Source organism: Nuphar pumila, chromosome 14, assembly GCF_984573655.1.
Source record: "Nuphar pumila chromosome 14, dmNupPumi1.hap1.1, whole genome shotgun sequence".
In the NCBI taxonomy this organism is placed as follows: domain Eukaryota; kingdom Viridiplantae; phylum Streptophyta; class Magnoliopsida; order Nymphaeales; family Nymphaeaceae; genus Nuphar; species Nuphar pumila.
In genome coordinates, this window is record NC_143262.1 from 86,824,756 (window position 1) to 86,896,844 (window position 72,089).

At 37.8% G+C, this 72,089-nt stretch overlaps 2 protein-coding genes across 7 annotated transcripts in view; both read left to right on the plus strand.

Moving 5' to 3' along the window:
- The first annotated feature begins 680 nt into the window (after positions 1 to 680).
- Positions 681 to 56,141, plus strand: LOC149817252 (mitogen-activated protein kinase kinase kinase 3-like). 2 transcript variants are annotated; one of them, XM_089987981.1, is made up of 11 exons: positions 681 to 1,068; positions 4,317 to 4,943; positions 5,879 to 5,966; positions 6,112 to 6,174; positions 21,868 to 22,028; positions 22,128 to 22,203; positions 23,567 to 23,626; positions 23,731 to 23,838; positions 23,971 to 24,207; positions 54,833 to 54,954; positions 55,533 to 56,141. In XM_089987981.1, exons 1-11 carry the CDS (start codon positions 707 to 709, stop codon positions 55,792 to 55,794), a joined length of 2,166 nt encoding a protein of 721 aa, XP_089844107.1. In that variant the 5' UTR covers positions 681 to 706; the 3' UTR covers positions 55,795 to 56,141. The 2 variants fall into 2 exon arrangements, with proteins under 2 accessions (XP_089844107.1, XP_089844108.1); XM_089987982.1 differs by lacking the exon at positions 4,317 to 4,943 and having other exon boundaries at positions 694 to 1,068.
- Positions 56,142 to 67,572: 11,431 nt separating this feature from the next.
- Positions 67,573 to 72,089, plus strand: part of LOC149817253 (NAD(P)H-quinone oxidoreductase subunit O, chloroplastic-like) — a 7,714-nt gene continuing 3,197 nt past the window's right edge. For 3 of the 5 annotated variants that reach the window (XR_016427671.1, XR_016427669.1, XR_016427670.1), the window contains exons 1-3: positions 67,573 to 67,799; positions 67,883 to 67,938; positions 68,025 to 68,167. Coding sequence is in view for 2 of the 5 variants with exons in the window: in XM_089987590.1 (XP_089843716.1) it covers positions 67,580 to 67,799; positions 67,883 to 67,938 (276 nt within the window). In the remaining 3 variants the exon portion in view is untranslated. The remainder of the gene's footprint in view (positions 67,800 to 67,882; positions 67,939 to 68,024; positions 68,168 to 72,089) is intronic. The other 2 variants (XM_089987590.1, XM_089987591.1) reach the window with 1 other exon arrangement.

Genomic DNA, 72,089 nt, shown 5'->3' on the forward strand with positions numbered 1-72,089 from the left:
GGTAGGTCTGGTTTTACCTGGGTGTGAACCAAACCCGCCCCGTTGACACTCCTACCTGGGACGACTAACTTCCAAACACGACCTTAACGTAAAACCCTATTGCCCGTGACTAGGGGTGTCAACGAGTTGGGTTTGGTTCGGACCTAGGTGAAACCAGACATGGACCTGATTTTCGAGTATGGTTTCGGGTTTGAACCTGGGTCTAATCGGGTCTACTGTAAGAGAAATCATACTCAGATCTGATAAGAACTATATAAATCAGACCCAGACCATACCCGATAAAATAATATTTTTTATCATGTTTACATTGAAAAATTGTTGGTCTTAATCGAAACTCAGGTCGGGCCCGGCTCTGGTATAAATTTTCACATATTAATCTGTCCTTCAGGTCCGGACCCGGGTCTTTTTATTTGTCACCATACCCGGACCTTATAGGGTTTGGTCCGGGTTGGGTCTTGATAAACCAGACCCGTTGACATCCCTACTCGCGACATTTACCACGGTTTGGTATTATTGTAAAAATTCGATAAGCACACGGGTGAAATAGTCATTACGTCGTATACACCAAAAGCTCCTCCTCTCCCCGCTTTACTCACTCGGTAGACACAACCCCTCTCTCTCTCTCTCTCTCTCTCTCTCTATATATATATATATATATATATATATATGGGAGCATCGGAAGGGTGTTACAGATAGCTAGGGCATCATGCCGGCATGGTGGACGAGATCTTCTTCACCAAAGGAGGCGAAGAAGAAGAAGAAGGGGCCCGATTCCGCCAAGAGCAGGCGCAACTCCGGCCTCGAAAACCCTAGTCCTAGTTACGTTCACGTTCCTCCGGTCGCCGTCCCGGTCTCTTCCGTTCAAAATTCGGCGGGGCCGAGAGATCTCGGCTCGAATTCCGGCCCTGCGTCCGGTTTCTTGTCCGAATCCGGGAAGCCGGCGGGCCGGACGCACCCGCTACCTCCACCGGCGTCGCTCTTTGCAGCGGATCCGGTCGCCTCTGTGTCCTCGATCTCGAGCGAGAGCTCGTCTGGCTCGTGTTCGGATTCAGTGTTTCCATTTTTCAGGTGCTTAGTTGTGGCTGATCTTGTGCATATTTGCGCATACTTTTGTGATAAATTGAAAAAATCAGAAGTTTTCCGTTTGAATTGATCTAGGTTCGAATTGGGACAGAATTTTGTGGTTTTCTTGGACTGTTGTTACGAGAGTTATATGAATAATCGATTTTGAGTTGTTCTGGGGGTGATTTTGAGTGAAATTCTGACGCTTCAAAACAAAAGCTAAGTAGCTTCCGTTATTTTTCCATATGATTACGAAAATTGGGAGAAATTCGGGGTTTAGTTGATGTAGGTTTCTAATGAAATTTATGCATATAATACATTTTTTTATTATTCTTGAATTTTCAGTGAATTTCAATGCTTCGTAATGAGTCGAGTGTTTTTGTGTTTTCTATAGTTATTTTTTTAGCGTCCGAGTGAGAATTTTCTAGTGTAAAATTGTTAATCTTTTTGTCGTGTGATTTGCGTAATTACTTGTCATTCTCTTTTGGATGACCTGTTTTAAAAAGTTTTGTTTTGGAATATAGGTGAAAGTCGTAGTTTTTTTTTATCGACTGGCCAAATTTTCCGTAGAATGAGATGAGTGAGTTTGCTTAAATTTTCCTTGTTTGAACTGAGTAGAGTTGTGAAGAGTATAGGATTCAAATCATTTTTAGCCTTCTGAGGATGGATTGGTCAGATTCTGCTAAAAAATCCAGACATAAATCCGTCTTCCAATTAGCAAGGAAGAGCTGCCTCTCACTGGAATTGAGGCCCCTTGCATTCCAGACAACGACTTTCATTGGGGAATGGAGGCTATTTTCCTAGCCCGAAGAGTAACACGACCATCATTTATGTGAAGTATGAAATTTTCCATATTGTACTCTGGTGTTGGTCTAGATTTACCTTTTCTTGCTATTTGAGAGATTTGATGGTTGGCTACCATCAAACTTTTAAGGTTGTGGGAATTAGCAATTTTTTTACGTTATCTGTTTTGCAATATTACATAAGTTAAAGAAACATATTTTGTCAACCAATGAATTTTGAGGTTTTTTTGTCAACCGATGAAACTTTGAGAGAGGGTGATTGAGTCTAGGTTGAGGAAGATTGTCATGATATCGGAGAATCAATTTGGTTTTATGCCTGAAAGATCAACTATGGAAGCTATACATCTTCTTAGACAACTTATTGAGAGAAATAGAGAGAGGAACAAATATTTGCATATGGTTTTTATTGATTTGGAGAAGGCATACGATAGAGTACCTAGGGACGTTCTTTGGTGGACAATGATGAAGAAAGGTGTTTCTCTCAAGTACATTAGTATAATTAAGGATATGTATGAAGGAGTAGTAACCAATGTCCGCACTTGTGGAGGGGTGACAACTAATTTTCCTATAACGGTTGGGTTACATCAAGGATCTGCTTTAAGCCCTTTCCTATTTGCTATAGTGATGGATGAGCTTACGAGATCAATTCAAGAAAATGTGCTGTGGTGTATGTTGTTTGCTGATGATATTGTTTTGATTGATGAGTCTAGAGCTGGGGTTAATGCTAAGTTAGAATTATGGAGACAGACATTGGAAGCAAGAGGTTTTAAGTTGAGTAAGAGTAAGACAGAATACATGAAATGTCGGTTTAGTAAGCAACGAAGTAGTGATGGGAGTGTAGTGAAGCTTGGTGAGCAAGAAATACCGGTGGATGATTGTTTCAAATATTCAGGATTTATCATTCAAAAGTATGGAGAAATTGATGGAGATGTAAATCATAGGATAAAGGTTGGGTGAATGAAATTGAAAAATGCAACTGGAGTATTGTGCGATCGTAGAATGCCATTGCGGTTGAAGGGAAAGTTTTATATGACGACTATTAGGCCCGCTTTACTATATGGTACAAAATGTTGGGCTGCCGAGAGACATCATATTCAAAAAATGAGTGTAGCTGAGATGCGTATGCTGAGATGGATGTGTGGAAATACAATAAAAGATAAGATTCAGAACGAGGAGATATATAAGAAGGTAGGTGTTGCACCCATTGAAAATAAGATGAGAGAGAATCGTTTACGGTGGTTTGGACATATTCGGCGAAGGCCTAATGATGCTCCAGTTAGAAGGATGGAGAAATGGGAAAATATATTAGTTAAAAGAGGTCGGGGTAGGCCTAGGAAGACATGGATGGAGGTGATAGGAAAGGATATGAATGCTTTGAACCTCACCGAGGACATGGCATTTGATAGAAATGATTGGAGGAGAAGGATTCATGTGGAAGACCCATAATGATTTTTTTTTTGGTTCATATCGCCGACCCCAATTGTTTTGGGTTGAAGGCGTAGTTGTTGTTGTTGTTGATGAATTTTGAGGTTGCATAATATGCATATGTTTCATGTTTAACAATAACATGACTGTTACATTCTATCAGTTCACAATATGACGTGAGCTTCAAAACACTTCACAAGTTACTAGGCATTTTCCATTAAGGGTGCGTTTGGATACAAGGGAAATGGGAGAAATAGATTTTTAATTACCTACCACCTCAAATTCATTTGTTTGGATTCATTTATTTTCCTGTTAATTAAAATTCTAACTCTCTTAAAATCCCTAATTAGAGGAGGTGGGAACTCTAATTCTGCATCGGGACATCAAAGCTCTTTTTCCTCTCTTCCTTCCCCACCTCTCCTCCTCTCTTCCTCTTTTCCTCCTTCTTATTCCTCTCCCTCTAACCACCATCGTCTGATGGCTGCCCATCACTATAATGAAGCACAACAACCAGCCGGTGCACCTCCCTATTGGCCGTTCTGCGCCCGAATCTGGTGCCGGCATGGTGGCAAGTCGTATCTCCTGCCACACCATAACCCTCTCCCCTCTCTACCGAGTAGGAAAAGAGGGAAGGGGAATAGAGGAAGAGGGAAAAAAGGGAAAACAAGGAAAAAATAGAGGCAAAGGGGGGTGAGAAAAAAAGTAATATTTTTTATAAACATGAGAAAAATAAAAAAAACAATAAGTTAAGAATTTTTGAAAGAATTGATTGAGCACACTCCAGTTATCCAAACAATGGAAATTTAGACATTGAGAATTCTCTTTCATGACTTTTCTTTGGAACGAGAATTCATTTTTTCATGAGAATTCTCTCAAAATATCCAAATGCACCCTAAGATTCTTTATCAATATTGTAATTCATTGTTGAGCATTTTGCAGTCTTGCATTTGGTAAGCTTTCTTATTTTGACTGTTATTTTTACAAAATATTTCTTTCTAACAATAACTTTTCATTCCCTACAAAAAGATCTATAGATGGCTTGGAGAATACAAGAGATACAAGTTCAAAGTATGATCATCAAAGCCAACAGCAATTCACAGAGAACAAACAACTTCTCTCAAACAGACCAGGGTTAGAGCACATAAGACCTCTTAATGGCTTTCACAGTTCAGGATACGGTTCATCATTAGGCAAGAAAAATGACTTATCTTCTTCTCTGAGGGTGGAATCAGATTTATCCTTCACAACTGCTTCAAATGATTGCTTTTCTCCACCTAGAGTTTCTACCGATGCCAAAATCAGTTTGTCACAGAGAAGGCACAATGCAAACCATTCTTTGTCACCTAGTGCAAGCCATTCTTTGGCGCCTAGTCCAAGAGCAAGAAGTCCGGGTCCAGGCTCACGAGTGCAAAGTGTTTCCACATCTCCTTTGCATTCACGTGCAGAGTCACCAAGATCAAGACACGATGACAGCAGATTTCAGTGCCATCCTCTGCCACTTCCTCCAAGTTTTCCTTGCTCTCCCACTTCACCTACACAGCATGGTCCTACTAGTTCTGCAAGGGCTGGTGATTCATGCCTCGAGTCGAAGTGGAAAAAGGGAAGACTGCTTGGAAGAGGAACATTTGGGCATGTTTATGTTGGATTCAATAGGTACTTGTGTTCCCTTTTGATTAACTCCTACTAGACGTCTTTGTGTTGCGACTTTTAATGGAGATATGTAAATTTCTTCTGAATCTGAAATTTTAAGAAAGCACCTCAACATCAGTCTTTGCTGCAATATGGTTGATTCTGGCATTGAGTTGTTGAGATAAGAAGCATGCAATATTTGGCTTCAAAAGGATGACCACAATGTCATTTCAGCAATATGTCCTATTAATTTTCCTTGTCCTGATTGAGGTTGATACCAGATCATGGGGAAGTCTTATGGTTTTAAACTTATATTTAAGTGTACTTCCCTCAATCAAACAACAGGAAGAAGTAAAAAGTTGATCAGCACTCGTCTTATGTCTTTGAAAAATAATTGATCTCCAAGTAAATATAACAGTAGTGCTCATTAGCTTACCTTGCATGGTTGCAAACTAAAAAAAAGTAGTTAAATCCCTGCACATTTTATGTTGAGAATATAAACAAAACCAAGTTTTATGTTAAAAAAAAGGAAAAAAATAAGTTGGTTATTGTTTGCAACCAAGAAGATGAACCAAAGAGAATATCTACCCACCTACCTCTGCCCTTCTCTAATTGTCTATTAATTGTTCATCTGTTTATCAAAATTGTAAGGATATGCAATCTTAATTTTACCTTTCCTAAGTTGAAATTGTGCAACTTTGGTTATTATTTTAAAATTACTGATATTTTTATATTGAAAAAATGCTTATTCTTGTGGACCTTTTGCTTTGTGAATGCTTGTGCATGAGTTAGATATGAATATTCTTGAATAAATCAGGAAAAAACTAAAAATATTCTGACAACCTTAGTTTGTATTTTTCATAAGAAATTATTGCCCCAAAGCATGACAAGATAGTTTCTGTTGTTGATTATGCATTTCTTTGGGTGCTTTATTTGACAAGATGCATTATTTTTGTCAGTGAAAGTGGGAAAATGTGTGCAATAAAAGAAGTCAAAGTAATTTCAGATGATCAGAATTCCAAGGAAAGTCTCAGGCAACTGGCCCAGGTCTTCTCCCAGTTGCTAGCTTTTAAGATAATAAAAATTGAAATTCACATCTAAGACATTCACATTGTTGTTGACTCATTGGTATTTTTAAGATCTAAATAAAATTTAAGCAGGGGGATTCTAATGTCTTTTGGTTGTGTTCCAGGAAATATCATTGCTTAGTCAACTCTCTCATCCAAATATCGTGCAGTATTATGGCAGTGAGATGGTATTAAGAATCAATCTTATTCATTCCTGTGCTTTTATTTTTAATGGCTGGAAGCTTGATGGTTAAATGCCACTCAATTTGCTGAAATTGGAACTTCAAATTTTTTCCTTGTTTATTAAAGTTCATTTCAGGATTCAGACTAATATTTTACCTCCACTTGTTTGGGATGCAAGCCTTGATAAGTTTATGCCAAACTTAATCTTGTTGATTTTTTATAGGGATGTAAATGGGTCAGATTTGGTTCTCGTGTAGGTATTACTGAATCTGACCTAATTGGATATTGCTTTATCAGATTCAAATTTAGATTTAGGGTTTGATATTGTGTTTGATCAGATTTGGATGTAAGACTGCATATTGAATCTGAATCTGATTATCTAATCGAATATTATATGTTCTAATGAATCTGACTAAGCAGATTCAGATTCAGTTGGATATCAGACCCAAGTCTGATCCATTGACATCCCTAATTATTTGCATTATCTGTATATGATTTTATGAAAAGTACTGGCAACCTGCAGTTTCCATGTTGGACATATCTTCATCTTTACCTACCAAAGAAGCTTCACACTTTGCAGATACCTTCCTTTGCTTCATTTCTCCCTTATATTTGACCATTTTTATTACGAAGTGAGGTTTAGATTGTGATTTCAATGTTTCATTTGTTTAGCTTTAGCTCCTATTACTTTTTTTAAATTGTTATGATTTTCCTTTGATCGATGGAACTGCGGTTAGGTAATGAATAATTAAATGTCATCTTAGCTTTAATTTATTTCTATAAGGGGTACATTAGTTGTTATTTTCCATATTTGGTATTTAGTAATTCCTCTTTAGGCATGTTCTGATGCTTCTCTAGTATGACTTTGGATATTGTATTTAATGCATTTTCTTATTCAAGTCCATGAAAATAGTTGTTGATAAACCATCTCCTGTTGGTAGGTCATTTTATCCAGATTGTGTTGACTGATTGTATTGGGTTTATTGGGTATACCTTCATGGCTAGGTTTACCCTTTCAATAAGCACAGGAGGGGTCATGGGATGGTGCTCTATTCCGATATGTCACTCTCTTTTCCTTCTCCCCTTCCTGTTCTCTTTTCTTCTTATCAAAAGCCCTAGCAGACCGGTGTTGTAGCTCTTAGATAACACCTAATCATGATCTTTTTTCTTCAACTTCCTTATAGGCTTAGGGGCCAGTGTTTCTAGGGTCACATGAGTCACAGATCACAGTTTGTCAGGCGCCTAGAGGGCCCCATGAAAGAATATAGCAATCCCCAACAAGGATTGTTTCTTCAATACTCACAAAGAGGATTCACAAATCAAAAGCATTCACAAAAGAGCTCAAGCTCATACATAATACCCAAAAAAGGGTATACATAAAATGAAAAATAATATTTCATAAATTCGGGAGAGAACTCCCACAACAAAAGATAATTTACAAGGGGAAATAATCCCCATATTTATAGAGGAAATGAGAGGAGCCTCAAGGGAGTCGTCGGACTCCCAACGGCTCCCTTGGGGCTGCACCTTTTTGACTTGGTCAAAAAGGCCTTTTTGACTAGTAAAAAGGTGAAGCCTATGTATGTCCTAAAATAGGGATTTTAGTTAGTTCTAGTTGGGTTTTAACTAGAACTAATCAAACTAAAAACTAACTAGAAAAAAAAGAAAAAATATTACAAGGAATTACATGAGCTGTCTATGAGATTACATATTTTAACACTCTCCCTCAAACTTATGGTTGGATAACCGAAAGTTTGCCTAAGAGAAAGTGAAATCTAGGAGCAGCAAGAGGCTTGGTGAAGAAATCAACCAACTTGTTGAATATAGGTGGTTTTTAAGTTAAGTCCTTTTATATTAGAGGTTTTTTGAAATTCTGTTTTTATATTGGGCTTAGATGTAATTATTCCTTTTTGCCTCTCTCTATTTAATAGTAGAGAGAAGCCCTAAGAAAAAGTTAACGAGTCTTATTTTCTACAGCCGTCCCTCTCTCTCTCTCTCCCTTTCTCTCCTCTCTCTCTCTCTCTCTCTTTCTCTTCCTCTCTCCTCCTAGGGTTCGGTGCATCTCTGCCATTCTCGAACATGGTATCAAAGCCAACGATCTCAGGAACGTGATAGATCGTGATCTCCTCTGCAATCGATCTACACCAACAAAAAAAAATTTATATTGGAACCAAGTGTGTATTAATTTTTTTTTTGTGAGATCTGATGACAGATCTGGTCCAGATCTGTTATCAGATCTAAGGAGCATCGTGGGAGTGTGTTCGGCAGCCGTACCCCCTTTCTCTTGAGTTCCATCTGCCGTGATTTCTGGGTGTGGCAGCCGATAACATATGTCTTTCTGTGTGGCTATTTGTGATCGAGACATGCTGTGGCTGGGATTTGTTTACGCTATTTGGGATAGAGATGTGCTGCTGCTGTGATTTGTTTATTGTGTCCCTGTCGTGATTTTTTTTGGCATCCTGTTTTTAGCTGTCGTGATTTCCAGCATAAGCGAATATGGTTTCAGCAACTGCTGTCGTGATTTCAGCATCTCGTGATACCGTGATTCCTGCTGGGTATATTTTCATGCTGTCGTGATGTTTGTCTGCTGTCGTGATGTTTTTCTTTGCTGTGAAAGACGCATATTAGTTTCGGTATCAGACATGCTGTCTTGAATTTTTTTTTCTCAGAAGTTCTGTCGTGGAAACAACAAGATTGTTTCTTTGCTGTGTTGGAAAATATCTGCTGTGTTGGAAAATATCATGCTTATGTGAAATTTTTTATTATTGTCGAGAGATTCTGTGTTGAGTATAGATGCTGGAAATGCTGGTCGTCGGTTCTGGCTGATGCGTGATCGTCACATACGCTATTGTATGTGCTGCTTGAAGCCTGTCAAGATTGTATATCTGTTGTGGCTGCTGGGTTTATAAAACCTGCTATTCAAGTGGGTAAATTTGATTTGTTTTGGCTGAAATAGAATTAAATATTCAGTATGGGTGAAACATCGAAATGTGATTCCAAAATTGAGCATATTGGAGAGTATAAGGCTTTTGCCAATCCCTTCTCGTACGGCTCTTCTGTAAGGTTGAATGAAACTAACTATGCCAGGTGGTCCAGAACGTTTATGATGTCGGTGTCTGGACATCGTAGAAAACATATTTTGTTGGAAGATGAACCCAATGAAAAGGTGGGAAAATACGTTACTTGGGATGAAGATAATGACATTGTTATGTCATGGATCATGAATAGTGTCGAAACCCATATTGCAAATGGTTTAATTTACTATAATACAGCCAAACAGATGTGGGACAATCTTCGTGATACATATTCACAAGAGACTAATGTGAGTCGTATCCTGCAAGTCGAACAGGAGATATATAATTTACAGCAGGGGGATCAGACCTTGGCCCAGTACTATGCATCAGTAAAAGTTGCGTTTGAAAGGCTCAATGCTCACATGCCTCTCTGTTGTTCGAAGCAGAAGGATCATCAAGAACAAACTATGGTTGCTCGGTTTCTTACAGGCTTATCTTCAGAATTCTCTGTTGCAAAAGTCCAAATGCTGACTGGATCAGATGTTCCTACTCTTGCTGATGTATACAATCGTTTGAGTAGACTTGCGGTTTCTCTTCCACAATCTCAGCCTGTGACTCAGTCATCTGCTCTAGTTGTCTCATCTGGTTATGGGCGTGGAAATCTTTAGAATATCAGAGGACGTGGTCGTGGACGAGGTATTGGAGGCAGAGGAAAGCTTCAATGTACTTTTTATTGGAAAATCTGGACATTTAGAAGATCGTTGCTGGGATAAGCATGGCCGGCCAACCTCCTCTTCATCAAAGTCATATGCTTCTAAAGCAAATGTTACTACTCACGAGGCAACAAAGGTACATGAAAATATCTCCACAAGTGACAGTAGTATCACTCTCAGTCGTGCTGAATATGATGAGTTGATAACTCTTCGTCCTTTGAGTTCTACCCCTCTTGTAGCTGGTGTTGCCTATTCAACCGGAAATCATCTTCATCCGACTGATAGTAAGTGGATTATTGACTCTGGTGCATCCAGACATTTATGTGGGAATTCAAGTGTTTTTTCAGATATAAAGGATATTAATGCTCATCGAGGAGTCTCATTAGCTGATGGGAGTTCCTCCCTGGTTGTTGGTCAGGGAAATATTTCTATATCCTCCTCATTACAGTTGAAAAATGTTCTTTATGCTCCAAACTTTCCTCAAAGTTTACTCTCTGTTAGTTGCCTTATAAGAGAACAAAACTGTAGAGTAATATTTGATTCGGTGGGTTGTCATTTTCAGGATTTGTTGACGGGGAAGAAGATTGGTGGAGGCTATGAAGAAAATGGAGTTTACTACCTACATCATCCAATGGGTAATGTTCATGCTGCAGTGAAACACTCATTCAGTCTGGTTCAGTGGCATCGTCGTCTTGATCATCCTTCATTGTCAAAGCTTCGTTCGGTCTTTCCTCAAATTCCTTCCACCACATCATTTCAGTGTGAAGCATGTCAGTTGGGAAAACATCATCGAAGTTTGTTCCCTTCAAGTCAGAGTCAGTCTAGTAATAAAGTTTTTGAACTTCTTCATGCAGATGTATGGGGTCCTAGTAAGATTCCTACTAGGACTCAGTGTCGTTACTATCTTGTTATTGTTGATGATTTCTCTAAGTTGTCATGGGTGTTTTTAATAAGGAACGATCTGAAGTTCCAAGTATTATCAAATCCTTAATTCTTGAAATAAAAACTCAGTTTGAATCTATTGTCAAGATTGTTCGCACTGATAATGCTCTCGAGTTTAAATCAAAAAGTCTGTTACAATTTTACCAAGATCATGGCATCCAACCCCAAACTTCCTGTGCCTATTCATCTCAACAAAATGGGGTGGCTGAGTGAAAACATCGACACCTGCTTGATGTTGCCAGGACCATTATGATTCAAACCAATGTTCCTGCGTTATACTGGGGTGATGCGATTACCACTGCTTGTTATCTGATCAACCGCATGCCTTCGTCTTCTGTGGGTGATCTAATTCCATTAGATATCCTAAAACCCAATACCCCACTCTTCTCCTTCTCGCCCAAAATATTTGGATGTGATTGTTTTGTACACAAATTTGGCTCTGACCATGATAAATTAGCCGCTCAAGCTACAAAATGCATATTTATAGGTTATCCAAAAAACCAAAAGGGATATTGATGTTATGATCCTATTTCTCGTCGAGAGTATGTCAGTGTGGATGTATCTTTCTTGGAATCCACTCCATATTACTCTAGTACCAGTTCCCCACTGCAGGATGATCTAGCTGAGTCTTTTCCATTACCTATACCCCCTTTTCTTTTGGAATTCGTGCCCTGATTACCGAACCAAACTTCATCCTCTTCCAGATTTCATAATCCTCTCTTGGTATATGTGCGTAGAGCTCCACCTCCTCAAGTGCCTTCATCTTCTTCTTCCCCTGAGGTAAGTTCTACTGACAATAGTGATCTTCATGATGATGATAACAGGCCTATTGCTCTACGAAAGGGGACACGACAATGTACCTTATATCCCATATCTCACTTTGTCTCTGATGCAAGAATTGGAAATCAGATGAGGTCTTTTATTTCATCTTTATCTGCTGAAACTATTCCCCTGAACTATCAACAGGCAGAGCTTGATCATCGCTGGAAGATGGCTATGCAAGAAGAAATGGATGCTTTAGTATCTCAGCATACATGAGATCTAGTTGATCCCCCAGCAGATGCTGACATTGTTGGATGTAAATAGGTATATACAATCAAGTACAAATCTGATGGCTCTATTGAAAGGTACAAGGCCAGATTAGTAGCAAAAGGGTATACTCAGACATATGGTATTGATTTCTTTGAAACCTTTTCTCCTGTTGCACGGATGGGTACCATTCGTCTTGTTCTCTCAGTAGCTGTTCAGCATGGTTGGAGCTTGTACCAATTAGATGTGAAAAATGCATTTCTATATGGGGATCTATCTGAGACCGTTTACATGCAACAACCTCCAGGATTTGAGGTTGAGGGGAGTGTCAGAAGGTATGTAGATTGAGAAAGGCGATTTATGGCTTGAAACAAAGTCCTCGTGCATGGTTTCAAAAGTTGTTTTAAGTGATGTCACACTTTGGCTTTAATAGGTTAGCAACAGATCATACACTATTTATAAAGAAAACTAGCTCTGGCATAGTTGTTATGGTGGTATATGTGGATGACATCATTCTTACAGGAGATGATGTGAAAGCTATTGAAGCCACAAAGGCTCATCTTCAAAAACACTTTGTTACAAAAGACCTTGGTTCACTCAGGTATTTTCTGGGTATAGAAGTTGCCAGTAAACTCCGCCTGTGTATAACTGTTTAGTTATACACTGCCGGTCCCAAGCCCGGATAAAGGAGGAGGGTTGCGGTAGGCCTGTGACAGCCAGCATAAAAATTTAGTCATACCCTATGAATATGAATCAATATGAGAATTTCGTTGGGGCGTTCCCTACTGAGCGACGCGCTGTACTCTATAGGCCCGGAGGCAGTGATAAATGGGCAAGGGTTGCTAGGTCGTCGCCCGGAAGCGACGCGTCACACCGGCGCCCGAGTGTGGTGTCAAATAGGCAAGGGTTCCCTCACTTTGTTGGACGGGTGGGGGTAAAGAAGTTAGTCCAAGACCATAAAATTAGGTTAGCCACTTGGAATATAGGATCTTTAACTGGTAAGTTGGTAGAGTTAGTAGATGTTATGTGTAGGAGAAAGATTGATATTTTATGTCTACAAGAGACCAAATGGGTAGGTGAGAAAGCAAAAGTGATAGAACCTTGGGGATATAAGATTTGGTATACAGGAATAAATAGGAATAAGAATGGAGTAGGGATTGTTATGAGTCGTGAGTTTATAGATAATGTAGTTGAGGTCCGTATGAAGGGTGATAAGATTTTACTTATTAAATTAGTATTAGGTATGAATATTATTAATATTATTAGTGTTTATGCACCTCAAGTAGGTTTAGATGATTCCATTAAGCGTCAATTTTGGGAAGATTTAGATGGAGTAGTACAAGGGATATCTTATGGAGAAAGGCTTTTCATCGGCGGTGACCTTAATGGGCATGTAGGCATTAGTAGGGATGGATTTGAGAGTATCCATGGAGGCTATGGTATAGGAGAAAGAAACGAAAGTGGAGAAAAGATTTTAGATTTTGGTTTGTCCTATGATATGATCTTAGCAAACACTTGGTTTAGGAAGAGGGAGTCTCACCTTGTAACATTTAAAAGTAGGGTTAATACGAGTCAGATAGATTTTTTCCTACTTAGAAAGAGAGATAGAGGTTGTTGCATCGATTGTAAGGTTATACCGGGAGAAAGTGTAGCTACACAACATAGAGTCTTAATTTTAGATCTTAGAATTAGACAATACCGCAAAAGGGATAGACATATGATAGATCCTAGAATTAAGTGGTGGGCACTGAAAGAAGCTAAACAAGGAATGTTTGTAGAGCGGGTAGTTAAGGAAGTTGATTGGTGTCTCGAGGAGGATTCAGAATCTATGTGGAATAAGATAGCGGGTGGCATGAGAAAGGTGGCTAAGGAGGTATTGTGTGAGTCTAAAGGCGGTGCACCACTAGGTAAGGATACATCGTGGTGGAACAAGGATGTCAAATTAGCTATTAAGGTTAAAAGAGAGTGTTATAGAAATCTAAGTAAAAATCGTGATAATGAGAATTTGGAGAAGTATATGATAGCAAATAAGGAAGCTAAAAAAGTAGTTCGGAACGCGAGGGATAAGGTATATAAGGAGGTTTATGACAAGTTGGATACCAAAGAGGGTGAAAAGGATATTTATAGGCTTGCAAAGATGAGAGATAGGAAATCGAGGGATCTGGGTATGGTTAGATGTATCAAAGATGAAACGCAAAGGGTTTTAGTCAAAGATGAGGAGATTAAGGAGAGATGAAAAGATTATTTTGATAAGCTATTTAATGAAAGTCATGCTCAGGATCTTGGAGACTTTTCAATTCCTTTTCATGAGATGAATCGTGACTTCATGCGCAAGATTCAAAAGAAAGAAATTGTAGAGGCTTTGAAGAAAATGAAATCAAGAAGGGCAGTTGGCCCAGATGGTATACCTATCGAGGCTTGGAAATGCTTGGGAGAGAAAGGTTTAGAATGGTTGACAAATCTTTTTAACAAGATTTGGCAGACAAATAAGATGCCTAATGAGTGGAGGAAGAGTACTTTGGTGCCTTTATATAAGAATAAGGATGATATACAAGATTGCACAAACTATCGTGGTATAAAACTCATGAGTCATACTATGAAACTTTGGGAGAGGGTGATTGAGTCTAGGTTGAGGAAGATTGTCATGATATCGGAGAATCAATTTGGTTTTATGCCTGGAAGATCAACTATGGAAGCTATACATCTTCTTAGACAACTTATTGAGAGAAATAGAGAGAGGAACAAAGATTTGCATATGGTTTTTATTGATTTGGAGAAGGCATACGATAGAGTACCTAGGGACGTTCTTTGGTGGACAATGATGAAGAAAGGTGTTTCTCTCAAGTACATTAGTATAATTAAGGATATGTATGAAGGAGTAGTAACCAATGTCCGCACTTGTGGAGGGGTGACAACCAATTTTCCTATAACGGTTGGGTTACATCAAGGATCTGCTTTAAGCTCTTTCCTATTTGCTATAGTAATGAATGAGCTTACGAGATCAATTCAAGAAAATGTGCCGTGGTGTATGTTGTTTGCTGATGATATTGTTTTGATTGATGAGTCTAGAGCTAGGGTTAATGCTAAGTTAGAATTATGGAGACAGACATTGGAAGCAAGAGGTTTTAAGTTGAGTAAGAGTAAGACAAAATACATGGAATGTCGATTTAGTAAGCAACGAAGTAGTGATGGGAGTGTAGTGAAGCTTGGTGAGCACAAAATACCGGTGGATGATTCTTTCAAATATTTGGGATCTATAATTCAAAAGTATGGAGAAATTGATGGAGATGTAAATCATAGGATAAAGGTTGGGTGGATGAAATGGAAGAGTGCAACTGGAGTGTTGTGCGATCGTAAAATGCCATTGCGGTTGAAGGGAAAGTTTTATAGGACGACTATTAGGCCCGCTTTACTATATAGTACGGAATGTTGGGCTGCCAAGAGACATCATATTCAAAAAATGAGTGTAGTTGAGATGCGTATGCTGAGATGGATGTGTGGATATACAATAAAAGATTTAGAACAAGGAGATACGTAAGAAGGTAGGCGTTGCACCCATTGAAAATAAGATGAGAGAGAATCGTTTACGGTGGTTTGGACATATTCGACGAAGGCCTAATGATGCTCCAGTTAGAAGGGTGGAGAAATGGGAAAATATATTAGTTAAAAGAGGTCAGGGTAGGCCTAGGAAGACATGGATGGAGGTGATAAGAAAGGATATGAATGCTTTGAACCTCACCGAGGACATGGCATTGGATAGAAATGAATGGAGGAGAAGGATTTATGTGAAAGACCTTTAATGATTTTCTTTGTTGGTTCATATCGCCGACCCCAATTGTTTTGGGATGAAGGCGTAGTTGTTGTAGAAGTTGCCAGGAGCCGTGAAGGGATGGTTTTGTCTCAACGGAAGTATGTTCTTGACTTATTAAAGGAAACAAGAATGTTGGGAGCTAAACCAACAAATATTCCCATGGACCATAAAGTTCAGTTGTTTGAAGAAGGGTCAAAACCGGTTGATAGCAAAAGCTATCCCTCCCTAGTAGGGAAGCTACTGTATGTAACTGTGACCCGGCCGGATATTGCTTTAGCAGTAAGCAAAGTTAGCCAGTTTATGGACAAACCAACTGAGGTACACTGGAATGCAGCTATTATGATTCTCAAATATCTAAAATCTTCTCCTGGAAAGGGGTTATTGTTCAGGAAAGGTGGAACTCTGGAGATAGTGGCATATTCTGATGCCGACTATGCAGGATCTGTAGTGGATAGAAAATCTACCACAGGATTCTGTGTGTTTCTGGGAGACAACTTGATTTCTTGGAGAAGTAAGAAACAAAATGTGGTTTCTAGGTCGAGTGCAGAATCAGAATATCGGGCTATGGCCCAAACAACTGCTGAATTGATGTGGGTTCGTACTGTTCTTCATGATCTTCAGGTGAAAGTTTCCTCTCCTATGACCATGATGTGCGATAACAAAGCTGCAACATATATAGCGAACAATCCTGTATTTCATGAGAGAACAAAGTACATTGAGGTTGATTGCCACTATGTAAGAGATATGGTTCAAGCTGGTCATATCACTACCAAATATCTAAAGTCGGAAGACCAATTTGCAAATATGTTTACAAAACCTCTTGCTAGACCAAATTTCTCAAAATGTTGTGACAAGCTGAGCATGATTGATATCTATGCTCCAGCTTGAGGGGGAGTGTTGAATATAGATGGTTTTTAAGTTAAGTCCTTTTATATTAGAGGTTTTTTGAAATTTTGTTTTTATATTGGGCTTAGATGTAATTATTCCTTTTTGCCTCTCTCTATTTAACAATAGAGAGAAGCCCTAAGAAAAAGTTAACGAGTCTTATTTTCTACAACCGTCCCTCTCTCTCTCTCTCCCTTTCTCTCTCTCTCTCTCTCTCTTTCTCTTCCTCTCTCCTCCTAGGGTTCGGTGCATCTCTGCCATTCTCAAACACAACTGATATTATGAAGCAACATAGTGAAGATTGATGGTGCCGCGCAAGAATTCCTCCCGAACATAATGGCAATCCATTTCTATGTGCTTGGTGCGTTCGTGGAACGTCCGATTGCTTGGAATGTAGATAAAACTGTTGTTGTCACACCACAGATTTGATGCTTCTGAACTTTCAACTTTTATGTCGGAAAGTAGTCGTCGAAGCCAAACTACTTTCATAGTTGTGGTAGCTATTGCCCTGTATTCAGCCTCTGTTGATGAAAGGGATACTTTCTGTTGCTTCTTACATCTTCATGAGATCAACGATTCCCCCAAGAAGATACAAAAGCCTGTCGTTGAATAACGATCATTCAGATCACCTCCCCAATCTTCATCAATATAAGCAAGAAGTTCGAGATTAGAAGAAGCAAACAAAAATAACCTCGAGAGATAGAATTTTTAATATATCTGATAATTCACAAAACTGCTTCCATATGGACAGAGGTGGGAGCATGTTGAAATTGACTGGCTGTATGGACACCATGTGCAATGTCAGGTCTTTTAATGGAAATGTATGACAAAGCCCCGACGAGTTGTCTATATGGAGTTGGATTTTCAAGAGGTTCTCCATCATCTCTCTTCATCTTGACATTTACAACTTCTGGAGTGTCCACATGTCTTTTATCTGAAATGCCTGACCTGACAACAATATCCCAAGCAAACTTAGATTGTGTTAGTAAATATCCTTTAGAAGAATATGCAACTTTTATGCGAAGAAAGTACTTTAAGAAACACAAATCACTCATTTCAAAGTGAGTTTTGAGAAATTTTTTAATATTGCACACTCCCTGTTTGTCACTGCCTGTGATGATCATGTCGTCGACGTAGAGAAGGAGGATAATGATACCTGCATTAGAATTCTTAACAAACAAAGCAGTGTCAGTACGACAAGATTGAAAACCAAAATCAAGTATCACCTTGCTAAATTTATCATACCAAGTTTTCAGAGCTTGTTTAAGTCCATACAGAGCTTTATTTAGGCGAAGAGTTTTTTTTTAGGAACATCAATTCCTGGTGGTGGATCCATGTATACTTCTTCAGTTAAACTACTATTGAGGAACACATTCTTAACATCCATTTGATATATGAACAATTTCTTTATAGAGGCAAGGGCTTTTAAAATTCTAACTGTGGTCATTCTGACTACTGGAGCAAAGGTTTCCTCATAATCTATTCTATATTCTTGAGAGTAGCCCTTGACAACTAATCTTGCCTTGAACCTCTCAAGACTACCATCGCTTAGTCTTTACTTTGTATACCTATTGACAACCAATTGGTTTCTTGTTAGGTGAAAGATCTTGTATAGTCCAAGTGTTTGCCTTTTCTAAGGCTTCTAATTCCACTTGCATGGCTTTAATCCATTCTGGTTGAGTTTTAGCTATAACATAACTGGGAGGTTCTTCATAAGAGTGAATTAAGGCTATAAAGGCTTGGATTTTTTGACGAAAAAGATTTGTATGACACAAATTTCTCATGAACTTTTGAGATCCTAGTAGATTTTCTAGTTGAAATCTCGGGTTCTGGTTCTACAAAGTACCTCTCAAGGGCACATGGTCTTTCTGAGTTTCCTCGTCTAGAATATTGAATGTACTCTTGGTTACCCCTAACTGGTTCAGTATAAGAAATATCATTTTGTTCATCTTGCTCAATGTTACTTTCATCATTCTTTGAGACTAAATCAAATAGAAAAGAATACTCATCTGTTTCTGCAGATCCATTTGGTTTCGAATGGGCTCTCATTTTTCAAGAAGGATACGTTTCTTGAGACATAATTTGTTATCTCTAAAGTCAAAACATTTATAACCTTTTTGATGACTTGCATATCCTAAGAAGACACATGGAATAGCCCGAGGAGAAAGCTTATCATTTTTATCTAAGAATACAAAACATTTGCACCCGAATATCCTTAACCTAGAGTAATCATGAGTTTGTTTAAAAAGCTTTTCGATTGGAGAAATATTATTCAACGAGGAAGAGGGCATCCTATTGATGAGATAGACAATAATTAAGGCTGCTTCAACCAAAATTTTTTTTGGTACTTGATGAGATATGAGGAGGGTTCTTGTTGTCTCAATAATATGCCTATGCTTTCTTCCAGCCATTTTGTTGAGGAGTGTAAGGACATGACTTTTGATGTACAACTCCATATTGATTTAAATAATCTTTGAATTTCTTTGATATGAATTCTTCCCCCTGAATCGGTACAAAATATTGAGATATCCTCTTTAAACTGATTTTTGACCATACTATGAAAAATTTGAAAATGCGAGAAAACTTTGGATTTATGTTTAAGAAAATAAATCCAAGTATGTCGTGTAAAGTCATCTACAAATATTACATAATAAACAAACCCACTTTTTGATACAATTGGTGTAGGACCCCAGACATCAGAGTGAATCAACTCAAGTGGTCGTGTAGAAACAAAGGTTCTTTCTGGAAAATGTAGTCTTTTCATTTTTTCAAGAATACATTTTTCACATGTAAAGGTTTCAAAATTACAAATTTTTTTCATGTTCGGAAAGTATTGAATCTTGGATATACAAGGATGTCCAAATCTTTTGTGTAAAAGATCCAAATCCAACTTTTGAACATTGCAACACAATGTACTCTTGGGAAATTCCAAAAAATCCATGTAGTATAAGCCTTCTTCCCTATGGCCTTCCCCAAAGTGATCCTGTACTCGACAATCACGAGAGAAGAAGAAAACATTACATCCATGATCAGTTAATTGAGATACGGATAAAAGGTTTAGATTAAGTTTGGGTATATATCTAATTTTTGGAACACGAAATTTGTTTGAGTTTTGAGAAGTATTTTCAAAGCATCTTATTCCCTTAATCTCAAGAAAAGTTCCGTCGGCAGTCAAAACGTTTGAACCACTTGAGTTATGATATTGAAACAATAATTCTATGTTAGGGATCATATGAAAAGATGCACCAGAATCAAGAAGCCAAAGGGGTTTACCTAGATTGGAGATGCTTACAGAAGAGACCGCAACTCCAACAAATGGGAAAACTCCTTTAAGAAGTGGTTGAAGTGCGTCCACTAGTTGAGATAGTGACATGCTTCCAATTGATGTTTCTTTTGTCTCTTGCTGGGCTTCAACAGTAGCAACCTCCTTTTCATAAGGCTTCTTTAGCTTTGGGCAATACGTCTTGACGTGCCCAGGTTCACGACAATAATAACAAATTATTTCTTTTCTTTCCACCTTACTTCCATGTTTCTCATCATATGTTCTTCCAAAATGTTTAGGTTTATATGGACGAACATGATTCCTGGGTCTTGAAACTGCTAAAACCGAGTCATCATCATTTTTTGAAATTCTTTTCTTCAGTCGGTTTTCTTCCATACTCAATTCTTCAATTATGTCTTCAATAGAGGGGGCCTTTCCCCGATGAAGAAGAGCGAATTTGGTTGTCTCTAATTCTGGTTTTAAACCATTAATAAATTGAAAAAATGCTCCGCATTTATTTGATTTTGGCGAAGCTCTATATCTTGTGGACAATGTCACTTTGGTTAAAGGAGAGCCAATTCTTCCCATAGCTCGGACAAGCTATTGTAGTATTTTCTAATACTTTTATCTCCTTGAACCATGTTGTGAACCTTTTCTTGAAGATTACGTATATCGGCAACATCTTTAAGAGAATACATTCTCTTGAGATAGTCCCAAGCATCATTAGCGTGTTCAAGTTTCGCAAGACTTGAACACTTCTTTATTTCCATACTAGAAATGAACCAAAACATAATCTTGGCGTGACCCATTCTCCATTCTTTCCACTTTTTCTCATAAGTAGAAACGACTTTAACTTTTTTTTACCTCTGAAAGAGGTATTTCTTTTCCTTCTTCTTTAGTGAGCATTATTTTAGGTTCCTTATCGGTTTCATCCACTAATCCCCATAGCCTCTTTCCCCAAATAAGGTGCTTCATGCTTAAAGCCCATGCTACATAGTTTGAATCATTGAGTTTTATGGGCTTAATGGTGACATTATCATTGTCATCGATTTTACAAGCTTAGGAACAAAAGAAGGGGAGAAAAAGAAAAAAATACACCACCACAAGAAGCAAAAATATCTAGCCTTCCAAGCTTTCAAGGTTCCACACAACTACCCCTTCAAAGAGGCTTTTTTATTTTGAAGAAAACTCGAATGGCACGCTTCCCAATGCACAAGGAGAACTCCGGACTGATTGCTTCTATCAACCGAGCTTTGATATCATGAAAGAATGTAGCAATCCCTAACAAGGATGGTTTCTTCAATACTCACAAAGAGGATTCACGAATCAAAAGCATTCACAAAAGAGCTCAAGCTCATACATAATACCCAAAAAAGGGTATACATAAAATGAAAAATAATAAGATAATTTACAAGGGGAAATAGTCTCCATATTTATAGAGGAAATGAGAGGAGCCTCAAGGGATCCAACGGCTCCCTTGGGGCTGCACCTTTTTGACTAGTCAAAAAGGTGAAGCCTATGTATGTCCTAAAATAAGGATTTTAGTTAGTTCTAGTTGGGTTTTAACTAGAACTAATCAAACTAAAAACTAACTAGAAAAAAAAGAAAAAATACTACAAGGAATTACATGAGCTGTCTATGAGATTACATATGAGATATGAGATTACATATTTTAACACCCCACATGCTGTGCTAGGCCTAGGATCATTGAAGCTGTAAATACAGCTCACATTATAGGGTATGTTGAGTCACAAGCCATGGGGAATGCATGTTACCTGTGGGCAAGAATTCCTTCCCATACTATGATGATAGCAAGCTATTAGGGCTGGCACATCCATCACATTTTTGTGTTAAATTTGAGATTCTCCATTCAAATAATATATATTTTCTTTGCTGCTACTTTCTTGTATTTGTATCAATTTGCATATCTTAACTGTGCATGTTGGGAATGAAATGCTTCGTCATTCCCAGAGATTATTGTTCCCTTTTCCTGATGGTGGGATGATACTTTGGAACCTGACGTTGTGTAACTCGTTCAACAGGATGAAGACACACTATCAGTTTTTCTGGAGTACGTTTCTGGAGGATCAATTCATAAATTACTTCAGGAATATGGCCAATTTAGAGAACCAGTTGTCCGGAATTACACTGCAAAAATTCTTTCTGGGCTTGCTTACTTGCACAAGAGAAGCACTGTGCACAGGTTTGCTATTTGGTCTTACTTCTCTTCAAAGTCATTTTCGTAATACAAGAAACCATGGATGCTCTTTTTATCTGAAAAAGATTTTTATAAGTTTTGCAGGGATATCAAAGGAGCAAATATACTAGTTGATCCTAATGGTGTAGTGAAGCTAGCAGACTTTGGCATGGCCAAACATGTAATGGTCTCATATTTCATTTTTTTTAATTGATTGTCTTCTTGTAAATGGTTGATGTAGCTCTCATTTTATATAAATGCCTCAACACAATTTAGTTGCTTCATATATTCATTGTCTTAAACAAGATCAGTGATGAAATATCTTTTATATCCTAAAATTCATCTTTAATAAAATTTTAGAGCATAAGACCCTTCATAATAAAAAAGTAATAAATGTATGAACAAATTGGACTTTGTATCTCTAAGCCAAGAAGGTAACCATTTCTCAGATGCAGTTGAAATCAATATTGAAGAGGATTATCTTTTTCTCTTGAATTAAATATACCATGCATTGAGAATATCATCATGAAGTTGAACGTCTTTACCAGGTAACCTTGGAGGGGCAGATGCCTAAGTGCATGATCTTTATTTTGACACAAAGGTTGAGTGAATCATCTTGCTTAATTGATATTAAAGTCAATATAACTAAATTAATTTATTTCTGGCTTTGTTTTGCAACTTAATCTCTATGAGAACTCTGCTGAGCTCCTGCAGAAATTTGCTCACATCATGAGATTCATGATATCATTAGAATGTCAATTAAGCAACCTAAGAGTATACATGAAAGCTACGGTTGCAGAACAAATAAACAAATAAGGAAAATGTAGAGGTTAACCATTGTCTGCGCATGATCAATTGTTATGGCAATAATAAGTGAAATTACATGGAAATATGTGCTTAAGTTTTCAGAAGATGAATTTGGAAGTGAGCAGTAGAATGGATATATGAAAGCCACAACTACAGCAGTAGTTATGGACAAGGAGTCTGTAACCTCTATTACAGTGTATTGAACAAGGATTCTTGATCCATTTGTACAATTTCATGTGATGCATTTCTTAGATTTTGTAATTGTTTAACCATTCACTAACATACAATGATTAAAGCGATAACCTGATCATACATACTGGAAGGTGGCTCTTTTGATGAATTAGGCATTTCTCAAACATTCATCATATTTTAGCCAAATTCATTGTCATTTTGGTGATAAAAGACATAACCTGGTTGTGTATATTGGAAAGTAACATATTTTGGACTAGTTCATTCTCTTTCTTGCCTATTCTAAGGATATTTTGTTAGCATTCCTAGGTCTATGTGATTTGCTATTGCTTTGAATTATAGGCAATAGTTTACTTAGACTTTGGTCACATTCTTTTTCATGTTTTTCTTGGCGTTGCTTGCCAGTGAAAAAGTTGTGAGATTAAATGTGTCTAGCATTGCTTGTTAATTGCGAACCAAGATTACTTTCTTCTATAGACCCCAAGAAATGTTGTTATAACAAAGTCTTTTTTTATTACATTTTTAACTGTTTTCCTTCTCGGCTTCAGATTGGCTCATGTTCTTCTCCACTATCCTTCAGAGGAAGCCCATATTGGATGGCTCCTGAGGTACATAATCTTAAGTTTCATCGTAATACTGACCTTAGAGTTGTTCCTTTCTCATTTGTGTCTGTATTTGATTTATGATTTACATGTGCTTTCTTCTTGAACAGGTTATAATGAACACTAGTAGATATAACTGGGCAGTAGACATATGGAGTCTTGGTTGTACTATTCTTGAGATGGCCACATCAAAACCACCGTGGATTCAATATGAAGGGGTGAGCCTTATCTTTTTATATTCTTTGGCTTTGTTTTTTCAAAATTTATGAGTTCATTGCCATTGATGAATCAAGTCAGTGTTATCATGTGCCCTTGGAATTCATCAAGTATTATTGTATGTATTTCACCAGTATGCTGCAATATTTAAAATTGGAAACAGCAAAGAAGTCCCAGCAATCCCTGATTATATATCTGATGATGGGAAGAACTTTCTAAGGCTCTGCCTACAGCGTGATCCATCTGTGCGTCCTACTGCAGCACAGCTTCTGGAGCACCCATTTGTAAGAGACCAAGTTGTAACAAAAGTTCCGAAGATCAATTCAAATTCAGATCCTGGGTCTTCTTCTCCTTATGGCATCCATTCACCGGTATGATCTGAAGATGATGAACACTCCTTTTTTTTTCCCCTTCTGAAAGAAATGTTTATCTCTTACTTGGAAATTTAGTGGTGTTTGACTATAAGGCAAAGGCAAAGTATTTGTCACTTTTGCATTTTTCATAACCAGTATGGGTTGAAGATGATACAGACTCCTTTTTCCCCCTTCTACAGAAATGTTTATCTCTTAATTGGAAATTTAGTGGTGTTTGACTATAAGGAAATGGCAAAGTATTTGTCGCTTTTGCACTTTTCAGTCTTAAAGATACCATAGTTGAGACTTTCTTTGAGCACCAGAATAAGGGGATATAGTTTTATAATGTTCTGAGTGATATAGTGTTATTTTCCATCTTATTATTTGTAAAGCAATGGGCTGCATATTAATTGTATAAGATGATGGATTTGCCCTGATGGTGAGCCTATTAATAAGTGTAAATTTTGTAATTTAAGTAACTTTTAACACTTATGGAGATCCTATTCATTGTTTACAATTAGAGGTGAAAGATTGTAGTAATCTGGATTTGTTTCTTTGTTGAAAGAAATATCATAATTTTCTTGATAAGGGAAGCTTAGATTGGAACTGTCAGACAAGATATCTGACAACATTTTTCTTTTTCTTCTTTCAATAGGCAATATTGGTGCAAGACAAAAGGAGTTAAAAGTACTAGGAAATTGTCTCTATTATATTATGATTTGGACTCTTCATCAAGAAAAGTTCTTTCTCAATTGCTGACCTGGTGACCTGTATAACACTATAGTAAGTGCTAAAACAAGATCCAGTCACTGCTTAATTGGCAATTGACATTACCTCCCTGAGGTTTGATGCACCCTTAAATCTGAGGATGCAAAAAAATCTATGTTATTCACCTATGCAGATTAAACTACGAAAGACAAGAATAATGGAAATCTAACAATAAAATAACTCATAAAATTAAAGAAAATATTTAGAATCTCAATCATCAACCGCCCTAAAAAATACCGTAACAAGTATTTATAGCATGAAAAGAAAACCCTAACTCTACAGTGGATCTTGGATAATATCTGAATACGAAGGCAAACTCAAAAATAAAACCCACATCCTAAATACCAACTATGGATCCATTTAGATCCTGGATTTCAATCCCTTCACCCTTTAGTCTTCTTTTTTTTCTTCTTATTTGTTTGATTTGGATTAGTCTCCAGATCCATGACTGTATCATCTTCCCCGGGTTGGAAATGATTCGACCCCGGCGAATCACAGATAATGGTATCATACTATCATCACTACCCAACATGAGGCCACATAACACCGTCAAAATAGACTATCTCCATCTCTTCCTCTGCATCCTCACCTTTCCCAACATCCTCTTTGTCATTCTCTTCATGCTCGGCCAACTAGACCTGCTTGTGGGCCGTTGGACATTGGGCTGCCCAGTGTCCCACTCCATCACAACGTGGGACCTAGATCCTTTTGTCGTGTTGTTTGCTTGGGGTCCTTTTGAGTGGCTTTAACATCATGTTTTGAATTCGCTCCCTGGGTTAGAAAAGTGTCCTTGGACCGAGAGAATGACGTTGCTCGCAAATTGCTCTTGGTCTTAAGCTTTTCCTCAATAGACATTGCATGCTGCATTGCTTGATCCACATTAGTAACCTTAGTTGTCAAAGGTGGCGCCTAGGCTTTTGGGTTTGGGCGGTGGGGCTCTATTTTACCGCCTAGGCTTGAAACCCGTAAGTTGTCCTTTTTTTAGCTTAGTTGACCAAAGGGTGAATTATAAAAGGCTTTCTCATCCTTTTCTTCCCCCTTTTTGCTCTCTCTCTCTCTCTCCTTGTTGCAGCAAGAAGAAGAAGAAGAAGAAGAAGAAGAAGAAGAACAAGAACAAGAACAAGAACGATGTACACTCTCTCTCTCGGTTTCTCTCTCTCTCTCTCTCTCTCTTGGTTTGCTCTCTCTATCAGTCTCTCGATTTTCTTCTTGATGCAACTTTTCGTGGAAGTATTTTTAAAAGATATTTTTCAATAAAATAGTTTATGTAAATTGTGCATCAAATCTTAAATTTTCGGTTCACACTAGCGGTGAAGTCCGGGTCGAACACAGAGAATGAGTTTAAAAGCTTTTGTACTCCACATAATGACACAACTTTATTGCCTTAATAAAAGAATAAGTAAACGTTCTACCCTATTACAATAGTCGAGCAAAAATAAAATTATTACAACCCAATGAATTAAATGGCGTGAGACCCCAAATAAAATTAAAATTAAGAAAAGCAAAAAAAAATTACAGGGCTCTGTTTGCTTTCACGGACTCGCTTTCTTTTGCTTTGCACGGGCACAACCCTAGTGATGACGCTTCCTTCGCACACGTGAATCCACCTGGGAGCAGAGTTACCAGTCGAGGAAGCGGGAGTGGGAAGCGATACGGGAAGCGAGAGCGGGAAGCGAGGCACTTTCAAAAATTTAGGAAGCGGGGAAGCGTGGGACCACTTAGAAGAAAATTCTGAACCATCTCGGAAGCGACCTAGAAAGCGACCTAGGAAGCGAACCAGAAGCGAGAGGGAAGCGAAAAAATGGGAAAAATGGGGAAGCGAGGGGGAAGCGTGGGGGAAGCACGCTTCCCATAAATGGGAAGCGTGCTTCCCAAAAAAGGGGGACGCTTCCCCTCACGCTTCGGAAGCGCGGCGTTTTGCGCTTCCGAAGCGCACTTCCCCTTTTGCTTAGGTGCTTCCGGTAACTCTGCCTGGGAGTCGCTTTCAACGGAGGGGTTGAGAAGAGAAGTCATTCTTTGAGGTAGCACGTGCACTCCGATGAACGGGAAGAGAACACCGGTGAGAGACAGGAAAGAAGAAAAGACGAAATAGGAGAAAGAGGAGAGAAGAACAGAAGGAGAACCGACAATAGAGAGAGGGACGAGAAAGAGAAGAGAGAGGAGAGAAGGAGCCTGGCATTTTTCTCAAGAGAAGACGCCCCCTCTTTTTTATTAGTATTATTTATACTAATAATTAGGTTAAATAGAATATTTTCTAAACAGTCTACCTATATTTAAGAAATTCGCAAAACTACCTTTTCTAAAAAGTATCTTCAAAAGGCGGTTAAAACAAAATAATTTTTCAAAAACCACTTAGGTGAGATTTATTTTGTGCCATTTTTCCTCTTTTTGAAAACTAATCAATGCCTTGCCAAACGTCGATAAATATAGGTAATTAGTCTTATTTTCAACCATAATCATTCATATAAAGTATGTATAATATGCATAAAATTATGCATGATCAAATTCCCACATGCTTATCGTTTGCTAGTTCTCGAGCAAACAGAAACAAAAACAGAACATGCAAATTAAAACCTAACTTTCGTATGAATCAGGGTTGCATTTAGCGTATACAACAAGCCCTTTTAACCCCTGGGTTACCCTAGTGGACGAGTAAGGTCTCGTGAGGGTTTGCGGTGATGCTACCCACAAACATTTCTATCATGTATACATTATAATTCAAATTTTAAAAAAAGTATTATGCAATTAAGAAGTCCATTTAAACAAATACTTTATGCCATTACACTTTCACACGTAATTAGAGTTTTCACATGTCACCACAGAAGAGAAATCATTTCCTTTACGTTTCTAAAATTTGTAATCATTTATGCTTTATTCTCAGAAAATCAAGTACACATGCTATAACTTATTTATTCTCACTTATATGTTCTCTGCACAATTTTTCATAATTCTTTCTAATCCATGAAGTTTTCATTAGGCTCACATTCTACTTTCTTTTTTTTTTTTTCTTTTCACTTTTCATACTTTCAATTTTTTTTCATTTGAGCACTATATCCAATTTTAGGTTTTTGTGACCCTTGTAACGAGCTTTGGGTCAGTGACTCTCAGGCCAGACGACCTTAGAGCACCATATACAAAGTATCCTTCAGACTTAATTGCTTGAGTTACTAGACCTTATACTTTTATATTTCTATGTATAACTTTCTTCTTGTCTTGTGCAATGTCAACATCTCTTAGGATCTTTATAAAAGCCATGTAACGAGCTTTTGGGCCGATGGCTCCTAAACCTGATGGCTTTAGGGCACCAGTTGTAAACACCCCTCAGACTCTACTTGCTTAAACCAAATAGGCCACATATATTTATTAAACAAAGAAGTGATTTCCTTTGTTGTCCTTTTCGACATGAAAATCAAAACTAAATTTGCTTTTGACATTATTTCCAGGTTTGATATTACTAATGACAAGAAAGTAGATACTCCAGAAGTTGTCAATGTTAAAATGAAGATTGATGATAGAGAACTTCTTGTAGATCCTACCTCTTACAAACAGCTTGTCGGGGCACTTTTCTATCTATCCATTACCAGACCAGACATAGCACATGCTGTTTACACAGCAAGTCAGTTTCAGCACGCTCCCACCTCTGTTCATATGGGAGCAATCGTGCGTGTTATCAGATACATCCAATCCTCTCTTTCACAGGGATTTTTCTTGTCTTCCTCTTCCTCCCTTGATTTAATTACTACTGATGTTGATTGGGGAGGTGATCTCAATAACAAACACTCAACCACTGGTTTTTGTGTCTTCTTAGGTGAATCATTAATCTCGTAGAGGTGCAAAAAGCAACAAAAGGTCTCTCTATCATCCACCGAAGCTGAATACAGAGCCATGACAACCACGACCATGGAAGTAGTTTGGCTCCGACGTCTGCTTGCTGACATGGGAGCTGAAGCAACAAAAGCTTCACAAATGTGTTGTGACAACAAAAGTGCGATCTATATTGCAAGTAACAGAACATTCCACGAACACACCAAACACATCAAAATGGATTGTCACTATGTCAGAGAAGAATATCTACATGGGACAATTGATCTGCCATATGTTACTTCAGAATATCAGTTAGTACATTTCTTTAGAAAGCCTCTCGCTGCTCCTCATTTTCACTTCCTCTTAGACAAACTTTCGCTCATTGTACCGTAAGTTTGAGGGGGAGTGTTAAAATGTAAAACATATAGATATAATAATAATATAAATATTATTATTATATTTTATTTTTCTGTAATTTTATTTTTGTATTTTTTAGTGTCTAGTTCTAATAGAACTAGACTAACCTTATCTAGTTAAGTTTCACTTGAAACTTAACTAGAAAGGTAACTGTTGGAATGGTCCAACAGTTACATTTCTAACCGTTGGACCATTCCAACGGCTACAAGGAGAGCTCCTTAAGAGCTCTCCTCTTCTTCCCTTTTTCAAACTTGTATATGGGGTGAAGCCCCTCTTGTAAAATACTTCCAATGCTTCTTAAGCATTAGGTTCTCCGGCTTCAATAAAGAATATATTTTATTCTTTTTTGTTTCCTTTTATACCCTTTTAAGGGTTATGCTTAAGTGTCCTTTTAAGACACTCTTTCTTACGGATCTTAGTTCGTGTTTGGAAGATGCTCATTTCATGGTATCAAAGACAGGTTCATCCTACGTCGTGAGAATTTCTTGCCTCGTTTTCTTTGCCAAGCTTACAAAGGTGTTTTATCACCTTGGTTGGGTTCTTTGAAGCTCCCTTTGAAGGAAGGAGAAAAGAGGAAGGGTCGTTGCATCAAAATCTTGTGTTTGCTCTCTTTTACCCTCTCTTCCTCTTTATTTTTTTTTCTCCTTTTGTCACCTTTGTAAAAGATGAATGATCAAGATAAAATCACCATCATACTCATGAAGCTAAACGACACAAATTATGTAACGTGGGCTTCAATAATGAAGCGCCATATATGGGGAAAAGGATTATGGGGGCATAGTAGATGGTTCTGATTCAGAACCTAAACTTGTCTTCACCAAAATGGAAGGTGATAAAGAAATTCTCTTAACCTAAGAGGAGAAAAGCAAAGCCTTAGCCAATTTTGAAAAAGTTGGAAGGAACAGCGAATAGCACATGCTAAAATTATGTCATGGCTAATTAGTAGTGTTGACATAAAGAAATGCTCTAGTCTCGCCAAGTTTGAGCATGCCGATAAGGCTTGGGAATATCTCAAGAATATGTATTCCCTAAAAGATATTGCACATGTGTGTAATCTTCAAAGAAAAAGTGAGATCAACGACCTAAGGTGATAAAACTATACATGAATACTATAATGAACTATCGGAACTTTGGGGTGAATTGGCTATTTTAGAGCCAAAATGGCATTGTCCCGAGGACATTGAGCTCCGACAAAAGCAACTTGACATGGAGCACTTTTATCAACTTGTAAATGGTCTAAGACCAGAATTCGAGATCGGGGAAAAGTTCCTCTATTGTCGATACTATAGAGGAATTAACTATAGAGGAAAACAGAATAAAAAAAAAAACTCCAAAGACTGAAGATGATTTTGTGCTAGCTGTATCTAGACCTGGGAATCATGTACGATCTTATAGACCTCCTTATTTTAACCGACAAAGTGGTGACTATGACAAGAAAAAGGTTATTTGCCATTATTGTCATGAACCTGGACACTACAGGCCACAATGTCCCAAGCTTAAGGAGCTGAGAGAGAAAAGAGCTGCGATTGCTGGATCGGAGCCCAAAGATTAGGATGCACCAGTTTTCATGGCTCAACTAATGGAGATTCTCCAACCTCTCATCAAAGGAGCCTCTTCTTCATTTAAAGCTTCAACTGGCGCAGTTGCCTCATTTTCTTCCGATTCAGGTAGCTTTCCTTGGCTCCTTGACTTTGGTGCTTCTTTCCATATGACCCCAAATAATGAAAGTCTATCTGAATGTGTTAAAAATAAAAGTGTGTCAAAAGTTTTTATAGCTGATGGAACTTCTCTTGAAATAGAAGGAATATAAAATTTTGAAAAAAATCATAAAACTAAGAATTTTTTTATCCTTGAAGTTAGATATATTCTCAAATTAAATTTAAATCTTTTATCTGTATCTCAAATATCTGATTATGGATGTAATATTTTCTTTTCTTCTCATGGTTGTTGGGTTCATGATCGCTAGTCAGGAAAGCTGATTGGGGAAGGCCATAGAGAAGGAAGACTCTATTACATGGATTTTTTGAAAATGCCGAAGAATGCCTTTTACTATAACATTCAGAAAATTTAGTTGGAACCGTGGCATAAAAGACTTGGTCATCTACATGTAGCCAAAATCCAACATTTTCCAAATCTAGGGAAATTTTGTAACTCTGAATCATTTGATTGTAAAAATTATATTCTTGGAAAAATGAAAAGATCACCATTTCAGAACAAAATTTTTATCTCTTCAAGACCACTTGAATTAGTACACTCGGATGTTTGGGGTCCTGTACCAGTAATTTCTAAAAGACTTGCTTATTACGTTATTTTTGTTGATGATTTTTCTCGACATACATGGATTTACTTTCTTAAACATAAGTCTGAAGTATTTTTATACTTTTAAACATTTCATAATATGGTTAAAAACAAGTTTGAAAATGATATTACTATTTTTCGCATAGATTCAGGAGAAGAATTTTTATCCACAGATTTTAAAAATTATCTTAATTTACATGACATCACACATCAAAGGTCATGTCCATACACACCTCAAAAAAATGAGTTGGCAGAACGTAAACATCGCTATATTATGGAAACTACTAGGATTTTATTAATAGCAAATCAAGTCCCGAAAGATTTTTGGGCAAAAGCTGCCTTAACTGCCACCTATTGATTAATAGGATGCCATCCTTTTTTTTGCAAAATATAACTCCCATTGAAAACTTATGAACGTTTCTCCAGATTACTCTAGACTGAAAATATTTGGATGCAAGTGTTTCATATTTACCGACAAAAATGATAAACTTTCTCCTAGTGCGATTCTCTATGCCTTTTTAGGGTATGCTGAAAATAAAAAAGGTTATAGGTGTTTTGACCTAAAAAATAATAGATTATATGTCTAGAAATGTTTCCTTTCTTAAAAATGATAGCTTCTTTGATTTTGAAAAACCAAAGGAAGTCACTGAGTACTCTTTTTTGTTAGATCTGATATCAAAATCTGATGAATATGATCTTGACTATAACTTTGATAATGATCAAGGAATTATTGATCTTGATCATAATGTTGACAATGAAGAAGTTCATAGAGACACTAGTATACAGTATTCCAGGCGACAAGAGCCTAATCTTCCATGTGCACTTGTATTATGACATTCCAACTAGACGGTCATCCCGAGTCTCGAGGCCTCCAAGAAAGCTTGTGTCATACGAGTCCTTCTCACCTACGTATAGGGCAGTCATTGCATTAATTTACTCATATGAAGAACCATCTACATATCTTCAAGTAAAAAATGATGTCAAATGGATAGAAGCCATGAAAGCTGAATTAGATGCACTCGAAAAGGCTTCTACATGAAATATTCAAGATCTTCCTCCAGGCAAGAAAACTATAGGATGTCGTTGGGTTTATAAAATTAAAACCAAGAGTGATGACACTTTTGAAAGATATAAAGCCCAATTAGTAGCCAAAGGGTATGCCCAAAAATATGGCATTGATTATGAAGAAACCTTTGCCCCTGTGGCTCGTATGACAACAGTCAGAACCTTAATTGCCTTAGCCTCCATCAAAAAATGATCCATCTTCCAAATAGATGTCAAAAATGCATTTCTAAATGGAAAGCCAGTTGAAGAAGTATACATGAAACCCCCTCCAGGTCTTAATATTCCTAAGGGTAAAGTCCTTCGCTTAGAAAAAACCCTTTATGGACTTAAACAAGCACCAAAAGCTTGGTATGATAGGTTTAGTCGTGTTATGATTGATATTGGGTTTCAATTTTATTTAACTGATACTGATTTGTTTATTAAGAATTTTGATGTCAGAATCATTGTGCTTCTTCTCTATGTGGATGATATGATCATCACCGAAAGCGATAAACAGGGAGTTGAAACGATCAAAACACTTCTTAAGTCTCACTTTGAAATGACTGATTTAGGCTTATTGAGATATTTTTTAGGCATTGAAGTTGCCTATTCCCCTAGAGGATACTTATTGTCCCAAACTAAATTTGCTTTTGACATTGTTTCCAGGTCTGGTATTACTAATGACAAGAAAGTAGACACTCCAGAAGTTGTCAATGTTAAAATGAAGATTGATGCTAGAGAACTTCTTGTAGATCCTACCCCTGATAGACAGCTTGTCGGGGCACTTTCCTATCTATTCATTACCAGACCCGACATAGCACATGCTGTTCACACAGCAGGTCAGTTCCAGCACGCTCCCACCTCTGTTCATATGGGAGCAGTCGTGCGTGTTATCAGATACATTCAATCCTCTCTTTCACAAGGACTTTTCTTGTCTTTCTCCTCCTCCCTTGATTTAATTGCTACTGATGCTGATTGGGGAGGTGATCTCAATAACAAACACTCAATCACTGGTTTTTGTGTCTTCTTAGGTGAATCATTAATCTCGTAGAGGTGTAAAAAGCAGTAGAAGGTCTCGCTATCATCCACCGAAGTTGAATACAGAGCCATGATAACCACGACTATGGAAGTAGTTTGGCTCCGACGTCTGCTTGCTGACATGGGAGCTGAAGCAACAAAAGCTTCACAAATGTGTTGTGACAACAAAAGTGCGATCTACATTACAAGTAACAGAACATTCCACGAACGCACCAAACACATAAAAATGGATTGTCACTACGTCAGAGAGGAATATTTACATGAGACAATTGATCTGCCATATGTTACTTCGGAATATCAGTTAGTAGATTTCTTTACAAAGCCTCTCGCTGCTCCTAGTTTTCACTTTCTCTTGGACAAACTTTCGCTCATTGTATCGTAAGTTTGAGGGGGAGTGTTAAAATGTAAAACATATAGATATAATAATAATATAAATATTATTATTATATCTATATTTTTCTATAATTTTATTTTATTTTTCTGTATTTATTTTTTTATTTTTTAGTGTCTAGTTCTAATAGAACTAGACTAACCTTATCTAGTTAAGTTCCACTTGGCACTTAACTAGAAAGGTAACTATTGGAATGGTCCAACGATCCATTCCAACGGCTACAAGGAGAGCTCCGAGCTCTCCTCTTCTTCCCTTTTTCAAACTTGTATATATGGGGGTGCAACCCCTCTTGTAAAATACTTTCAATGCTTCTTAAGCATTAGGTTCTCCAGCTTCAATAAAGAATATATTTTATTCTTTTTTGTTTCCTTTTATACCCTTTTAAGGGTTATGCTTAAGTGTCCTTTTAAGACGCTCTTTCTTACGGATTTTAGTTCGTGTTTGGAAGATCCTCATTTCATTTCATAATTCATATATAATCTGTTTGACTATTTTTTAGTTATATTTCTGGTTGACTATTTATGAGTTATATTTCTGCTTGACTGTTTCTGAGTTATATATATATATATATATATATATTTATGTGTATAATTCATATATAATCTGTTTTCTTATCTTTTTCACAGTTCACACTTCACACACACACACACACACTCACACACACGGATGTTGATTCACACATATATATCTATTTTTTGTGTGTAAATATATAATTAGATAAAATGTTGCGAAAAGTGTTGTGGCATAGTGAGCCTCCACAAAAAACTGAAGCCTGGTGTAAAGCATAGGCCTCAATTTTTTTTGAAAAATTTAAAAAACTTTAAAAAAGACAAATAAATAAAAGAAATGCTTTATTAATGAAGCAATAAGAAATAGAAAATCTCAAATAAATACCAAAAAATATGAGATTAACATATAAAAGTAACATTAATGCAACAACTTGATCTATGTATGTAGAAATGCAATATGAGCATTCAATGAAAAGTTAAATTACAAAATCTCTAACAATCTAATTTCTCAACATCATGTTATCGTCAAAAAATGCATATTAGCTAACATAAAAAAAAGAATGGCTAACATAAAAAAAAAAGAATAGTAAAAAAAACTAGAACCAACTCTACATTTAACCAAGGTTTTAAAACCCGTGACTCGGGACTCGACTCGTGCTTTATTGACTCGTGACTCGGCTAGTCAACACGGTGACTCGGACCGGGTTTTGTTAACTTTTGATTTAAAAAAAAAGACAATATATAAATTGTCATTTAAACATATAAAGGTTTGTAGAATGGCTTAATTACTAGTTTAATTGATTAATAAGTAAAATAACTGTAATGAAATATGCGGAAAAGCAAAGAGTGCACTAAGCACTTACAACATCTACTAATGAACAAACAAAGAGGGGCTAATACCCAAACCCACAAGAGACAACACAACATAAAAATATAAATGCCTCTTATTGAAAGAGAGAGAGCTCTCAAGAGTGAAAAATACAAGAGGGGAGCACCCCTATTTATACACAAGAGGAGGAGAGGGAGAGGGCCAAGAGGCCTTAAAAGGAGAGCCACCTAGGGGGCTACCCATGTAGTCGTTGGGAGCCCCCAACGGTCACTAATGTGACCATTGGAGGCCCCATCGACTACATGGTGGGGCCCCTTTTGAGTGAGCAAAAAACAAAAAAATAAAAAATACATTTTACAAAAAATAAAGAGAAAAATAAACAAAGAAAAACAAGTACCCCTATCGGGTACTTGTGAAATGACAGAAATACCCCTATCGGGTATTATATATATATATATATATATATATATATATATATATATATATGAATTACATATATTTTAACACCCTCCCTCAAGCTTTACGGGGATATAACCGAAAGCTTGTTAAGGAGAAACAAAAACCGAGGAGCCGCAAGAGCCTTAGTGAAGAAGTCCGCCAACTGGTACTATGATGTGACGTAAGGTAGTGCTATAGTTCCTCTTAGGTATTCATCCCGAACGTAATGGCAGTCCATCTCAATATGTTTAGTACGCTCATGGAAGGTGTGATTGCTTGCAATATAGATTGCGCTTTTGTTGTCACAACACATCTTCGAAGGAGTAGAGATGACAATGCCCATATCACTGAGGAGGCTTCTTAGCCACACAAGTTCCATGATTGTAGTGGCCATAACACGATATTCTGCTTCCGTCGAGGACAATGATACTTTGTGTTGCTTCTTGCATCTCCACGAAATCATAGAGTCACCTAAGAAAACACAAAAACCGGTAGTTGAGACACGGTCATTGGGATTTCCTCCCCAATCTGCATCGGTATAAGCAATTAAATCAAGTGACGAGGCAGAAGAAAGAAAAACTCCCTTAGTTATGGTATTTTTGATATATCTGACAATCCTTAAGACTGCACTCATGTGCACGGTTGTAGGTGCATGTTGAAACTGACTGACAGAGTGGACGGCATGAGCAATGTCTGGCCGTGTGATGGATAGATAGGTTAGAGACCCAACAAGTTGCCGGTAGGGAGTAGGATCCTCGAGAGGTGTTCCATCTTCCAACCTTAATTTTGCATTGATGACTTCTGGGGTTTCTGTCTTCTTGTCATCGGAGATACCCGATTTGGAACAGATGTCAGCAGCAAGTTTCATCTGAGAGAGAATGTAGCCTCGAGGAGAGTACGCCACTTCAATTCCTAAAAAATATCTTAAGAAACCAAGGTCAGACATATCAAAATTTTCTTTCAAAACCTTTTTAATATCATTAATGCCTTGCTCATCACTTCCTGTGATGATCATATCATCAACATAAAGTAGTAAAATAACTACAGAAGACCCTGTACTTTTCACAAACAAAGCAGTGTCAGTATAACATGAATGAAAATTTAAACTTGTCATTACATTACTAAATCTATCATGCCAAGCCTTTGGAGCTTGTTTTAAACCATATAATGCCTTGTTAAGTTTAAGAATTTTATTTTTACCAATACATACTCCTGGTGGGGGATCCATGTAAACTTCTTCATTTAATTCGCCATTTAGAAATGCATTCTTAACATCAAGTTGATAGATAGGCCATTTCTTTACAGACGCAATAGCAATAAGAGTCCTAATACTAGTCATTCTAGCAACAGGTGCGAAAGTTTCTTCATAATCTATACCATATTCCTGAGCATATCCTTTAGCTACTAATCGTGCTTTATAACGTTCTAATGAACCATCACTCTTGGTTTTAATTTTGAAGACCCATCTACATCCTATTGATTTCTTTCCAGTGGGTAACGAAGTTATTTCCCAAGTTTTTGCTTTTTCAAGGGCACTAAGCTCTAAGTTCATGGCTTCAACTCATTGGGGAATATTTTTGGCCTCATTATAGTGTGAAGGTTCATGAAATGAATGTAATGCAATTAGACATGCTCTATATCTAGGAGTTAGGGACTCATAGGAAACAAACCTATTTGGAGGATTGGAGATCCGACTGGATCTCCTTAAAGATGTTTCTTCAATGTCGGATCCTTGAGAGTATTTTTCTAAGGCACTTATCTACAACATTATCAAGAGGGATTTCCTCTAGGTCATTCAAAGACTCATTAGAGATTTCCTCTTCTTGAGGAGTCTCATCTTCTTGAGATAAAAGATCAAATAAAAAAGTATATTCACTTTCGTCAATATCTTTAGTTTTCTCAAAACCATTTTCATTTTCCAAAAAGGTTACATCTTTGGATACATAGAGTTTGTTATTTTTCAAGTCAAAACATCTAAAACCCTTTTGATTTTTTCCATAACCCAAGAAAACGCATTCAATAGCTTTAGGAGATAATTTGTCCCGTTTATGAGTAAGGACAAAACATTTACATCCAAAAACTCTTAATCTATTGAAGTCAGGTGTTCTTTCAAATAGTTTTTCGTATGGAGATGTATTTTGTAAGGATGAAGATATCATTCTATTTATTAAATAAGTTGAGGTTAAGGCCGCTTCGGCCCAAAAATTCTTTGGAATTTCTTTGGAAATAAGGAGTGTCCTAGTAGTTTCCATGATATGTCTATGCTTTCTTTCGGCCAAGCCGTTTTGTTGAGGAGTCCTAGGACACGATCTTTGATGACAAATCCCATTTACTTCTAAATAGTTTTGAAATTCATTTGATAAATATTCTCCACCCGAATCGGATCTAAGAGTAGAGATATTACTTGAAAATTGATTTTTAACTATCATATAAATTTTTTTAAAAAACTCAAAGACTTCGGATTTTAAATTGAGAAAGTAGATCCATACATACCTAGTATAGTCATCGATGAAAGTGACATAATAGGAGTACCCTCCTTTAGACATGACGGGGGAAGGACCCCAAACGTCCGAATGGACTAACTCAAAAGGTCTTTTGGATACAAAAGTCCGGTTTGGAAAAGGAGTAGATTTCATTTTGCCAAAAATACAATTCTTGCAAACAAAATGTTTCTCATTACAAAATTTCTTTCCAAATGGAAAGGAGTACATTTTTGAGAAACTTGGATGTCCAAGTCTTTGATGCCAAATATCAATATTTTTATCTTGGACATGGTTACAAAAAGAGTTAATGGGGAGTTTCAAGTTGCTCATGTAATAGAGATCTCCCCTTCTATGGCCTTGCCCAATCAGCTTCCCGGACCGGAGATCCTGTATAGAGCAATCCTTAGTTGAGAAGGAGATTTTACATCCATGATCGCATATTTGAGCAACAGAGAGGAGATTTAAATTAAGTTAAGGTACAACTCTCACGTTTGGCACAAAGAAGTCTTTTGAAAAGTTTAAGGTTCCAAGACTTTTAACTTGTAAAGATGTACCATCGGCAGTTGAAACATAGGAGTTTTTAAAATTATTACATAAATCGGAAAGCTCATTTTCAAGGGGGGGTCATATGAAAAGAAGCTCCAGAGTCAAGGATCCAAGACGACATACCTGGAGGAGAGGAGGAAGCTACGGCGGCACCCGAAGTTGATGGAATCTTGAGTAGAGTTTGTAGTGCCTCCGATAGTTGAGCAAGAAAAAACGAGTCCGTTCCTTTGATTGCTTCCTCTTTCTTTTGAGTAGCTTCTTCAACGGAAGCAACTTTATTTTTTGGTGCTTCATTCAACTTAGGGCAATTAGGTCTTATATGACCCGGTTCTTGACAATGATGGCAAATGGCTTTTCTATAGTTGCCATTATAGTTATTTTGTCTTCCAAAATGTGGAGGTTTGTAGGTTTTCATATGGTTGCCGGGTTTGGATACGGCCAAGACATCATTTCCTCCTTTAATCATGCCAAGACGGGTTTCTTCTTGGCATATTTCGGCTATGGCATCTTCCAAGGGAAGAGGCTTTGATCTATGTAGGAGGGAGGATCTAACTTGTTCATATTCGGGCCTAAGCCCATGTAAAAATTGGAAAAAGTGTTCTTTTTCCATTTGTTCTCTCCTTAATTCTACATCTATACTAGAAACCCATTTTGGTTCTAGTAAGGATAGCTCATCCCATAGAGGGCCAAGAGTGCTAAAGTAATCCCTAACACTCATTTCTCCTTGCTTGATAGTCCGGATTTTTTCTTGAAGGAAGAATTGACGAGCAAGGTCTTTTTGTGTAAACATACCTTTCATGAAGAACCATGCTTCATTTGCCATCCTAAATTTGGCAATGTTGGCGCAAATCTTGAGCTCCACATTATTCATGAACCAAGCAAGAATCTTGGCATGCTTACTCTCCCAATCTTCTATTTTAGATTGGTGATCTTCAATGGCCTTTATGCGGGCATCTCCTTCAAGAGCCTTTTCTTGATCGCCTTCCATCTTAGTTAGTTGGAGTTGTGGTTCCGGAATGATGCCCATAACGTATCCCCAAAGCTTTTTCCCTTTGAGGTTGTTTTCCATGGCGGCGGCCCACATCATGTAGTTGGAACCATTGAGCTTGAAGGAGAGATCAATCTTTTGTTCTCCTTCCATAACAACCACTTACAAGAGAATATCAAGGAGAGAGAAACAAAAAACAAATATAGCTACACCAATAGCTATATTAAAATGAAGAGCATACACAAGGCTCTGATACCATGTAATGAAATATGCGGAAAAGCAAAGAGTGCACTAAGCACTTACAACATCTACTAATGAACAAACAAAGAGGGGCTAATACCCAAACCCACAAGAGACAACACAACATAAAAATATAAATGCCTCTTATTGAAAGAGAGAGAGCTCTCAAGAGTGAAAAATACAAGAGGGGAGCACCCCTATTTATACACAAGAGGAGGAGAGAGAGAGGGCCAAGAGGCCTTAAAAGGAGAGCCACCTAGGGGGCTACCCATGTAGTCGTTGGGAGCCCCCAACGGTCACTAATGTGACCGTTGGAGGCCCCATCGACTACATGGTGGGGCCCCTTTTGAGTGAGCAAAAAACAAAAAAATAAAAAATACATTTTACAAAAAATAAAGAGAAAAATAAACAAAGAAAAACAAGTACCCCTATCGGGTACTTGTGAAATGACAGAAATACCCCTATCGGGTATTATATATATATATAAATATATATGAATTACATATATTTTAACAATAACATCAAGTAAAACTGCTCTTAATTCAAATCTCACATTTACTAAAGAAACTACACAAGCAGGAACAAGACAATATTATAAAGAATGACTTAATTACTAGCTTCAAGAACTTTAATAGCCATGCTCGATCATGGTTTACATCCTGAATATATGGACACAACTGTTGTGTTGCAGGGCCTCAGAAAATCTTTGCAAAATTTTGCGAACATTGAACTTTATCTTGATATTTGTAAGCGTTTGTCTGATGTAGAGTTGATTGGACCATGCCTTATATATCTGCACATAAATGCATATAAGCTTTGGATAATGAGAATGTTGTGATGTATATATATTATAATGATAAATGTGGGCATTTTATGCTGTTGGTTTTGAACATGCTGGCAGGCTGCCAACCTATGTCACATGGGTGCAGGTGCGGGGATTCGGCATTTCCAAAAAATCCGGGTGCGGGGGTGCGGCAGGGGCAAAAATGTAAAATATATATATATATATATATATATATATAAGGGGGGTTATAAGGGGGCAGCGCCCCCCCTCCCCTCCAGAACTTTTTTTTTAAAATTCCACAACCCATTTCATAGGGCAATTTTTTTTTAAAAAGAACAAAAAAAATGGACCATCCGCAGCCCATTTCATAGGGCAAAATTAAAAAAAAAAACAAAAAAATGGACCAAAATGACCGTGGGTGCGGTCAACGAACCCAGGGTCGGGTTGACCGCACCCGGTGCCGCACCCGCACCTGCGTCGAGTCGACGCGGGTGCGGCACCCTGCTAGCCGAGTCCCTGTGACATAGCTGCCAACTATTGTGTAGGTCTCACAACAACAAAGTTTCCTTATGGACATTTGCTTTATGTACCTATGTACTTATATAGTTCTTTGTAAGTAGTGGCGTGGTGAACTTTTAATGAAAGAAATAAACTCAAACCCTTAAGGAGAAAGATTTGGAGTTTTGACAGGAGCCACTTCAAGTGGGATCTGATGGAGGATATAGAAGAATAACGATGACTTTCATCTTGTGTTTCAAGTTTCAACCACCTGGTATGCAGTATCAACATGCAAACAATGTCAGTGTTGCAGAGATGGTTGCATGAGGGATAAGTTATGTTAGCTGGATTAGTGGATTCACTTTATGTTCATTGAGGGGTACTGGGTTTGATTCCTTACCTGAAGCTACCAAAAGGAATGAATGATGGACGTGAAATTTGATAGACTTTTACTAGTTTTGTGATTTTATATTAAGTTGGTAAGCCTATTGTTATTATGCTATTTGTTCTTTGAAAAATGAACACTTACATATGAAAAAATTGCCCATAGCCTTTGAAAAATGAAAAAAGTGCCCAAAACTCGCCCGAGTCCGCCCGAGTCAAGGCCGAGTTTTCGCAAAACGAGTTTACCTTGCCGGGTTGACTCGTTGGTGGGCCGAGCCGAGCCGAGCCAAGTTAGCCGAGTCACCGAGTTGACTCAGCGAGTTTTAAAACCCTGTATTCAACACATCAATGAGGCTACAAAGAGAAAGGCTAACATCAAGAGAGAGACAATACCTCTCGGCAAAGAGAGAGACAATCTTCTTCTTGTTCCTTTCGGCAAAAAGGGAGAGGGAGAGCACGAGAGACAACGAGAGGGAGGGAGAGAGAGAGAGAGCGAAAGACTAGCACAATGCGAAGGAGAGCATGACAGCGAGAGACAAGAGAGAAAGAGAGGGAGAGACAAACAAGGTTGTAAGTATCATGTCATTATCAATATTTGTCGGGTCGAAAATAAGATACGTATCGTATTGTATCATAAAAAGTTATAAAAATCAGAAAAAAAGCTATCAAAAAATCTAGAAAAATCATAACACATGAAACAATGATGAATTGCACAAAATATAACCATAAAATCACATATGAAATATTTATGTCTCTATAAGCTGCATAAGACATCATCAAACATCAACTATCTCAGAAGAACAATGCAAAATATTAATTATCTTGCAATTAAGAACATGTCATACTTTCATATTACATAAACAAAAATATTATGACAATAGTTGCATTCGATTTTCAATCAGTTTTCACTCATTACTTGAGTGCCCCATGCCAGATCATCTGATGCCATCTTTGGTGGAGTGTGGAGCTTGATTTCTATCTTGATATAAATCTCTATTTTTTGTGGATCCAACTTCGCGGTAAGTTGGCGGGGGTTTGCATTGGGGCATCGCTCCCACCCTCCGAGGCAATTTTTTTTTGGAGGGTAGCTTTGTAATTTTACTCATAATAAATATTTTTTTACCTTAAGCTACTTGAGTGAAAAATGGTTAAAATGCACATTTACTTTATCAAACCGCAAAAGCCCTCTCCCGAGTCCTACGCTGCGTTGATACCTCTCTAATGACTTCTATAAAAATGAAAGAGGCGACCCTCAAGAGGTCTTTAAAACCCAACAACAAACAACAACAACAACTACTACGCCTTCATCCCAAAACAATTGGGGTCAGCGATATGAACCAAAAAAGAAATTCATTTTGGGTCTTCCACATGAATCCTTTTCCTCCAATCATTTCTATCCAACGCCATGTCCTCGGTGAGGTTCAAAGCATTCATATCCTTTCCTATCATCTCCATCCAAGTCTTCCTAGGCCTACCCCGACCTCTTTTAACTAATATATTTTCCCATTTCTCCAACCTTCTAACTGGAGCATCATTAGGCCTTCGCCGAATATGTCCAAACCACCGTAAACGATTCTCTCGCATCTTATTTTCAATGGGTGCAACACCTACCTTCTTACGTATCTCTTCGTTCCGAATCTTATCTTTTATTGTATTTCCACACATCCATCTAACCATCCGCATCTCAGCTACACTCATTTTTTGAATATGATGTCTCTTGGCAGCCCAACATTCCGTACCATATAGTAAAGCGGGTCTAATAGTCGTCCTATAAAACTTTCCCTTCAACCGCAATGGCATTCTACGATCGCACAGCACTCCAGTAGCACTTTTCCATTTCATCCACCCAACCTTTATCCTATGATTTACATCTCCATTCTCCATACTTTTGAATGATGGATCCCAAATATTTGAAATAATCATTCACCGGTATATCTTGCTCACCAAGCTTCACTACACTCCCATCACTACTTCGTTGCTTACTAAACCGACATTCCATATATTCAGTCTTACTCTTACTCAACTTAAAACCTCTAGCTTCCAATGTCTGTCTCCATAATTCTAACTTAGCATTAACCCCAGCTCTAGACTCATCAATCAAAACAATATCATCAGCAAACAACATACACCACGGTACATTTTCTTGAATTGATCTCGTAAGCTCATCCATCACTATTGCAAATAGGAAAGGGCTTAAAGCAGATCCTTGATGTAACCCAACCGTTATCGAGAAATTGGTTGTCACCCCTCCACAAGTGCGGACATTGGTTACTACTCCTTCATACATATCTTTAATTATACTAATGTACTTGAGAGAAACACCTTTCTTCATCATTGTCCACCAGAGAACGTCCCTAGGTACTCTATCGTATGCCTTCTCTAAATCAATAAAAACCATATGCAAATCTTTGTTCCTCTCTCTATATCTTTCAATAAGTTGTCTAAGAAGATGTATAGCTTCCATAGTTGATCTTTCAGGCATAAAACCAAATTGATTCTCCGATATCATGACAACCTTTCTCAACCTAGACTCAATCACCCTCTCCCAAAGTTTCATAGTATGACTCATGAGTTTTATACCACGATAGTTTGTGCAATCTTGTATATCACCCTTATTCTTATATAAAGGCACCAAAGTACTCTTCCTCCACTCATTAGGCATCTTATTTGTTCGCCAAATCAAGTTAAAAAGATTTGTCAACCATTCTAAACCTTTCTCTCCCAAGCATTTCCAAGCCTCGATAGGTATACCATCTGGGCCAACTGCCCTTCTTGATTTCATTTTCTTCAAAGCCTCTGCAATTTCTTTCTTTTGAATCTTGCGCATGAAGTCACGATTTATCTCATGAAAAGGAATGGAGAAGTCTCCAAGATCTTGAGCATGACTATCATTAAATAGCTTATCAAAATAATCCAAAACTGAAAAATTTTAATTCGTTCATTTTTTAAGTGTTGACCATATTTCATACGATACACCCGTATTGTATGATACATGTGATATGCACTTGTATCGCATATTGATATTCCTCATAGTAACAATATGTATCATATCGTATTGTATGATACAATACGGTACAATACATACAACATTGGAGATGAGAAAGACAGTGGGAGAGGGAGAGTGTAATACTAGAGGAAAAGAGGGGAGTGCCCTAAGTACTTGGGCCTCCCCTCAATTTTGGGTCAAATAGGGGCCACCTCTATTTGACCCAAAAAGTTGAAGTGCATGCCTCAGCTCGAGGCGCGCTTGACATGAGGCGTTTGCCTCGAGGGCTTTGCGCTTTTTAAGTGTGCCTCAAGGCTCAAGGTGCCTTGCCTTGAGGTGCGTTTTCAACAACATTGATTAAATATATTAACATATTATAAGCATATATTATAATATTCTGTATTTCAGTTATATATTATATATTTTTGTAGTTCAATTATTATAATATGTATATTATGTATATTGTGTGTTTCATTTATATATATATATATATATATATATATATATATATATTGTTAAAATGTATCTCCAAAACCATTGTTGTAAGTATAAATATATATACTTATATATATAGAGATACATATACATATATATCATATATGTATATGTATCTCTCTCTCTCTATATATATATACACATTTTATTTTCTTATACCCGAAAAGGTTCTTCTTGTAATTTCACATCTTACGCATATTCCACTTGGAATATGTTGTAATTTCTTTTTATTTTTTATGTATTTCCTTTTTTTCTATTTTTTATTTTTTCCCTTTTCATAAAGGTGCATTGGGGATCCCCCCAATAGAGTCGTTGGGGACCCCCAACGGTCACAAATATGACCGTTGGGGGCTCCTCAACGACTCCTTTGGGAGTCCCCCTTGTACCCCTTTGCTTTTGTATAAATAAGGGGTATTCCCCCTTGTTATTCCTTAAGCTTGAGAGTCTCAAGCATTTGCTCTTTTCTATAAAATACATGCCTTAGTGCATGTTTGCTACTTTTACGCATTTGTGCGTATTTTGTTGTTGTGTGAGTGCCTTCGTGCACATCTTTCATAAAGTATTTGTGCTTGTATGCGTATTGTCTCTTCATAGACAATTTTACATGGTATCAGAGCGAGGTTGGTGATAGAGGATCGTGGGATTCTTCTTCTTTTTCGAGTGCCTCAAAAAGCGTGCCTTCAGATCTTTGAAGTTTGAAGTGGTGGACCTTGCTTCTCAAATATTTTAGAAGAATCTTGTGCAAGTCAGATTTTGAAATCTTGTGTTGGTACGCATTTTCTCCCTTCCTCTTTACTCCTTAATGGGCGAAAAAGAGTCTCATTTTGCTCTTGGCTTTAAACTAAATGGGTCCAACTATCATGTTTGGGCCGGGAACATGGAGGCTCACGTAAAAGGAAATGAGCTATGGGGTCATGTGCAAGGCACAATTTCGGAACTGGAACCCAAAATTACTGTGGTAAACGGAAGTGAAATCAAGATTCTTGAGGGAGAAGAAAGAATCAAAGCCCTTGAAGAGTATTCTAAGAAGCACAATGAATGAGAAATGAAAATTTTCAAGATTCTTTCTTGGTTTTTCTCATTCGTTAAAACTAAGATTAATGCCAACATTATTAAGTTCAAGAAAACATCGAAGGCTTGGCATTATCTTGAGAAAATATATACGTCAAGGGACTTATCTCATAAGTATTACCTTCAAACGAAGGCTCTCTCTCTTACTCAAGGTGAAATGACTATTAGGGAATATTTTGCCGATCTTTCTTCCATTTGGGACGAGCTTGCCATACTTGAACCAAAATGGAGTGGAGAGGCGATTGAACTCCGTCACAAGCAACTTGAAGAAGATCGGTTCTTCAACTTTTTGAATGAGATAAGGCCCAAATTTGAGCAAATAAGGTCATCTCTTCTATCATCGTTTACTCCTCCCTCTCTTGAAGATATACTCACCAAATTAAGTGGTGAGGAAACTCGTATGGGGTTATGTAAACAATGATCAAATGTTCTTGTGGTTCCTTCTAATTATGAAGAAAACAATGGGGTCAATGTTGTATCAAGACCCAGAAACAATGTAAAAACCTATCGTTCTCCTCACTTTAAACCACAAAATCAAGGTGAAAATGGTGGGCAAAGAGGAAAAAAGGATTATAGCAAAATTATTTGTCATTTCTCTAAAGAACCGGGGCATATCAAACCCATATGTCCCAAATGGAAGAAGCTTCTCGCAATGACTACCACTAGTGTACCACAAAAATAGGAGGCATCTTCAAGTGGATCTCTCTCTCTAAGTCAAATTATGGAAGCCCTTCAACCTCTCCTCAAGGGAGCTACCTCCGGTGCCGCCGTGTCTACTCCTTCCTCTCCAGGTAAAGTCTCTTGGCTTTTAGACTCCAGTGCATCTTTTCACATGTCCAAACATATTTTCGCTTTCCGATTACTCAAAAAATGTTTCTCCATCTTTTGTTTACACTGCAGATGGAACCTCTCTTGAAATTAAAAGTATAGGTAATTTTGAAACTCCAGACTTTTTTATTCCAAAAATTAGATTTATACCTAAACTAAACTTAAACCTTTTCTCAACTCTCGGACCATGGTTGCGATATTAAATTCTATTATGATAAATGTTTAATACAAGATCGCCAGTTCGGGAAATTGATTGGGGAGGGCTTTAGGAAGAGAGACTTATACTATATGGACTCTCTTCAAGTTTCATTTTTTTTGTAATGTCGCCCGACACAAAGATATAAATGTGTGGCACAAAAGACTTGGTCATCCTAATATCACCAAGTTATCTTATTTACACTTTACAAAAGACTTATGTAAAAGCTTATTTTCTTGTAATGATTGTATTCTCGAAAAAATGCGGAGTTTGCCTTTTGAGCAAAGAACTATGTTCTCTTCTAAAACTTTTGAAATTGTTCGTTCAGATGTTTGGGGACCCACACCTGTTGCTTCAAAATGAGGCTTTTCTTATTATGTAATTTTTGTGGATGACTTTTCTAGATATTCATGGATCTATTTTCTTAAGTTCAAACATGAAGTATTTTCGTGCTTCATTCATACAATGATCAAGAATCAATTCAACAGTAACATAAAGATATTTAGAAGTGATTCTGGAGGAGAATATCTCTCTAATCAATTTAAGGAGTACCTTGAGGATAACAGAATTGTTCACCAAAGGTCTTGTTCTAAAACTCTTCAACAAAATGGGTTGGTCGAAAGGAAACATAGACACATCATTGAGACCACTAGGACCCTTCTTATATCCCAAAACATTCCTAAAAACTTTTGGGCTGAAGCAACTATTGCTTTTATTTATCTGATAAATCGCTTACCATCTAGGATATTGAAAAAAATATCTCCTTTTGAGGTATTACATAAGCTTGAACCTGATTATAATAGGTTGTGAGTCTTTGGGTGTAAGTGTTTTATAAATGACAAGCTCTCTCCCAAGGCTATTCCTTGTGCCTTTCTCGGATATTCTGAAACTCAAAAAGAGTTTCGTTGTTATGACCTTAGAGATGATAAGTTATATGTTTCAAGAAATGTAACATTCTTAGAAAATGAAAGCGGCTTCGAAAAAAATGTTTCTCAACAAGAAAATGTTGATTACTCCTTATTTGACTTATTGTCTAGTAATGATGACATATCTAGTGATGATGATGTATCATCAAACCATGATGGGGAAAATGATGGTGATGTTGGTGAATATAACTCACCCAATGAACAAGAAGGTAGAATTTTAAGTGATCCAATAACCTATTCTCGAAGAAACCAAGATACCTTTAGAAGTGCTATTGATCAATATAGTGAGTTTGCTTCTACTCTCGACCACAAAAGATCTGAAAGGAATAGGAGACCTCCAACTCGTTTTGTCTCGTTTGATTTCTTTTCACCCCGATATAGGGCTTGTCTTAGTGCTATTCAAACTTATTTTGAACATAGAAATTTTGAAGAAGCTAAAAAATGTATAGAATGGCAAGAAGCTATGCAAAATGAACTTAACGCTCTTAGGAAGGCTGAAACTTAGGATTTTCAAACTCTACTCATAGGAAAGAAAACTATAGGTTGTCGATTGGTTTTTAAGGTTAAGACTAAGAGCGATGGATCACTGGAAAGGTATAAAGCTCGCTTAGTCGCAAAATGATATGGGCAAGAGTATGAAATTGATTATGATGAAACTTTTGCTCTTGTAGCCCGAATGGTTACAGTTAGATGTCTTATTACTAATGCATCTATTAAAAATTGGAACATTTTTCAATTGGATGTGAAAAATGTTTTTTTGAATGGTGATCTTAACGAAGTTTATATGGATGCTCCACCAGGCATGAAGATTCCTAAATGTAAAGTTCTTCGTCTTCGAAAGACCCTCTATGATTTGAAACAGGCCCCCAAAGCCTGGTATGATAGATTCACCAGTGTAATGCTGAAAAATGTTTTTCCTCATGTTATACTGATACTGCTTTGTTTACTAGAAAATCTGATGTAGGAATTGTGATACTATTGCTTTATGTTGATGACATGTTAATTACAGGTGATGATGTTCAAGGAGTCAAGGGTATTAAGTCCGTCTTGACTTCAAAATTTGAGATGTCAGACTTGGGTTTTCTGACATACTTTCTTGGAATTGAGGTTGCCTATTCTCAACGTGGTTACTTTCTATCTCAGTCTAAACTTGCTTGTGAGATTATTGACAGGCCAGGGATTTTTGATGACAAAGTCTGCTAAATTCCTGAAGTCGTGGGATAAAAAATAAAGATTGATGACAGTGTTATTCTAACCGATCCTACTCCTTACAGGCAGTTGGTAGGCTCTTTAATGTACCTTAGCATTACTCGACCTGATTTGTCACATGCTATTCACATCGCCAGTCAGTTTCAGCACGCCCCTACAATAGTTCATATGAGTGATGTTCTTCGCATCATCAGATATTTAAAGAGAATAGTGAATAAGAGAGTATTTCTATCTTCCTCTTCTGAATTAAAATTACTTGCTTATACTGACTCAGATTGGGGAGGTGACCCTAATAACCGTCACTTCACCACTGACTTTTGTGTTTTCTTAGGAGAGTCTTTGATTTCATGGCTGTGTAAAAAGCAACATAAGGTCTCTCTGTCATCCACTGAAGCAGAATATAGAGCCATGACATCCACTACCATGGGAATTGTATGGATTTGATGCCTTTTGGAAGATATGGGAGTGCTTATCAGAGAACCAACAAAGCTATGCTGCGACAACAAAAGTGCAATTTATATTGCCAAGAATCACACCTTTCACGAGCGAACAAAGCATATAGAGATGGACTGTCATTATGTCAGGGAAGAATACTTGAAGAAGGTCATTGATCTACCGTACATGACGTCTAAGTATCAACTTGCGGACTTCTTTACAAAAGCTCTTTGTTCGCCCAGATTTCATTTCCTTCTTAACAAACTTGCGGTTATCGCACTGTAAGTTTGAAGGGGGGTGTTAAAATGTATCTCTAAAACCATTGTTGTAAGTATAAATATGTATACTTATATATATAGAGATACATATACATATATATATCATATATGTATACGTATCTCTCTCTCTACATATATACATATTTTATTTTCTTATACCCGAAAAGGGTATTCTTGTAATTTCACATCTTGCGCATATTCCACTTGGAATATGTTGTAATTTCTTTTTATTTTTTTTGTATTTCCTTTTTTCTATTTTTTATTTTTTCCCTTTTCATAAAGGTGCATTGGGGGTCCCCCAATAGAGTTGTTGGGAACCCCCAACGATCACATTTGTGACCGTTGGGGCTCCCAACGACTCCTTTTGGAGCCCCCCTTTTACCCCTTTGCTTTTGTATAAATAGGGGTGTTCCCCCTTGTTATTCCTTAAGCTTGAGAGTCTCAAGCATTTGCTCTTTTCTATAAAATACATGCCTTAGTGCATGTTTGTTACTTTTACGCATTTGTGCGTATTTTGTTAAAGTGTTGTGTGAGTGCCTTCGTGCACATCTTTCATAAAGTATTTGTGCTTGTATGCGTATTGTCTCTTCGTAGACAAATTTACGTATGTGTGTGTGTGTAATTCATATATCATCTGTTTTGACTTTTTGTGTGTAATGTTTCTGAGCTATCTTTTTCACAGTTCATACTTCACATGCATCAATGCACACACACATATATATATATATATATGTAAATATATATAATTTTATATATATATATATATATCAACATATTATAACTTATAAGTATATGAAATTATGTATATGCATATATTGTATAGTTTATGTATTTGTTTTTCACATATATATTATCTTATGGTTTTTGTTGCTTAATCCTTTTAATTTATTCAATTTACATTTTTTTTGTTTAGAACAAGTGCTAATGTGTCTACTTCATGTTCGGAATTTCCAGATTTGGAAGATGAGGTGATGGGCTTGAAGCGAAAATCTGGTGATCCAACATGAAATTGAGCATATTGTAGGGACAAAAATGTTTGGAATTCCGTGACGTGCGATAACTGTAAAACAACTTATAAAGGAGACATATAGAATTAAGCAACATCTACTTGGAATTGGAAACAATGTGAAGGCATGTGATAGAACAACACCAGAAATCAAGAAAGTACTTTATGAGTACACAAAAGGAATCGAAGAAGGGAGATGGAAAAAATAAAAAATAGACAATTAATATATATGAAGGGAGATTTTAATACATGTTATCAACTTCAGATTTAGGTGGACCTGCATTTTTGCAAATGAAGGGGCAATAGAGTAATACCTTTGCCTTGAAACCACCACAAGCAAAAGGACCTATGAGTTTATATTTTCGAGGCGATACGAAGCCTCCATCATACCGCAAGTTGCGAGAGCCAATTTTGACTATAGAAATTGTGTAAACAAATAACAAATAAGTTCTGGACCAATACAAAGTGCATTAAGCCAAATATGGATGTAGCATAATGTTGGATGGATGGATTGATACTAAGGGTCAAACGTTTATTAATTTCTTGGTTAATTATCCCTTAGGTACAATGTCGTGCATCCAATTGCGAACGTAAATGTAGTACTTTTGAAGTGGTAAACTGTTATTTACTACTAAACAATATTTGTTAATTTGTATATATTTTAACTATATATATATTTTTTGTAAATTTATATAAATAAAAGAAACCGACATTTTGCACAAGAAGTTGATTGATTTGGTTTTTGTGCAATATAATTAAAGATTGATGCAGATATATGAGGAGCGAATGAGCAAAGAAGATCTCAACGGCCCCATCATTTTAAGAAAAGTCTATGAAAAAGATGAGTGGTTAAGTGAAGATGATACTTCACTTACCATGGTCTTTTGTTGATAAGGCATCTGGCGCGTCGAGTAATAGGGGGGGGGGGAGCAAAAACTTATGCTACATAAGACATAAGGAAAAAATATCTAATAAAGGAAAGAAGGTGGTGAGGATGGAAGAAGAAGAGAAAGAAACTAGTTTTGCAAAAACTGAAGAAGATGGGCAATATATTGATGAAGATGTTTCATATGATGACGATGGACTTTTAAGTTCAGCATCTAAGGATTAGATTCATTAGAGTGGAGAGTAGAGAGTTTTGGACTTGCTTGTTTGTTGATTTATGTCTTTTTGATATTGTAAACTTATTGGGGTTCTTTGACCCTTACCTTTTAGTCATATGATTTTGGATTTGACTATTTTAGACTTCTTAAGCTGTAAACTTATTGGGGTTCTTTGACCCTTACCCTTTAGACTAATATCAGCTTGGATTTGACCACTTGTTAAGTTGTTATTATAAACTCAAGTTATGTGTATGTAAGTTTGTTGTCAAATATTTGTATGCATATATTTTTATTTGGTGGTTTATTGGTTATGTTTTATTTAAAAAATTTCGATGTCGCCTTCACGTTCATGTCATAGAGATAATCCTGCATGACAATATTGCAAAAACATTGATAATATACCATGGTCATTGAAATGTGTGTTTTATGGTGCTATTATTAGAGGTGAATTGCATAAATTTAAGCAACATATTGCAGGTCTTCGTCAATTTGTACTTCCATGTCATTTTTCATCTATTCCTACCACTTTTAATGTTGATGTTATTGTTGAACTAGAAGAAATTGAAAGAAGAAGATTGCAAAAATGCAAAAAAGGAATTCCAACCATTGTTCCGGATTCTGAAAATGATAATGACCCACCATGGCAAACTCAATTAACTCACTTGCCAAAAAGAGGCATCAATATAAAGAGATGGTGGTGTGACAATTGGATGCAACGAGGATTTTTGTCTTAATTCTTGGCCTATATAGTTTAGTTTTAGGATCTTTATAGTTTAGAGACGAAGATTAGCATATGAGACAATGGTTAAATGTGATGTTTTTAGTTATCATGGACTATCAGTAGGTCAATTATGACTTATGACATTTTAGTATGACTTGAATGTGAATTTAATATTGTTAAGGCTTCAATTGTGTTTAAATTATATAGTTGCCTTTTATTTACAGTGTCAGTTCTCAGTTGCATGATTTGTTCATTCAATTGTTTATTTCTTTTTCTTATTTGTCTATTGTTGTTAATTTTTTTTGTATACATGATTTTATTTTTTGTATATTGTTTATTCACATTATTAGTTGTATTGTTTTTTTATTCAATTGTTCAGTTATTCTTAATTTTTTAGCTAGTTATTTAATATAATTGTTTTATAGTGTTTTTGTCTATTACTTATTGTTGATTGATTTTATGTTTTATACATGTTATTAATTTTAGCAATTTGTTTACAGATTTTGTGTATTTTTTATTTATTTTTAATTGGGGTACCGACTTATCCTCCTAGTCATTTTAGGGGCTCACTGCCTAGGCACCCCCTACCACTTTTGACAACTAAGTTCGTAACCACAAGACAAATAATCTCATCATAAATCGCAGAACCAAGGCCAATGATATACCTGGTGGCCTACTGATCTTCAGTTTCACAATGTAGTCTCCATAGGTTTAGGCGATGAAATTCCGCCATGTACTCAGGCATAAACTTCGAATCCTGACGAAGCAAGAGGCATCGACGATATGCCTACTGAGAGTAATTGAGTGGGACAAACTTGGCTTCCATGGCTTGCAACATCTCACACCTTTATGGGCCCAAGACCTTGGCCCTTACGAACCTGACACAGATTAGTCCACCACAATAACGCTAGTCCTCGTAGGCGGGTGGCCACAATCTCTACCCATCGGTGATCTGTAATATGTTGAGAAGAGAAGTACATGTCCATTGCCATCTTCGAATCTAAGAAAGCATTGCTGTCAAGCTGACCCGCAAACTCAGGGCGGTCCAACTTGGCCCTGTAAGTATCCACTTGTTCGGTCACACGTCCCTGACGATGCAGGACTGGTCCTGGATGATGATTGTGCCAAAAATCCGCATTATTGTCCGGATCTATAAACGGATTCGGCGGATAGCCTCAAACCGCTTCCTAGGAGGCGACCTCTCTGGTAAACGACCTCGAGGCACGTTTGACTGCGTTTGATCTTGATGTGCAACTGTTAGAATGTGTGCATGCTGGTCCAATTATGGGGTTTAGGTTGACTTGGGTAGGCCTAGGTATGGGATTCAAAGGATAAATGGGTTGTTGTGGGTAGGCTAAAGGCTGATTTGGATGAGTTTGGTTCGTGGGTTGGGTTCAGTTTCAGGTGGCCAGGATAGTGAATTTGGTAAGGATCTGGTTGGATCGTGATCAGATCAGATACATATTAATTTGTTGGACTCATAATGGGGTGGGTCGAATACTGGATCGAGGTTTGAGGGTTTTAACTCTGGTTTGTCTCGGATCCAGATCCAAAATATGAATGAGTTTGGTCATGACTTTTTGCAGCATTTGCTATTTTCTTTGGGGCAGGTAACCACTATTCACAACCTCCACTTCTTCTCTGGCTTCTCTTTTGATAGGTAGTTTTTTGTTGTTTCAAAAGAAAATGAAAATGAATTGATTATACAAAAGAATTTATAATTAGGTGCTGTCAGTATGGCAGTGTCTCTTCTTTATGCCCAATTGCTTATATGCGAATCCTGGTGACACTCTATTCCATGGGAGAAAATTTAGGGATCCTTTTCATTTGTTTTATTTATATTGTTTTACTAGTATAATTGTTATAGACATTTGACATTTCTATGATGTGGTTATCTTGATTAGTAATTGATCTCTGTTCTATTTTTCAGTCTACCTCTCCTAAGCAAACAACAATGCAGTTAACTAGCAGGACAAGTCGGTCTCCCATTCACAATGCAGATTACAAAGCATATCGTTCAATTGGATTCCCGATCACACGTAATACCTCAAGGTGCATTCTTTAATGTCTCATTATAATTTCTTGTTGTTTTGTATCTTTTGATTAGGCTCAAGTATTTGAAGTCCCAGGACCTATGTCACATAGGTGCGGGTGCGGGTACGGATGCGGATGCGGATGTGGCGATGCGGCACTTTAAAAAAAATTGGGTGCGGGGAGGATATATATATATATATATAAACGGTTTTAAGTTAACACTACGTGTATTTGTGTGCATTTATGTATTTATATATATATATATATATATATATAATATAGATAAAAATGAACTTGATTAGGGTTAACTGAGTCTACTTTTGGATAGAAATGGACCTCAGTGTGGTTGACTTCACCTAACACAAAGGAAGCTGTGTCCAAGTGTCGCACCTGCCTGGGTGCGTGTGCGGGTGCAGTGCCCTATTAGAAGAGTCCGTGTGACATAGCCCAGGACCTTATCTGGGATTAGAAGTCCCAAACTAGCTTGGGTAGCTCTGGGTCGGTGCTGATCATTGAGCTGTCTTCCTGGTAGGGAGCCCATGCGAGTTCCACATTTCGAACATTTGAGAGATTCCTGTATACATGTTTCCTTGCAGTGAAGAGTTGATGTCGAGAAGGAACATGTCTTTGCCTGTGTCTCCCGCATCAAGCCCATTAAGGCAGTTCAGGTCTACTATGGGGACTGGGTGGATATCGCCGCCTCATCTGACTTCCGTGCCGAGTAGGGGTGGTGGTTACCCAGCAGAGTACTCGGTCCTCCCCCGTGTGCAACCGAACATGATTCACATGGATCCAGAAGTCTACCAAATGATGATTACACCGGATGGCTCGCCAACAGCCAGAACCATGTATAGGTAAATAATGTTCAAGAGGCTTCAAGGTATATAGAATTGCACTGGATTTTGGACAATGTCTCTTTCTGATCAAAGCCACATATCTAACTTGCCATGAATTTCTCTCACCTTTTTGTTAAAAGAAAGAGTATCAGTCTTTTGGGGGGTTGTTATTTCTCTTGTATGGCTACAACGTCCTCATACTGTGAGTGCTCAAAATGTAATATATTATCTCGCCCCCCTTTGTTTCGAATAATCAGATGCCAAGATACTTGCAACCTTTCCGGTTCGGTGGTTTGTAAATATTGTATTGAGAGTAATGCTGTATGAAGTTGAGAAGGAAATATAGAAGCTATCAAATTGGTTTCTTTCGAGGATAGCTGGTCATTTTCTTTGCTTATTTGGCTTAGTATACTTTTTTGTAGGTTATGTTGTTCACAGAAAGCAGGCTGTGTGTGTGTGCCTGTGCATGCCCTTGCGCGTGTGTGTATATGTGTGTGTGCGCATGTTTGCACGTGCACTTCTGGCCTGGATATGTTATCTTTAATTTCATGGTGTCTGGATTTGAATGGCAAGTTCCTCTAGGTGATGTGCAAGCTATCTTCGATAGCTTATCCCAACATTGATTTCTAGGTGAGATCAGGGGGCGTTTGAAAGCTTCCGATATGAGTTTTCCTGGGGCTTGTTGATGTGGTGCGTGGCTCATGACAAGATCCAAGTGGCTTCAAGCGTTGGACTGATTTAAATAGAGTGGAGGGGAAACCCTTGGATCTCGTTCGAGGCACCTCACATGTGGGAATCTTTTTCCCTCGGATCTTCAGATTTGAGGGATTCAAATACCCCCCTAAATGGCATCTAACCTTGATAAGTGAGGGCACAAGCTAGGACTGCCATCCTTGAGAAGTTATAACCCACAGCCCTACCGTTATCATAGTGGTACTTTATCATAACACCTCTGCTTTGCTTGGGACGTCCCTTGGCGTAACATCCTAGGTCCCCCTTGCCCATCAGGGAGTACACTCAGCTTCAGCCTTGTAGCAAAGGATGCGTGCCATGGGTTTTGAACTGGTGACGTTTTCTTTAATTCGCTGACGTTACTTTGCCCTCCAGCCTGAGAGCGGAGCCCTTGTATCATTAGCCTTTAGTATAAAAGGTCAATCAAACAAACATGTTAAGATCTTTTTTTTTTACCTAGCATAATAAAACCCTCGTTTTGGAAATATTTTGGGGGGCGCAGAGAGGGTTTTGTTGGTTGGGTGCGGGGGAGATTGGGTGAATTGTTGTTATTTGTTCTCTTTGTCTGGTAGGAGCAGTGAGTGCACGTCACCTTGTGTTGGGACCTTGCAAGTTCAAATCTCAATGGTATGGTTATATAAATAGAACCGAGGGGTTTGACATTGTGGGATGGGCCCTAGACTGTTTGACGGCTAGTCTAGGTTCAAATCCCATGGGCGTCACCCCCTACGGAAGCTGAATCTTGGTGACTCCCTGGGATTGAGCTGTAAGCCTTCGAGTTTTATGCGGACATGGACAGAGACCGTAAATTTGGTAGGCTGAGCCTGAGTCAGTGCATCTAGGTCTCTGTGCATGGAGGGGTTTCTCCGAGGAAAAAAAACAATGGTATGGTTGTTTAACTGGTGGGGGTCTGCCTAACCCAGCTTGCCTATTAAAAAAAGCCTAAAATTGCATGGTGCAGAAATGAAAAGATCTACAATGAAGATTGTTACAGACTGTTCCATTGCATCAACTAAAGTTAATTCACGGAACAAAATTCAAGCTCAAAGTCTGTTCACTCGTCTAAACATGCATTTGGTTTTATAAATTTGTTAAACTTGGTCATATGTTATATGCGAGTATCAGGTGTTATATGCTCTAATCAAGCTATCTAGTTCTATAATAACAATTTAGCACTTGATCTTGAAGGCTAATCAAGTCTCTTCAAGAGGTGGATGCTCAAATATCTAACTGGATTCCTCCGTTTTGTATTAGATTGTTCCATGTTTATTAGTTCTAGTTGCCATTCTAAATTATGCATTTTTACTTAAGATAATTGCCTCAAAAAGGGTATGTTTGTCAAGTTGAAAAGATTAGGTTTTCTCCTTGACAAACCAAAATTTGAGTACATTGTAAAACTGAGGTTTAGAGTATTTGGGTTTCATTGAGATATTTGGATGGTCAGATCATGCTATCATAACCAAGGGCTCTTGGGTTCAAATCATGTAGGGGCTTATCTCCCAGCCTGACTTAAAAAAAAGAAAGATTAGAGCACTCTTCAAAACTAGGTTTCTGTGGTAAGCTTGGCGCGCTATTTTTTCACTATTTACTAATTAATCTACTAATGACCTCCTAGTAGTTTGATGGACTTCTTTCCTTTCCAAAGTGTGGAGAAAGCCTCAGGTTTTCCATTAAAAACAAAAGAAAAAATGAGTTTGATTGGCTTCACATGTGGGAATCTTTACCAATCATCATTACCTTCCTGAAGTTCATCATATGCATTGTCAATCTGATTACCTTAGTGCTGTGCTATCACATGAGTAATAAGAGGGCAGTTAAAGTCATATTTTATATAACCAATCATCAGTTATATATTCATTCCCTGCCGCAACATCTCACTTAGAAACTGTGGATATCTCTACAAAACTGTTGATGCAACCCTTTACACACACATCTCCATCAAGTGAGAAGTGTGGTCGAGATTGAATATAGCCTGACTCAATGATACAATATGACCTGATCTGCCCTCCAGTGATAGTCCTCTTTCACACACAATCACATGCATGCACCCTCGTTCTCTCGTTATATCTTTTTTTAGGGTTGGTTGCTTGACCCATGCAATTACTTTTGTTACCCCCCTTCCTCTTCTTTTTTGAACTGCGGGGAGGGGGTGTTCATAAGAGAGGGGGAATTAGGGCCTCCTCCCTTATACAAACAGCCTTTAAGCCAACCCAGACAGGCTAGAGGCCTGTTCCAACTAGCAGGCAGTTATTAAAACACCATGCCAGTGGGGTTTGAACTTGCAACGTCCCATCACATGGTGAACTGCTCTGACTGTTGGTTCTCTCTCTCTGAGAAGTGTTGCATTCACTCAAGATCAGCGAGAGGGCTTTCTTCACTCTTAAACTTGACTTTCATAAAGCCTACGACTCAGTTCATTGGCCGTTCCTTTTCAACACGTTGACAAATTTGAGCTTCGGCAAACGTTTCTCTAACTGGGTGCAAGAGCTAGTTACCAATGGACAGTCACAAATTCATATCAATGGGGTAAGGGGCAAGCAATTCAAACTTGGTCGTGGTCTTCGACAATGTTGTCCCCTGTCTCCTTTACTCTTCAACGTAGTCTCTAAGAGCCTTGTGGTTTTTGTTAAGAGGGCAGTGGTGTGTGGTCTAATTGAGCCACTAGGTATATTGGAGTTCTCGTGTCATATCTTGACCTACGCCGATGATATAATTATCTTTGAAAGAGCTTCAATCCAACAAATGTTAAGATTCAAGCTTGTCCTTTTTTTCTTGTAGATGTCAGGTTTATCTATGAATTACGATAAGTGTTGTTTGTCCTTGGTAAATGCCCTTCAGTCAATGTTAGCCATAGGCCAACGGATTTTCAGATGCACGGTAGTGGACAACTCTTTTTCTTATATGGGTCTGCCGCTTCAACTAAGCAGGGTTATAGAGGTAGCCTGGAACACGACTCTTAAAAGGGTTCAGAATAAAATTTCGGCCTGACAAGCTTCCTACCTTTCCATTGCGGGTAGACTGACTCTCATCAAGCACATCCTAAATGCCATGTCAGGATTTGTTATATGAATGTTCCTGATGCCTGTGAGGGTTAGTAAGAAGCTATCTTGGGTCTTAACGAACTTCCCATGGTCTGGAAGTGGTTCCAACAATAAGCGCCACCAGATAGGGTGGGAAACCCTAAGAATTCCTCTTTATAGGGAGGGTTTGGGAATCAAGGACTCCAGATTGAGGAGTATGATTCTCATCGTGAAATAGAGCTGGCTTGCGCACCAACATGGGTCTCCGTGCGCAAGCATTCTTCTTGCTAAATACGGGAGTGTGAAATCGTTGGTTGGGGCCATTCACGTGAATCAACAAACAATGTCAAAGCTTCGTCGCTCATGGATCCAAGCTTGGTCTGCGGTTCTTTCAAATAATGGCATTGTTGACTCGCAGTCCCAGTTCTTAGGACGCGCCTTTGCTCCCAACGACTCTTTCTTCGCAAAAGAATGCTACCTCTATCTCCTTCCTTCAGGGGTGGACCGGTTCCCGGCAAGCCTTATTTGGAGCAAGGGACCGACTCCTAGATCTCGTTTCCTAGCATGACTCATCCTTCACGATCGGGTGCAGACTGACAACTTTCTCAAAACCATCAGATTTCAGCTTCTGAGTAAATGTGTGTTGTGCGAGGCGGTCGAAGAAACTGTGTTTCACTTATTTGGGAGTGCACTGTATTTCAGAACATCTTTAAGGTCACTTGGAATAAGCCTGTGGTCAGCGTACACCACAAATCGTTCATCAACGACTTGTTGTGGGGTCCTCAACCAGTACGTCAGTGCAACAAATGATAGATTATTTGGCGAACTTAGCACCTCTCATCCTGGTGGGCCGTTTGGATGACCCACAACAACGTTATTTTTTGGCATATTCCAGCGGTTTTCAATAAACTAGTGAACCTGATATTGGCAGACGTGTACGCCATTCCACGCATCAGCCTTCTTGAGCTTTAGCGCAATCAGCACCCATCGACACCTCCTGAACCAGGGTGACGCTTGTCAATCATATGTATTTGTATCTTGCTTTCTTTTATGTGCTTCTAGGCTTGTCTTGAGCCTTTTTTGTATTTTTGGCAGGTTCAATGTTGGTTGAACCTGTTTTTAGCAATGTTGATGGTTATAGTTGGTCTCTCTTTTTCTATGCAGGTAAAATTGAAGAGCAATTTTAATAAGCCGTGAAAATCTACCAAAAAGCTATGAATTTTATCATATATTTAAATGAATCTGCAATTTTTTAATTATTACGTTCAACCGGCCGTTGTTTTTTTCCTCATGTCGAATGCCCCCTAAGATTCAAAAAGAACTCCCAGACTCCCAGTTGACATAAAAACCTTATCTTCTTTTTAAAGAAATAAACAACGGATGGATTTCAGTCATCTTGTTTGAATAAACAATAGTAGCCTAGTGCGATAATGTGCCTTTGAAACAGAGATGAAAAATAAGCAGTCCGTAAAATATCCCAAAATTCAGGTGGCTTTTTATAGATAACTGATAAGTGTTTGATCTTTTTGTAATTTACTCAAAGTTTTACTTATGGCCTATTTAGAATTGGGAATGTATTCGTCACTATTATTTGCATGCACAAATCGATTTATTGTAAGAATCTTTGCAAATCGTCGGATTTGTACCAAATCGGCTCAAAATTGATTGTACAAAGGGCCGATTCGGTTTAATAATATTAAAATTTCTAATATTTTAAAGGGGTTTTAAATAATGTCTTAAGATTCTCATGGTTTATTGATTTTAAATGGCACGTGTCATCTTCTGAAAGATATTGACCGATTTGATTCGATGCTGAATCGGCCGATTCTCTGAATCATTTTTCAAAATTGATTCAGACTTGAAACCAATTCTGACAACATTGGTACAAACAACAAAGCAAATCCTTTTTTTCTTTGGTAAATCTGATCTACACGAATCTTTTGTGGGAACTTGTATTTAGATTGCCAAAGAGAAAAATGGTCTAGACTAGTGTTGTTAAAAGAGGCGCCAGCCTAAGGCATAATAGTAATAATAATAAAATAATGATAATAATAATAATAATAATAATAATAAAAATAAAAAGAAGAAGAAAAAACATTATTTTATTTATTTATAGATTTACCTATGCGAATTTCTACCATTTGTCACTTTCTTTATTGAAGTTCATTACAACATTGTCAATCTAGTTACCTTAGCATACTGTTCTAGACAAAGTCATATTGTATATAACCAATCATCAGTTATATTCAATCTTACCACACATCTTGCTTGGGAACTGTGTATCTCTCTAGAAAACTGTGGGAGGCAACCCCACAGACACAAACACATCTCCATCAAGTGAGAAGTGCGGTGACGATTGGATATAACCTGATCTACCCTCTAATGATAGATCTCTTTCACACACAAGCACACACTTTCCTCTCTCCTATCTTCGGGCATATATATATATAATTATCAAATATATTTTTAGAGGAAACCCTAACTTTTCAATCATTACATTCAACCAGCAGTTTTTTCTTATTCATGTCAAATACCCACCTAACGTTCAAGTAGATTTTTTATCTCTCACCAGCCCGCGAGGTTGGTAGGAGCTATCAGTGCACGTCTCCTTGTGGTAAGACGTTGAAGGTTCAAACCCCAGTGGTACGTTGAACAAGTGGGGGTTTGTCTAACCCCAGCTTGCCTTAAAAAAAAAGATTTTTTATCTCTCAGTTGATAAAAGAAATCAACAAGTAGATGGCACTAACTTTTGGCACTGTTCCATTTCTTGGCTGCAATAAATAAATAAAAATATATATATATATATATATATATATATATATATATATATATATATATATATATATATATATATATATATATATATATATATATATATATATATATATATATATAATTCTTTTTTAACGAGTTTGCACTTTTGTGGACTGAAAAGCTGAACACTTCTTTTTTTAAGGCAAGCTGGGGTTAGGCAGACCCCTAGCAGTTATGCAACGATTCTATTGGGATTCGACCTTGCAAAGTCCCAACACAAGCTGACGTGTACTAGCTGCTCCAACCAGACAAGCGAATCCCCCGTTGGTAAAAGAAAAAAAAGATAGATACCTTGGTCACAACTAGGGGTGGCAAAACCTGACATGATCCGCCAACCCGCCTCTTAGGCGGGTTCGGGTTTGGCTTAAATGGGTTCGTGTCATAAACGGGTCGACCCGCCTAACCCATTTATTAAACGGGTTGGGTTCGTGTTAGGGGTATGTCAACCCGCCAACCCGGCTGAGCCGTTTAATAAACGGATTAGGCGGGCGGGTCAACTCGTTTACCCGAACCCGACCCGCCAACCCGTTTACCCGACCCCGACCCGCCAACCCGCCCGCTAACCTGCCAACCCGTTTACCCGACCCAACTCGTTTATTAAACGGGTCGTGTCGGGTTACCTGTTTAATAAATGGGCTGGGTTCGTGTTTGCCACAGCCGACCCGTTTAATAAATGGGTTGGGTTCATGTTGAGGTATGCTGACCCGCCAACCAGACCCGACTGGATCGGTTCAGACTCGATTTGGTCTGAACCGGTTCTACTTGAACCAGAAATAACCAAACCGGTTCAGCTTGAACCGATTCGACCCGAACCAGTTCGACTTGAATCGGTTTGGCTTGAACCGGTTCGATCCGAACCGGTTCACCCGAATCACCTGACCCGATTCGGTCTGGGTGCGACCCAGACCGACCCGGTGCCCGGACCGAACCGGTCTCCCGATAAAAAGGGCGGAAGGGGTTGTGCCCCTTCCGAACTCAGGTGCATAGGGTCGGCCCCTGCCGACCCTCTCTCTGCACCCACCAGCCTGGGCCGGCCAACGGTGTCGGCCGGTCGCCGGGGCCGGCCGTCGGAGTCAGCCGCCATAGGAGCTGGCCGACCCCTCCCTCTTTCTCTGTCTAATATTTTTTTTTTCAGAAACTCGCCGGCAGCCATGGCTGCCAGCCCTCTGTGCTCCAAACCGGAAAGAAGAACGAAGAAGGAGATGGGGAGGATGAAGACTTACCTAGCCGTCGACACCGCCGTCGCCGCCGGTAAGTACCCCTCACTCTCACTCTCGCTCCCTTTCTCTCTCTGTCTCTCCCTCTGCCGCTCGTTTGAGGTGCGGTGGAGGGAGGCTGCGTGAGGTCTTTTAGGGTGAGGATAACTCTCACCCCCGCGTATTTTGGGGGGTGAGGTATCCTCACCCCCTCCCGTTACGCGGTTTCCCCCGCTGTTTCCTTTGTTTGTTTGTTTTTTTTTTTTCTAAAGCTTATCCCCTCCGGCTACTTTGCCGGAGGGGGTTTTACAAATGTGGCTTTGGGGAGATCCATCAATGAATTTTAGTGATGCTGTTAGAAAATTTTGGTAGTCATAATCTCGTGTCAGTTTTCAAGCTTTTTTAAATGTTTTCTCAATGGACTAGTAGAAAACTTGAGATAGCGAGCATGTGTTGTCTTAATATTTTTAAAGTGAACATATGTTGTTCTTTTTGTACCATTTTGAAGATTTTAGAGGAATTTCCATTCTTTGATAAAATTATCTGCCTTCCTGCTACCAAAATCTAGGACATTCTTTTGGGTCATCCGAGTATTTTATAAACTCTGATGTGTTGATCTTTGAAAACATCCAGTGTTGCTTCCCTCCTCACTTGGCTGCGCACACCTGCAATAACACCTATAAGCATGCAGAGAACGGGACGTCCCTCACATGGGATGATGCTCTGCGCTCGAGCACACAACATTTCCAGCACAAATCCTATAATCTCTTCACATGTAATTGCCATTCTTTTGTGGCAAACTGTCTGAACCGCCTCGATTATGGTGGGTCCATTCGATGGAACATCGTCAATTTGGCAGCTCTCATCTTGTTCAAGGGCCACTGGGTCAACTACACCTCGGTGGTCCAGTCCTTCCTACCCTTTACTGTGGTGCTCTGTATGGGGATTCTAATGGCTGGTTGGCTAACTGTGATTGGTTTGGCATCTTTCTCTCTCCTCCTCATTGGTTGGTTTGTCTTCATTACCTACTTTGTGAAAAAAATGATTGAATTATAGCCTTATTACCTTGTTGTGGGGCTAGTTGTGATTCGCTGCTAACTTTGGCTGTCATAGCATGTTAGCATGAACAGCTTGAGAAGCCCGAGTGAGGATTCGGGAAGATTGTTTCAACACTCTTACAAGAGGACTCCAATTATGTTACTGTAATTTTTATTTATTCCTGTTTCTTTAATATCCTTTGTGCCGTTGTGTCTAATTGAGTTTTCTCTAATCTTCAAACAAGGGGCAGGCAGAAAAGTTGGAAATTTATATGATAAAATGCATCCCAATAAGTTGAACGTGATTGAAGAGAATCTCCTTTTTTTTCATCAATTCCCTCAATTACTATGTTTTTGTACAATAGTAATATTGTGGGCTTGACTTTTACATCCTATTGTTCATCACCAGCTCATTGCATTGCAATTTAAAAGAACGGACTTCAGACCTCATTTGGAGTGCATGGTTCATGTATTAAAAAGGTTACATTTTCCACTGGTTTGAACCTGAATGTTTTATCATTGTTGAGGATGTCTCCAGTTTGAGTTAGGAGCTGTTTACCAGTTTTCATCAAGGAAAAAAGGAGTGGGAGGAAGGTGGAGTGAAGGGAAAGGTCGCGCATCCCATGTGCCCAATAAGGGTAACCCTTTGCAATTATACTCAGATAACCAGCAGGCATTGAGGTTGAGAAGAGATTAGGACACACCTAAACTTTGTCTTGTTCTGTGGTCAGAGTGTAAATCTATTCTATAGATGCATAAAAATGATCATTAGCTGCAACTATGGCTTGGGGTGGCCATCTTGCCAGGCTGGCCTGGCCCTATTAAGGTCTGATAAGGGCCGACAGGCTGCACCCACATCCTGGCCTGAGTGAGTTATAATCAAGCTTGGTCAAGCTCGGGCTGGGCCTGTCAGGCCCCAGGTCCGAATCGGGACATCACCAGTGCATTCGGGCTTAGACTGCATTTGCAGCCCAAGCCTGATCTGTTATATATGGGCCAGGGATGTCACTAGTTCAAAACTCACAGGTGGGCGTCCCTTGCTGCCAGGGCGAAGCTTGGATCTTCCCTAAAGGGTGAAGGGGTCCAGGGGCTTTTACATCAATGAGCTCACAAGTGAGTAGGGTGTTTTCCCTTAGTTTTCCAAAAGAAAAAAAAAAAGAAAAAGAAATAATTTTACCCACAAAAGCAACTAGGCTGCCATTAATAACTTTTTATTGGATAGTAATGATTTTTGTTTTAAATCACCAAATAAGCTTTGTAATTTTAGTTAATTATAACTGTACCATTAAATTATGTACAAGGCGGCATAAATTGATAATCAAGGATTATCTCTATTTTTAGGCAATCTATTTTACCATTTATTGTCATCTACATGATAAAATCTTCAATAAAAGCAAAAGGAAAATCAGGAGGGCGTATGAATATGAGAGAAACTGAAACCATTGGGCTCACTTTTCATTTGTCTGGGTGAAACGCAGAGAAGTGTTGATTGGAATAAGGATTTCTTTAATTTTTTAAAAGTCACACCAATTTGGGTTTTTCAACGACAGCCGGTAAACAGATATCTTGGAAGTTGTAGGTCCTATCATACGTTACAAATACATTAACTCTTCTTATTAATCAAGATTGCTTCTTACCACCAATTTACCTCTTACCCAAACACACTCTTTAACATTTTAGCTATGTTTGGGTATGCAACTTAGGTTGTTGATAAAAAGGAGGTTTGGGTTTTGATATCTGGCTAAATTAAATCAAAAGTGAGATTTTTTTTCTTTTTGAAAGATGAAGAACCCTCGTCAAGAACCGAGTCACTTAATGGGCTTGGCCCCCTACAAGCTAAACCCTGAGTGAGTCATCTTAGGTAAATGGGTTGTTGAGTTATAAGGGACATAATGTCCTTGCCCCTTCTTATATGCAAGGGGCTGATGATGGAAATGAAACTCTGACCACAAGTCTAGCAGGCAAGCCCCTCTCCCAGTCATTCCCACTACACTAAACCCCTTGGGGCTAGTTGTTATGGGCTTTTAAAATCTAATATCACAAACTCCAAAAAATTATTCAGACTCACAACGAGAACTTTTTATACAGATAAAAGTTAGATTTTCATACAATGGGAAACTAATTGCATATCATATCACAGGTGGTCTCAGGTTCCAAACTTAAACTCCAAATCCTAATCCATTTGAACTTGAATAGTTTTTGGCTATCTATACACTCAGCAGACCCGAACCATTTGTCTCCATAATTCAAGCCATTGCCATCCTAAGGAGGAGACCATGATCGTTCAAATGGATAGTAGGTCATCCTATTACCAACCCGAACTGTTAGACTCCATAACCCTATCCTTTACTTTATGACAATTCTCGCAAATCTTTTCTCGGTAAAATCTCCTCAAGGAACAAAATTACAGTAAATAAACAATAAAAGGTTAAAAAATTTTGCATGTTAATATCGTGATAAAAAACACATTTCAGATTAAATAATATTCGAAAATATCATATTTTAAGTCAATATATGTTTTTGAAAAATATCACGATAAAGTTTTTGGTATTTTCAAATTTTGGCTGATATTTGTTAACACAGTGGCCTAAGATCCAGCGTCTGCAACTGTACATACATGTTACAAAGACACACACGGACTGTGTACTTCGTAATTAAAAAAAAAAAAGATACTTTGACGTGGATTTTTTAAAATTATTTAATTGATTATGATATATTAATATGTAAAAATATATGTATTATTGAAAAATTACTAAAAACTATTACAAGTTTACAAAATAATACCATGTTGCATGGCATGTCCACGTTCCGTGTCGTTTCGTGTCCTTAAACCGATGATCTTAGATAGGGTATCCGTGTGACGTTCGCGTGGATGAAGGGGAGACCAATACGGTAAGCTTTGTCAACGAGTAAGGGCAATTCTGGAAATATCTGTAACACTGAGGCTCTCCGCATAGATAAAGTGACGCACAGAGAGGCTGACGTGTCAGAAGCAGAAGATCTCTCCAATGGCCAAATTCACTCTCTCCCCTCCCGCCACCTTATCTTCCATACTGTCCTCCAGAGATCCCCTTTTACGGTATTACCCTCCACCCCTAGTAAAAGTTTCAAGAATGCCACCACTCATGGCAGCAAGCTCTGCGAAGTCAGGTGATGAGGAGCTGGTTCAGAATGAGGCTACAAAAGTTCCAGCAGCCCCCAAATCACCCAAAAAAACTGTCTACTCCAGTATGTATTCACCCTTTCTTTCCTGAATTCAAAATTGTCGTTTCTTTTTTCTGTTTTTCTAGGTTTTTTTTTATTTGTTATAGTGAAAAAAGGCCAAATTGTGAGGGTGGATAGAGAGAAGTATCTCAACAGCATCAACGTAAGCCCTTTTTTTTCTCTCTTTTTTTTGGTTAGTGGGCAAGTTTGATTGTGTATGATGGTTTTGCTTATGTTTTGATGCATTAGAGGAATGGTGGTTGCTTGTTTGAGAGACTTGCTTTGTGGGTGTCTCAATTTTATGGTTATGGTGAAGTGGGCAAGCTTCTTGGCGATTGGTTTTTGCATGTAGTGTGACGGTACATAAAGAGAAGTGTCTCAGCTGCATGGATGTAAGAAAGTGTTTGATTTTTTTTTTCTTCTTTTGTTTTGCTTGAATGTTTTTATGGTGCATTTTCTGGGTGTTAGTGTATGGGTATTTTGTTTGCTGTTATTTGATTTGTCAGTTTTTCATTTTTATAGGATTACATAAAGTGGGCAAGCTTCTCTACTGATCACTTTTGTGTATACCAATGTTAGGCTATTTGTTTATTTTGGGTTTTGAATTCGAGTAGGTTAAATCTTGCCCATATGCAATTTTGGTAGGGAATCTTAAGTGGAGTTGGCCTTAGAGAACCCAGGTGCTTTCTTGTTTTTGTTAATCCAGACATCCACTGAATTAATATTCTTGGTTTTTTAAGTGATCTGTTTTTTAATATCTTAATTTGCTACCCAAACAGTAGAAAAATATAAATCTGGTCTTTTATTTTTCCAGAATCCCACTTATCCAGGTAATTGTTGCTAATTAAACAGGCCCTTAATATACTATTCTTGGATCCTTTTTTTTCCTCAGAACTGTATTTGCTTTCAAGAAGCTGAACCTATTCAAATTATATGTTAGTAATTATTGAAGAAATCCTAATAGTATTTTTATTAAGATAGCATAACAGTACACTAAGGATTTATTTGCTGAGACTCAACTTTGAGTAGCATTTTGTTATACTCTGGTTGTAAACTTTCCAATGTTTCTGAACTACTATATTTTACGTGTAATTCTCTTGTGGATTTTCCACTTATTACGAGGAAATGAATGTGGTCATTTGTTAACTTGGTGTCTCCACACTTCCATATATTAATCTTTGAAGATTTTGGTATTTGGCCTCGATTGAGTACTTGGTCAGACACCTTGGTGTATCTTCAGCAAACTGATTATTGTAAGAAATCTTGCAGCCTTTTTTGATGTTTCATTAGGTTAACTAAACTTGACTTTGTGCAAGACACTGATGTGTAGCATGAGCTAAACATTGATATTTACAATATGTGATATTCTTTGTATATGTAAAAGATATCAAAATCTCTTGAAGGATCTTTTTTTTTCTTTCTTTTTGTTCGCTGCTAATCTAAATAAATGGAGATCTCTTAATATTCTGTGGTTTTTGTATTCAAAACAATGTATTCCTTTTCTTGTTGCCTTGAAATAATGGAAATAATGGAAAATGCTTCAGGGTTTCGAAGACTCATTACATCTAATCTAAGTTTTTTTTCATCTAGAATTTTCTGATAGCATGAAAAATATCAGGATGTTTGTTAGAATGGTTATTAGTTTGTATTTTCTCATGTAATAACCATATGCACTATTGAAAATCATCTTCCAACAAGATGATGAGTGGTTAGAATCATCATGAAACATTTGTTAGTTTCATTACTATGCAAACAGCAGAAAAATCACTAAGGAGGGTTTGATTGCCTCAGTTGTCAGATCTCACTATGGATTCTTGGGGAGTCCCACCAAAATATGGAATTCCATCAAATACTGGATCTTAAGTTCAGGATGTTTGTTAGAATGGTTATTAGTTTGTATTTTCTCATAACCAGCTGCACTATGGAAAACCATCTTCCAACAAGATGATGAACGGTTAGAATCATCATGACACATTTGTTAGTTTCATTACTATGCAAACAACAGAAAAATCACTAAGGAGGGTTTGATTACCTCAGTTCACAGATCTCACTATGGATTCTTAGGAAGTCCCACCAAAATATGGAATTCCATCAAACACTGGGTCATAAGTTGGAACGAAGATCTAATCTAAGGTCCCTTGCAAACACTGAGTTCAAGTGAGAAACAAAACATAGATGTTTAAGCCTCAAAGTGACAAAAAAGATTTTTTTATGGCTGAATCTTACCCACTAAAAGTCTGAAATTTTTGAAGACTTCCTCTTCCATCTAGTAGACTTGAGATATCACTATTGTATCGCTGTACCTAAGATCTTAGGGTCCCACATGCCCCTAATTGAAAATTCTTTTTACATACCTCATGTTTCCTTAGCAGCTATTTTTCTTTCTATGAAGATTCATGCCTTAAGAAACACTAAACAATGAGGCAAAAAGAGAAGAATGTAGGAAAAACTACAAACATTATAAGGATAGGATTAAGAGGAAGAAAAGAACATATATCGATTTTGTGTATGTTTGTTGACTTTGTTGTCTTTACACCACAGTAACAAAAAGGGGAGCAAGTTATCAAAAAAATATGGAAGGGAAGATTCCTTTCATTTCTAATGAATTTGTCATGGATATTTCACATGGATACCCTTTGTTTCTTAATTACTTTATCTGAGTACAACTTTTTTATTTTTTGTGGGAAAATTTAGTTTGGTTCTTTTTTCATGAATAAATCACATTAGCGTAGTTTATGTATGACTGGTATTCCTTCATTTCTTATGAGCAATTTTTCCTATAAATCTCTTCCCTTCTAGTATATTCTGAAACAGGGAGGACCAACATGTGTGATTACCTGCATTGACTTTGACATTTATGATAGCCACTTATCATGCTAACAGATGTTTAGCTGAACTATGAAGAAGAAAGAATATTGAGAATGATCTATGGGTAGGGATGCACAACGAACCAAGCTGGCTCAGGCTTGGCTCGAGCTCGTTCGCTTCATAAATGAGCCGAGCTTGAATTGGTGTATGAAGCTCGAGCGAACTATCTAGCCGAGCTTGAATGACCTGTTGAGCCTGATAAGGCTCGATAGGCTCGATAAGGCTCGGTTCATTGCAAACCCCATATATATAGTATCTTTGAAAAACAATTCAGAATTGCATTGTTATTGTAATGTGTAGGGCGTTAGTCTTTATTAAAAACATGTTGGGTTCGTGCCTTTTGCACCTTTTTTTGCTGAGAATTTTTAGTATGTATAGAATTTTTTCAGTAATAATAATAAAAAGACATGTTTTGAATTAATGGTAGGTCTCTTGGTTAACGTTAAGGAGGTCGGGAGATCAAATCCCTCCTCCGTAAATTTTTTTTAATAAATCTTGTTTAAGCTTAGCTCCGCTCGAACTTGGAACCGAGCCGAGTTCGGACAATGCCTTACAAGCTCGATTCCAAGCTCGAGCCGAACTTGGACAAAGTGATTTTGAACCGAGCCAAGTTCGAACAGCCCAGGCTCAGCTCAAACTCGGCTCGTGTGCATCACTATCTATGGGAATGATCACACTGCAAAGAAAGAAGTGCCTTCAAGCACGAACAAAAGTCCACCAAAGAATCCAAAGTGGACAAGCACAAAGGACCACTATGGGCACACTCACAAATTCCACTAAGGGCACACAGACCAAAAGAAGGCACACAATATGCAAAAAATTAATATTTTATTAATGAAGAAGTTTGCAAGAAGCATACTTACAATGGGGTAAAACCCCTTATTTATACACACAAGAGAGCACAAATTAGTTGTTAGACCGGTTCTAACAACTAGAATTCTACCCGTTAGAACCAGTCTAATGGCTAGAAGATCTAGCCATTAAACACAGTCTAACATCAGTCTAACGGCTAGTCAACAACCATCTTTACTGGAATAAAAAAAAGAAAAAGAAATAAAGAAAGAAAAAATAAAATGCAAAAAGAATAGAAAAACATTATATATAAATATGTATATACGTATATATCTATATATACATATTTGAATATGTATATATATGGATAGATGCATACATATATATAGTATATATATACACATTTTAACACTCCCCCTCAAACTTATGGTATAATGACTGAAAGTTTGCTAAGAAGGAAGTGAAACCTAGGAGCTGAGAGAGGTTTGGTGAAGAAATATGTCAGTTGATATTCTAATGTAGTATAGGGCAAATCAATGTTGCTTCGAAGATATTTCTCTCGAACATAATGGTAGTCTATTTCGATGTGCTTTGTTCTCTCGTAAAACGTATGGTTATTGACGATGTAAATAGCGCTCTTGTTGTCACAACACA

Excerpts from the sequence above, each read along its gene's own strand:
- LOC149817252 (XM_089987981.1), top strand. The coding sequence starts at position 707 with ATGCCGGCATGGTGGACGAGATCTTCTTCACCAAAGGAGGCGAAGAAG. Across the intron at positions 5,967-6,111 it reads GTCTCAGGCAACTGGCCCAG|GAAATATCATTGCTTAGTCA; the intron begins GTCTTCTCCCAG and ends GTTGTGTTCCAG. Across the intron at positions 23,627-23,730 it reads CATATTGGATGGCTCCTGAG|GTTATAATGAACACTAGTAG; the intron begins GTACATAATCTT and ends CTTCTTGAACAG.